This window comes from Trichosurus vulpecula, chromosome 7, assembly GCF_011100635.1.
Source record: "Trichosurus vulpecula isolate mTriVul1 chromosome 7, mTriVul1.pri, whole genome shotgun sequence".
Lineage (NCBI taxonomy): Eukaryota > Metazoa > Chordata > Mammalia > Diprotodontia > Phalangeridae > Trichosurus > Trichosurus vulpecula.
This window is the reverse complement of record NC_050579.1, coordinates 45,198,796-45,251,742: the sequence shown is the minus strand read 5'-3', so window position 1 is coordinate 45,251,742 and position 52,947 is coordinate 45,198,796. Positions and strand designations below refer to the sequence as shown.

Genomic DNA, 52,947 nt, shown 5'->3' with positions numbered 1-52,947 from the left:
AACCTTGTTGTTCTAAGATCCCAGCTCCCCTCTCCTCTGCCCCACCCCTCCAGCAAGCTCCATTCCCAGAGTCAGGAACCCAGGTGCCCCCTCCCTCCCCCTGGAGAGTCCCCTCCCCCCATATGACATCATCTGGGGGAGGTTAACGTCAGATAGGGACCCCAGAGGGCTCAAGGAAGGGAGGGGCAGAGACACCTAATGATGACCCCCTCCCCTGGGGGGACAGCAGCCAACTAACGACCCTCCAGGCTCACAAACCATAAGGCCCCCCTCTTTTCAGGATGCTGACACTCCCCTGAGAACTCTCCTGTTGTCCTTCCCATTACTCTCGCACCTTTCCTCCCCACCACTGTTGCCCTTGACAACAAATAGTATCACCCTGGAATGACTTTGGTCTCAGCCCTTCCCTGCTTCCTGGGCCACACTCCCTTCTTTCCCCTCCCTACCAGAGACCCCCTTTTTCTTACCTGGAGTTGTGACTCTTGTGAAGATCTAATAATAGGTGAGTGATAAGAAGTCATCCCATCCCCAAAGAGCTGATGCCAAGGCTCCAAAGAGATAGGAGAGACCCATGAAGGGCAAAGGGCAGTGGAAAGAAGGTGAAGCGGTCAAGGGTGGGGAGAAGCAGATACAAGGACCATGGACAGGGAAGTGCCCACTGGAGCTTGGCTTGAGAAGCAGAGGTTGCCAGGCATCGGCCTCTTGGGGTACCCTTCCTGCCTAGGAGGTGCTGAGCAAAGAGAACACCTGAGGCTACTGGGCAGGCCTAGGGGAGATAAGGAAGCAGCCAGGACAAGACCCAAAAAGGTGAACAAGGGACTGGGAGACCACTCCTCAACAGAATCCTGAAAATACTTAGCAAAAAGGCCCAAGCTGGGAACCAAGACAATAGAGGCTTATTTGCATCTCATTTGCATGCTTTCATCTTGAAGCAAAATGAGCCGACAGCATCCCTCCACTCTCCACCATCCGGCCAGTGGTGGTGCCTCCTAGTCTTCTGACAAAGGCCTATCAGCTCTTGCTCTCTTCCCCAAAGAGCTCACCAACACCCCTAATGTCAGCTGCTTTCTGCACAAGTGGCCTAATGCCCTTTTCCCTCAGTTCCCAGGGTTGATCTGGGTTGGCCTGGCTTGAAAAAAAAACATCTGGTTGGGCTTTGCACTGGTACCTTCACTCTCACCTGCAGGGCCAGGGGAGCCCTCTGCAGCTTCTTCTAGGCATTAGCAGGATAAGTCTGCCTACTTCCAGGGCCTAAAATCGCTCTCTCCTGCCGGACACCACCCCCACCTTGACCTCAGTGGCCTCTTACTCCCATTGTGGCAGTAATATTTGTGTGTGTGTGTGCATGCGTGTGTGTGTGTGTGTGTGTGTGTGTGTGTGTGTGTGTTATATGAGGTGGAGGGAAATAGTAAGCAAGATGGTATTGGAGAACAGAAGCAATCAGCATCCTGAGTCTCTTAACCAGCCAAATCTCATAGGGCATAGGAGCCAGGCTCGCCTGGGCTCACCTCCTGTGTGGAAGAGGAAGCTGGCCCCTCTTCTCGCCTCAGGCTCAAAGCCACCTCTGGGGAGTGGCTGGGGTCACAGCCAAAGAGTCTGGCAGGAGGGTTGGGGGGGGGGGCCTCCCACCCTGGGACAATAGCAGGAAACCCTCAGCCCTATAGTCCAGCCCCCTGTCCCCCTTCCTTTCAGGGAAGGGGGAGGCTTTACTGAGGAGGGGCTTAAAAGAAACATACCCTCTCTCAGACTCTTCCCCCTCCTCTCTCTTCTCTGGTTCTAAATAAACAGTGGCTCTACCATTCCCGTCATCCCCAGAGCAAGGATAATCCAGGTGTCTAGACCCCTGCATGAGGTGGGCACTGTGCCAGCTGATGGAGAAATCTCCAAATTGTGCCCCCCTTCCCATCTCTGGAGCTCCAAACATAAAGGCCAGGGGACCTGGGGGTGAACGTCTGCTGCTGGGACTCTGTCCCAGAGCCACGTTAGCGAGAGGAGGGGCTTGGGAGGGGGTGCCTGCAGGCCGGGAGCTGACAGGGGTGGGGGGAACCAGGGGATAGGACAACAGATACAGGGCTTTGGAGGAACAGAGGAAGGGGAGCTGGAAGCAACAAATGAGAAGGTTTAGGGGAGACAGAGCTAAACTGGTAGTCACTGGGGCCCACAAATAGAGTCTACCCTTTTTGCCTTCTTCAGTGGCAACCTAAAATAACAAAGTCCTAGGGTGGGTTTGGGATTGGGGCTGGGGTCACAACCCTTCAGAAGGAAAAAAGACTTCTACAAACACCACCCTTATATCAGATTACTCTGAGCTGGGGCCTGGAGTCCCTCCCTCCAGGACTCTTCTCCCTACCTTAGGGAAAGCAGCTCAGCCAAGACATCAAGGTCCAGGAATGACTTCTCCCCTCCCTTGCCCATCCCCTTCAATTTCTGGTGCCCGGGATTCCCACTTCGGTAGATTGAGGTGAAAAAGGGCTTAGCCCATCGATTCATTTCACTTTAGATAGAGTACCCCACTCCCCAGATCTGATCTCGGAAATTATTCCCCCCTTCCCCCCAATCTGTGTCCAGAAGATAATACCCCGAAAAAGCCTCCCAGAAAGTTGGGGTCGAGGGCGTTGCGCCAAGGCTTCTTGGTGTCCCTGGGTCTTCCGTTCCCCAGTCCTGTCGCGCGCCCCACGATCCCCCGGCACAGCCCGGAGCCTGCCCCCCGCAGCTTGCGGGGACCCCGCCTCGGCCGCTCCCCCAGTCCCCCGTGCCTTCTCCGCTGCCCTCCCTTTCTCCAGCCCCGGCCCCTGCCCCCGAGCTTCCCCGCGGTTACTTGCCCTGGAAGCCAGGTCCGTGGGGTGGAGGCGGTGGCCGGGGACTCGAGAGTCCGGGGCTTGGGGATCCCAGGGGTCCCGGTTTTGGGGGTCCGGGAGCGGGGATCTCGGGGGACAGGGAGAGGGTTTTGGCTTGGGAGGAGGAGGCCGGTAGCCGGGAGCTGGGGGCTCCGGGCGGGCTCCCGGGTCTCGTGAGTCCGGGGTCCGAGCCGCAGAACCCACTGTGGCCGCAGCTCCGCGGAGGAAAACAATGCGACCGCCCGGAGCTCTCGGCCCTGGCCTCGGCCGCCCCTCCCGCGGGCGGCCCCAGCGCCTCCTCCCGACACGCCCCTCACTCCACGATGCCCAATCCAGACCCCCGAGAGCTGTGAAGAGACCGCCCCCCCTCCACAGCCCCCTGGCCAATCGCAGGGTCCCGCGCTCTGAACACCTATCTCAGAAGAGCTGCTAAGGGTGGGGGGGCCTGCCCGGGAGGGAGGGAGGGAGTCGGGGAGACGGAGAGAGAAAAAACAGAGACCTTCCGAGGGGAAGACCGAGGGACTGGAGAGACCGGCCCTTCTTGCCAGGGAGAGGCCGTCGGGGAGAAAGCACTTGGGGGGGAAGGAAAGGACTGCGAGAAAAGGAGAGAGGCCGGAAAGCTGGGCCCCCGGGGCTGTCTCGCTCTCCCCCACCGTCTCCTCCCCGACCTGGCCTTTGTGAACCCAGACAGGGTCCGGGGATGGCTGCCCACTGCTTTTTGGCGGAAAGTAAGGGCCGGGTGACCTCCAGGGTCCCTGCCACATGCACATCCCCGAGCCGACGATCCTGGCCCTGCACACAGCCCCCCGTGCTGGGCCCAGCCCTCCTCCACCCCAGGGAAACCTCCCATTTCTCCAGCTTTCCTCTGAAGCCTGGACCAGGGTCTGTGATGCCAGGGGTTGCGGAAGAAGGACAGATGTTTGTGAGCCACGAGCACGAGGACCCGATCCAAACTGAAAGAGTGGGAACCATCTGGGGAGGAAAGTCTATCCAATTCCATTGGGGCTGGGTCAGGGAGGAGCTGGGGTGGGGTGAGGAGAGAAAGAAAGAGCTGGACAGGATGGACCCAGTGGGCAATAGGGTGATGGAGGAGGACAGGTAAAAGAGACCGGGTTTAATGGGAGGACAGAGAGACACAAAAAGCAAGCAGCAACACAGAGACACTGACCCGGGCTCAAGACTCCGTTTCAGCTGCAGAAAGATACAGACACAAACCGTACTCCACCTCCCCCCGTTAGCCTTTCTTGGCATAGCCCGACCTGACCCTTCTCGCATTCTGTTTCCCAAGCTCCTAGCCTTTCTTCACCATACACACTGGATTTGTGAGACACTACCCTGTCCCCTAAGATGGACCCCGTCATTTGTCCAGTGGCAAAGCAGAACACTGCTCTCTCCATCCCCACTCCACCACACCCCCTACAAAGCTCCTTTGATTCCAGGAATGCTAGCATGGAAGAGGGAAGGCTCTTTCAGGCATCTCTGTTGTTGTCCCCACCTTAGTGATGCCTGCTCAAGATTCTTTCCTGTGTGGGTTTGGGATGAAAAACATTCTTGAAATTCTGGGGACAGGGGGCAGCTGGGGGGGGGGCACTGGAATTTTTGACTTTTTTCTCTGACCTTCCCCCTCACTTCCTAGTCTCTGAAGTGGGGGAGGATGGGCATAGCAGGGTCTGTTCTTCCAGGCAAGACATGGCTAAAGTGGCGTCAGAGTGGGTAGTACTAGGCTAATCAACAAAGAGCATACCAGAAGGAGAGAAACATACCCATAAAGAAAGAGATAGGGAAACAGGACAGTGGCAGAAAAATACAGAGATTGAGAACCAGAGTTAGTGAGACAGCCGTGCTTTCCCAAAATTATTCTCTATGAGCTCTGGATTCATGGTATTGAGTAGGCACTAGTGCTGGGATACAGGATGAGAGAGACAATGAAGAAACTCAGAGAGGAAAATTGAAAGAAGGAAGTGCACAGAATACAATGTAGTTTTAGGACTTAGCTCCAGCCTCACTTCCATTTAACAGGGATTTACTGAGTAATAATAACATATTTGCCCAATGCTTTAAGGTTTACAGAACGCTTAACATGCATTGTCTCATTTGATCATCAAAACGACCCTGTCAGGTATTTCAGGTATTATTATCCCCATTTTATAGAAGAAGAACTGAAGCTGAGAGACTTTAAATGACTGGCCCATGGTCACACAGCTAATAAATGTCAGAAACAGGATTTAAAGCCAAATCTTTCCTGCCTCCAAGTCAGGTGCTCTTTCCACTGAGGAGGAGGAAGGGAATAGAGTAACAAGGATATAGCGCCTATTATGTGCCCGGCACAAATATCTCATTTAGCCCTCACTTCAACTAGTGAGGTAGGTGGTGTTATTGTTCTCACTTTACAGTTGAGGAAAGTGAGGCAAGCAGAAGTTATTTGCCCAGGGTCACACAGCTAGTTAAATGTCCGAGGCTGCGTTTGAACTCAGATCTTCCTGCCTCCAGGCCTAGTGCTCTAGCTACTGAACCACCTAGCTGCCTTGGAAGGCAAGGATAACAGTTTTAGTGTTGACATTCTAAAATGATCATTTTGGGATAATTTATTCAACCCATAGATAGAGCCCCCACCCAATGTGTTACTCTTATTGCTAGTCATATTAGAGACCCATAAACCCAAGAGCAAAACATTTAATTAAAACATGAAATTGTAAACAACAATCCAACAACAAAACATTCACGGCATGCATGTGCAAAGAGGTAGAAATCTCACCTCCAGAGTGATTCTATTGTTATTTCAGACGTCACAGGGGGGCAAAGTCACTTCATACCTCATAGCTGATGGAAGCTTAGAGTACGTTGCCTTTTGATTTTTAGAACCTTTCCCAAGCTTCCGTTAAGTCAGGCTGGAAAATGACTGAAAGCTCTGTCCTCAACGTCATAGTCATTATCATGGTCCAGGCAGGATTCAGGACATCACACCCATCTTTTTTTATATATATAAAATAATTTTGTTTTATTGTTACGTCTGAATTATTTCCCTCCCAGCCACTCTCCCCTCTCCAATCTAGCACTGGGAAAGCAGGAAAAACAAAGCCCGGTTAAAAACAGATATAGTCAAATAAAACAAACTCCCACATTGTCCGTGTCCAAAAACCTATAAACCTTAGGCTGTACTCTGAGTCCATCAGCTCTCTATCTGGAGGTGGGTGGCGTATTTAATCCCGGGCCCTCTGGAATTGTGATTAATCATTGTGTTGATCAGAATTCCTAATTGTCTCAAAGTTATTCTTCTTTACCATATTGCTGTTATACAAATTATTCTTCTGGTTCTACTTGCTTCATTTTGGATCAGCTCATACAAGTCTTCTAGGTTTCTCTGAAACCATCTCCATCATTTTTTATAGCACATTTAAATGTTATAACTAGTTCAGCCACTACCCCAATTAACGATAGGTACCCTTCAGTTTCCAGTTCTTTGCCACCACAAAAAGAGCTTCTATAGTTTTGTCCATATGGATCCTTTTCCTCTTTCTTTGATCTCTTTAGGGATCTATTCCTAGTAGTAGTATTGCTGGGTGAAATGGTATGCACAGTTCAATAGCTTTTAGGGCATAGTTCCAAACTGCTTTCTAGAATGACTGGACCAGTGCACAATTCCACCAACAGTGCATTAATATACCTATTTACCCACAGTTCTTCCAGCATTTGTTATTTTCATTTTTGGTCATCTTTGACAGTGTGATGGGCATGAAGTAGTACCTCAAAGCTGTTTTTTTAATTTGCATTTCTCTATTAGTGATTTAGAGCATTTTTTCATATGGCTACTGATAGCTTGAATTTCCTTCTCTGAAAACTGTCCCTTCATATCCCTTCATCATTTATCAATTGGCAAATGGCTCCTATTCTTATAAATTTGAATCCTTTCCCGATATAGCTTAGAAATTCAACTTTTATCAGAGAAACTTGCTGCAAAGATTCCCCATTCCCAGCCAAATTTCCTGCTTCTCTTCTAATTTTAGCTGAATTGGTTTTGCTTGCACTGAAACTTATAAGTTTTATATAATAAAAATTGTCCATTTTACCTCCTATGAACCCCCCCATCTCCTTTGGTCATGAGCTCTTCTCCTATCCTTAGATCTAATAGATAATTTCTTATGTACTCCTCTACTTTATTTATGATGTCATTCTTTATGCCTAAAGTATGTCCCATTTGGAGCTTCTGTTGGGAATTATTACACCATATCCATCTTCTTTCTCTCCCCCCTCCCTGACTCCATGTCTCCCATTATTTTGCCACTATCATCCACTTGCTCCCTTGATTTTGGCAGCCTCTCTTTTCTACTTTCTGGCTTCAAACTTGACTCTCCCTGTTCATCTGTTTTCCTTTACCTTCTCTCTCTCTCTCTCTCTCTCTCTCTCTCTCTCTCTCTCACCTATGACTGCCATGTCATCTTCCAAATCTGCATTGACTGCTACAACTCCCATGTCTAGTCATGGCTCCTCTCCCAGAAAATCCCACATCCAGGAGATTTATCTCCTGTCTGTGGGCACCTGAAACCATACTGGAGGATGTTCATTAAGGCAGAGACAATCTCTGTCTATATGACACAACTATGAGCTCCAATTTACCCATGGGAGAGCTGGATCTGAGAGGTTCAGTGACTTGCCCATAACAGCACAACCAGTTTTACCTAAGGCATGATTAGTGTCTACTAATGTGCTCACCACTGGCTAAGCAGAGTAAAGGATACAAAATAAATATTGATTCCTCCCTTCCAGAAATCGATAGTCTTTGGGGGTAGACAAAGCTCAGACACATGAAACAATTAGCAACAAAACAATTACAGAACAATGTAAAACAGTTTGATGGGGAATGTTGACTAGGACAACACCGATGAGTTGATTCTCCACCCTCCCACCCCCAATTCAGGTGATGAAATTGTAGACGGTGTGAAGATGTTAAATGAAGTGTCTACACAGGGAACCTGTGGCCTCAAGGCCACATATGGCCTTCTAGGTCCTTGGGTGTGGCTTTTTGACTGAGTCCAAGTTTTACAAAACAAATCATTTTATTAAGGGGATTTGTTCTATGAAGTTTGGGTTCAGTCCAAGGGCCAAGCTTGAGGGCCTAGAGGGCCACATGTGGCCTCCAGACCACAGGTTCCCCACCCCTGAATCCTATTATCCCTTTACAAGATGTAGATAAGTTCTTCAGTCCAACTTGGTGGAATTAAAGAATGGCTAGCCAATGGCTACCCAAAGGATTGGTCACATCCCTGGTGATAATTAAATATCAAGATACCCTCTCTAGAGCTTCAGTTGAAGCAGGAGATAGTTCTGAGGAATGTCATTTCTGTCAGAAAAGAAGAGAGCCAGCTTTGGAGAAAAAATCATGTTCTTAAAAGTGAATCTTTCTTTGCCTTTTCTCTTGGGCATTTACTCCAAGGTAGCAGGGGTTTCCTCTCCTCCCTTTCTCCCCAATCACCTACATCATCTTCAGTGGAACTATCTGCCCAGTAGGAGACATTGCAATGAGCAGGGAATATGCTCAATCATTCAAAGCATGAGGTAGGAGGAGTTCTGTGAGTCTTCAAAGAGTTAGCCCTGGCTATCAACCTGCCCCAAGAGCAAGAGATGCTGTGCCATGTCTTCTGGGGAAGCAACATAAGGATACCACAAGAATAAAAAGATCACTGGGGTCCTGCAGTGCTGGAGGTGCCAATTGCCTCAGGCACGTGCTATTCCTCTACTCTATGCTTCTCTACTAGTATACTCTATATGCACTGTACATATTCTTCCTCCTGATACTGTTTGTAGTTGTGGGAGAATGGGCCCTAGGCTTATGGAGGGAAAGTTGTGTTTCTCTTGGTCCTAGTTAGTAAATGTTCCTAATAATTCTAGCTAATAATTAGTTCCTAGTTCCATGTTAGTAAATACCTTTACTTTGAGCTAATTATGCACCTGGCTGATTATTAAAGATAAGTGCACCATTGGGGACCTGTGTGCTAGAATTTTTGTCCAGACCCACATAATAACTTGAACTTAGGGTAGTTGATTACTCTGGGAACTAACCAGAAAGAATGAATTTTGAGAAGTTCTCAGGGAACTACTATCCCACTTCACTCTCCATCAAATGTATTTATCAATATCATTAATCCATTACCATCAAACTTTCACTTCTGTGCCACAAAATCCAGTAGCAATGCTATTTGTTTGTCCAGAGCCAATTGTAATGTATTTATCCAGCATTTACCTCCTAGTAGCAATGAGTGACTAACTATTGGGAGATTTTCATAGGATCACAAATCTGGAGCTAGAAAGGATCTTACAAGCCATCTATTCCATTCTCTTTGTTTTAAAGATCAGAAAAAGAAGGCCCAGACATGTTAAGTGACTTGCCCAAGGTTACATGGGAAGTAAATAGCAGAAGCAGAATTTGAACCCAAGTCCTTTGATCCAAAGCCAGTGTTTTTTCTTTCTCTGACCAAAACAGAGAAGATTGTAAATCATTGACTTGTTTTAAAGACCATTTAATTCTTCAAAAAGTGAAGGAAACAACAAAAAGGAATTCTGGACCTGCTTTTGACTAACATCAAAGTCTTCATCAATGAAGGAAATGATCAGAACTCTGGAAGAAAGTGACCACACATTATTTGTGAGAGAGGAGAAGCTTGTTGCAAACAGACCAATACCCACTCTAGATTATGGGAAGGCAGATTCTAAAAGGTTCAGAGAAAGGACAGGTAAGGCTTCATGGGCTAAAATTCTATAAGATACCACCTCACATCAGAAGGATTCTTTGACTGTTCTGGAGTTGTCATCTGTGCTGTGGCTCTGACTTTCCTAGTGCTTCTCTGGTTCATCATGAACAGCTTGAATTAGAAAACCCACCATGAATTGCAAATATTTGGCATCACATGGACCAGAATATGACACCTGAGACTTGTTCTTTTTGAAGGAGGTAGGAAAGATCTAGAATTTCTGGGTTTTGTGCCCCTTCACATTCTTGGTTTTTTTGTCCCTCCCCTTTATCTCCTGCCCACTCCCCCCCCCCCCCGCCCCCGCACCTTAGTACTGCTTTTGCAAGGAAGTTGTCCAAGAAAAGCCCTATAAGCATTTAAATAGAGGCAAGTCCTTTAGAAGATCATTAGGACCTTGCCACCAATGGGCGGTATGGGATAGGACCAGGGTTTCCCAACCACAATATGAGGAGGCTCTACCCAAAAAAAAGACAGCTTCCCTTGGGACCTGATTGGCCCCAGATTTCCAGATACAGCTTCCTCCCTCCCTCCCTCCCTCCGCTCCAACATACCCAGCCAACATGGGCTAGGTAGACCCAGGACAAAGCGGTTCCTGAGACCTGACTGGCTCCCAACAAGAGGTCACCCTGCTTGAAGCTGTTTCCAGCTTTGAATGCTATACTTCTCTGCAGCATTGTCTCCATAGACAATGTGTATCCGATCCGATCCGATCCCTACTGGATCCATCTCAACTGTGCCTCAAGCGCTCTCAGACTGATGATTACTGCTCTCTGCCTGATGAGGTGTCTCCCACTGACCCAGCAGCTCTGCTGGAAAGCACTGTGACCGATGGGGTAAGGAGGAAGAATGCAAAATCTCTTCTTCCCCTTCTTTCTCTCAGGGGCTGAGTTCTTCCTCAACTGCTAGCACTCCTTCCTGCACTGACTAAAAAGCTATCAACCTACTTTTTTAAGGGCCACTAGGGGTCATGGCCAGTATTTTCCCAACTAGTGGCTAAATTCCTCTTTCAATTCAGTTTTTTCATACTTTGTAAAAGAATCAGAGGGCTTATATACATCACCCAGTAAGAAATGTTGTCAACTTGTTATCTGTATCTGCCCCTTATTTTTGTTATCTATATTCTGGGCTGGGGTTGGGAGAGGTAAGGAGGGGAGAATGGGAAACCAGCTTTTACCCACTACCTATGCAGAAGGACTTTGTGAACTACAAAGAGGCAGCTAGAACGTGCAGTGGATAGAGCACTGGGCCTGGAGTCAGGAAGGCTCATCTTCATGAGTTCAAATCCAGCCTCATACACTTACTAGTTGTATGACCCTGGGCAAATCACAACCCCATTTGCCTCGGTTCCTCATGTGTAAAATGACCTGGAGAAGAAAATGGTAAACCACTCCAGTATCTTTGCAAAGACAACCCCAAATGGGTTGACCATCATATGCCAAGCACTCTGCTAATACTGGGAAGGCAAAGACAGGTAATTGAAAAGGAACACAAAAGAGGCATGGTCCTCTAAGATGATTGTCAAGAATTATAAAACTCAGAAGGTGAAAGCTATGGACCACAACGCTATGGTAAGTTCAAGAGGAAGTTCAAAGGAAGGATGGGTTCACTCTTCAGAGTAGATGGGACAATGATAAGAGGTAACAATAAGACAGAGAGAAAGCATCTGTTTTGTCTAGGTAAAAGATGGGTTAACAGGGAGTTGAAACCCAAAATGAATGAGAAATTTTAAGAGAATGCATTCAAATCACCAGGCCATAGCAAACTACACACTAGGGTGCTAGAAGAACTTGTGGATCTAATAGCTGAGCCACCGTCAGTGATCATTTAAAACATGTGTAATATAGAAATGCTGTAGGGCTGCAGAAGCACAAATATTCTGATTTCTGATGGGGGTGAAATCTGTAAGAGCTGAGACATTTGACTTTAATTCATAATGAAATTCTAAAACGTAACTCCCTTTTTGGAAATTTAGAAATGGAAACACTGACCAGTAGGAGCTTGCCTAGCTTCATCAGTAATTGGTCAAGCCAGTCTAATTTCATTTTTGACAGGATTCCTAGTCTGGCAGATCAGGAAAATCTTGTAGACACAAAATATCCAAGTTTCAGCAAAGTATGGGTCAAAATCTTTCAAGCTATCCTTCAAGGCAAGATGGAGAGATGCATGTTAGATGTTAGTATAGTTACATGAATATGACATTAGATGAATGACAAAACCCAGTCATTAGTGGGTCAGTATCTACTTAGATGGAGGTCTCTAGTTGAATGCCTAGGGATTTCTATCAATGATTCAGACGGAAGCGTAGATGGCATGCATATGAAATCTGCAAATGATACAAACCTGGAAGGATCAGTTAACGTGTTAAATGACAGAGTCAGGATCCAGAAAGATCCTGACAGGTTAGTATAATGGCTGAAATGAAAGATGAAATTTCATTCCTCTTCAATGGATCTGTGATATCACCAACACGGGTACTCCTACCAATGGTATAGATTGCAACCCATTCATGCCTTCTAATCCTGTGGAACACTTGTCTATGTTTTCCCATAAATCATCTACAGGGTATGCAAACAGGGTTTTGAAAGCCTTCCTAGCATTACATGGACACTAATGAATCATATGTATTACTATTATTTTTTTAAAAAGGCTATCAAGAAAATGTCAGCAACTACTATGCCTAGTTCCCCATTTCGACAGAATCTTTATAAAAATAAATGGCTTTCTTGATGAAAATCTGAGAAAGGGAAAGGGAAGTTTTCGTCAGTGTTATTTCTACAGTGGACCACAGTCACATAACTAACCAAAAAGTATAGAAAAGAGAAGATCCCACCATACTTATTGTTTAGTGACTATAAAAAGTTTGATTCAGTAGAGTGAAATGCCACCTTAAAACAGCTCCTCCAAAATGTTTCCCATTCATATGTTATGCCTTGAAAGATAAAGCAACAGAGATAATTTTGTCCTACTCTTCATTACCATCAAACAAAGCATAAAACCAGGGAGACATACGCTCACCAAAGAGATGAGCCATTGTTATAGAGTCCAAACGGAAGGATTCCCCATAGATAATGAAGTTCTCTAAATGTTCCTAAATGAGATCCAAAATCACTCACAAGAGATTAGCCTAACTATCCAAGAAGAAAAGACCAAGTATGTGAAAAATGCCTATTGTCCAGCCTATGATATGCAGTTGATTGGGCAGCTAATATGTTTGTGTGTGTAGGTGTATAATTATATGCAAGAGAGATTCAGTTTTTTCTTTTTGTATGTGAATACATGTATAGATACTCACATTCAGGTATACACACACACATACCCCCATATGTATATATCGTGGATAGACAATGAAGATGATTAAGGAATTGGACCCATTACTGCATTTGGGAAATTGAATTATGCTTTTAATGATGCCAAACTTCCCAGAAACAAATAAAATACTCCTTATCTTTTGAACATAAATATTTTTCCATTTGGACCTTATGCTGGGCATTCTCCATCACAAGGGTGAACATCAATGGTAAGCATACATTGCCCTATTTTATGCCTTGATTGATGATGAAATAATCTTAGGGTCAAAGTTATTTTTGTTTACATATCTTTTAAGGATTCTAGGATTTTAGAGTAAGAGAAAGAAATGCCTGGTTGAAGAAGAGCATTTTGCTCTACTGAATCAAATTTTCTTTCATAGCTGACAAACAATTTATTCAGACAAGCATAATGGGATCTCCTATTTTCTGAACCTTTTAGTCAATTGTGTTACTGTAAAGACATGGTCTGCTGTAGAATATGATTTCTGGAAGCCTTCCGTTCTCTTTTCAAATTTCATCAAAGAGGCCTTTGATATGTATATAGATTGTTCTCAAAAAGACTTTGTAGAGATGAGAAAGTAGGCAAATGAATCAGTTATTGATACTTTTCAATTGCTTTTTGGGGAATAATAGCATCTGTAATTTTTTTCCCCTAAGTTCTGGCATGTTGCTCGTTTTCAGATATCTTGAGAATCCCAATTCCCTTAAAATTGTGCTGCCTACAGCACGGACCTTCCATATCTATTATTCTGGTCTGTCCAATTGCTCTTATCATCTTTTTTGTTAATGTCATTTCTACATCCTCATGCCACACATTGGGGACTATGACGTAAGAGTCTAAATGTGGCCATTCCACTGTCATTAATAGAGTTTGTTATGGAAATGATGACAGATGTTTTCCATTTCCCATCTATTTATTGTGCCTCTTCCAGTTTTATCCTTAAACGCTCTTAGGATGATCTGGCTTAATTGGATCCCTCACAAAATTTTCTGTAAACTTGCTTTTCCTTTTACTTCTCATTGTTTTTGGAGGCAATATAATCCCCTACAATATGCCTCAGTAAGATTTTACAAATGAGTTTACATGCTAAACCAGTGTTGCCCTTGGCTGCCATAATTGTTTGGCAAGGAGAACAAGGGCTGCTGGCTGAAGTGGTTTCTAGGTTCTTTTGGCCTCTGCATTGTAGCAATCAATTTTCATTCATTAAACTTCCGTAGGAAATAACAATGATCAATGTTGATGTCTGCTCCTTTATCCATTTCCCATTTGGGGACCATCAATAGCTTGTCTAAATAACTTACACTAGAAATGTTTTAACTGCATGCATCATCTTCTTTTTGTCTTTATTCTTTCTTTCAACAGGGTATCAATTTTTATACTTGCTTTAACTACTCGATGGTCTGACTGTACATAGCTCATTCAGAAATGACCTCCATAATAACCAGTTATTTCCTATCTATTAAAATACAGTCAATTTCTACATCTTATGTAGAGCTTGCCCTACTCAATACCCCCTAAATCTCTCCTTGAAGAAAGTATCAATGCTGTCTAGGCATGAAGCTTCTATTTAGTCTGCAAGTTTTGGGCTTCTTTTGTTTCTCAATCCCTTGCCATATATCCCAACAAATTTTTCACCATCCTCCCTGTGTCCATTTCTGTACTGAAGTCACTCAATATTATTGATATAATTTAGAGAGTGTTATTGAGTTCTTCAGTAGTTAGGTATTATAGTAGATAGACTACCAGGCCTGGAGTCAGGAAGACTCATCTTCCTGGGTTCAAAACTGGCCACAGACACTTACCAGTTGTGTGACCCTGGGCAAGTCACTTAACCCTCTTTGTCTCAGTTTCCTCATCTGTAAAAATGAGCTGGAGAAGGAAATGATAAATTGCCAAGAAAACCCCAAATGGGGACGTGAAGAATCAGACACTACTGAAACAACTAAACAACATTGAGTTCTACACAGAGTCAAAGAACTTTAGAGTTAGAAGGAATCTTGATGGTCATCTACTCTAGCCAGGAGCCAAAAGGGAATCCCCACTACAACAAAGACAAGTGTTCATTCATCCTCTTTTTTGAAGACCTTCATTGAGAAGGGACCAACTATATTCTGGGGAGCACAAGCCATGGGGATTCAGAAGTCCAGGAATCCAGGTTGGTTTGCAGCCTGTCCAACAGAAAGGCCCTGAAGATCCAGGGATATGGACTCAAGCCTGGCAAAAGCCAATACCCATAGCAGCTTTGGACATGAACTTGGTAGGATTAATGTTATATAGGAAATAAACTAAACTCTGAGCCTGATCCACTCCCAAACTGGGGGACATAGGTGGTATGTAGGGAATTATGCCCCATGGTGTTGGAGGAGATGTTTGTACATTTCTTCTTGCTGTATCTCTGAAGTATATATTCCTTTGTAAAAGATAATCTGTTAAATAGCTAACTGAAATTGGAGTACTAGTCACTGGGCCCCTCAAAAAAGAAAGGGGAGGAAACACAGCTAGTGGAGGCTTGAGCCAGTGGTAAAGGAAAAGGACTCCTCAACTACTTCAGGGTAACAGGGAACCCCATGGGGAGTAGAATGTAATAGGTCTGGCTCTAAGAGATTGGGGCCAGAGACAACCATGTTATACTGGCAATGTCAACACAAAAAGAGAAGGACTGAGGGCCATTTTGTATTTTTGTTCGTCTCATTGATTGTCATGGCCAAAGAATTCATAACCTTGTGTTCTGCCTAAAGGTGATGAAGCTGTTCATACTTAGCTACACTGGTCCTCAGAAAACAGGCAATCTACCCAAAGTGAAAAAGGACCCTTATGTACAAAAATATTCATGGCAGCTCTTTTTGAAGTAGCAAGTAATTAGAAATCAAGGGAATGCACATCAATTGGGGTCTGTGGGCCACAGGTTAAGCCACTTTGAGGAAAATGCCCAAACCAGGCATTTCTTCATCTCTTTCTGGGATACACTTCTGACTATCTGGTCTTTGTCTACCATGCCCTCACATAGACTCCTTCTCTATCCCTGCTTTCCAGATTTTTTTTTAGGGGTCATCTTCCTCCATTAGAATGTAAACTACTTGAAGGTAAAGACTGTCTTTCTGCTTGTATTTGTATTCCCAGAACTTAGTACAGTGCCTTACAAGTAGTAAATGCTTAATAAATGCTTCTTGGTTTGGCTTGGCTGGCATTTAGGAAATGGCTGAACAAATTATGGCATGTGAACATAATGGAATACTATATTGCTCTAATAAATGATGAAAGGGATGGTTAGAGAAACCTAGAAGACTTATATGAACTGATAGAGTGAAATGAGAAGAACCAGACTGATGTACATAGTAACAACTTTGTAAAGACAAACAACTTTGAAAACTTAAGAACTCTGATTAATGCGATGACCAGCCATGATTTCAGAGGTCTGATGATGTACCATGCTACCTACCTCCTGATAAAGACGTGATGGAATCAAGATATAAAATGAGACATATTTTTTGGATATGGCCAATGTGGGAATTTGTTTTGCTTGACTATGCATTTTCTTTTTTTTAAATAAATTTATTTTTTATTTTTAGTTTACAACATTCAGTTCCACAAGTGTTTGGGTCCCAAATTTTCTCTCCCTCCCTCTTCTCCCCTCTCCCTCCCCAAGATGGCATGTAATCCAATGTAGGTTCTACATATACCTTCACATTGAACTTATTTACGTAATGGTCCAGTTGTAAAGAAAAATTATAACTAACGGAATGAATCATGAGAAAAGAGAAACGAAACCAAAAAAGAGCAAATAGTTTGCCACAATCTGCATTCAGACTCCATAATTCTTTCTCTGGATGTGCATCTGACTATGCATTTTCATTATAAGAAATTTTTCTTTTTCTCCCAAGAAATATATGTGGGGAAAAATAAAGGATGTTGAATCAGGGTTTAAAAAAAAAGAAAATGTTTCCAGGACAATATCTGAAGCCTTTTCATTATGCTAGAACCCGTCCATTTATTCTCCACTGTCATAGCCTTCAAAGGTAAAATTTATACATACATATGTAGAGGGTTAAAAAAATTACCATTATTTTTAGGGTTGGAGGGGACCTCAGCAACCATGACATTCATACAAATACTCACCTAACCTGCTAGAAAATATTCAGTGAGGGGGAATCCACCATTCTCAAGGCAGCCCATTCTACTTTCGGACAGTTAGGAAGTTTTTCCTGACATTCAGCCTAAATTTACTCCTTGCAACTTCCACCCACCGCTCCAGGATCTGGGACCAGGACCATTGCTCCTTTGCTCTGGGATCAAACAGAACAAATATCCCTCTCTCACATGACAGTCCTTCAAATATCTGAATTTAGTTCTCCCGTCTCTCGGAGCACCCTCCCCCCCAATCTAGATCTTCTCTAGGCTGAACTTTCCCAGTTCATTCAACTAATCTTCAAATGACATGAACTCAAAGTCCTTCACCATCATGGCTTCCCTGCTCTGAGTATTCTCTAGCTCTTCAATGTCCTTTCTAAACTGTAGTTCCCAATCGTGAACACAATATTCCACATGTAGTCTCATGAGGGAAAAGCACAAAAGGATTCTCATTTCCTTATTCCTGGATACTTCACCTCTTAATGAAGCCCAAGATGCTACTGGCTTTTTTTTTAAGTGGGTGCATCATATTGCTAACCCATGTTGAGCTAGTCAACCACTAAACCTGCCTAAATTCTCCCTGCATGTGTCTCCCCCTATCTGACCCCTCGCCAAACAAAATGCTGTTCAACATTTTCTCCTCTGGTTTGTACATGGGAAGTGAATTTTTTGAACCCAAGTTTAAGACTTTACATACCCTACTGAATCCCTTCTTTTGAGATTTGGCTCAGTACTCTAGCCTAACAATGTCTTTTTTTCCCTTTCAGATCTAGGTTCTGTCCTCCAATGTGTTAGCTAACCCTCTCGGCTCTATGTCATCTGCAGATCTGAGGAGCATACCCTCTAGATTTTAACAAAATCAATGATAAAATGTTAAACATCACAGGCCAAATATAGATCCCTGAGGCACTCTGCAATAGACCTCCTGCCAGGTTGGCATTGAACCATTAATGTCTACCCTTTACGACTAGTTATTTCGACCATTTCCAAATGCATCTCTTAGTATTATAGTCTGGTTCACACTTCTCCATTTATTCCACAAGAATAGTGAGAGATGCTATATCAAATGCTTTGCTAAAATCTAGGTCAACTCTATCTACAGCATTCCCCTGAGCTATCAGTTTAGTAACCAGATTCATCTGGCGTGATCTGCTCTTGCTGGATCTTTGTAATCATCATAACAATTTCAAAAGTACAAGATGGGGGACAGGAGGCTAGCTAACACTCTGAAAAGATCTGGGGGACTTAGCGGATTGTAAGTTCGACAGTATGGTATAGTAAGCAAAAATCTAGTCCAAGCTTAAAACTGTAATAAGGGAAGCTCCCTCTTCTCTTCAGAACATCCATTCCTTCTCAGTCTGCTTGCTCACTTCTGAACTCTTTAAAAGCAGGCTTCTTACGACTCAATGGCAAAGGCTTTCTCCAAAGTGACCAATCACCTTTTAAGTTCTAAATCAAATTGCCCCTTCTCATTCCTCATCCTTCTTGACCTCTCTGAAGTTTCTGGCACATTTTCCTGGCTATTCTTGCTTGATATTCTTTCCTCTCTTGGTTTCCATGACACTGATCTCTCCTGGTTCTCCTCCTACATAATTGACTGCTCTTTTTCAGTCTTCTTGGTTGGTTCATGATCTATCTACCTCCTACTCCCTAACCATGGGTGTCAAGGCCCTATTCTCAGTCTATACTCCATTCCTCGGTGATCTCAGCAGGATTCAGTGTATCATCTCTAAGCAGGTGCCTCTCAAATCTGAGTTTAGCCCTTAAAAATCTCCTGAGCTTTAGTCCCATACTGCCAGCTGCCTGTTGGATACCTCAACCTGGGTACGGCATCAATATCTCAAATTTCCCATTTCTAAAACTCATCTTCCTCCCTAAATCTAGTCCCCCTCTCCATTTCCCTGTTTTTCTTGAGAGCAACACCACCTTCCTAATCACATAGGTTTGCAACCTTAGAGTCATTCTTGACCCCCCCTTTTCTTTACTCCTAACAGTTAACCAGTTATCAAATCTTGTAGATTTTACCTCCATAATCTCTCTCCTATCTATCCCCTTCTTTCCATTCAGAGAGTCGCTGGCTCCAGCTCAGTCCCTCAGTACTTCTCACTTGGACTGCTATGATAGTTTTCTAAATCAGACTGCTTCCAATATCTCCCCTCTCCAACCAACTGCTGATATAGAATAATCTTCCTTAAACATAGGTGTCGTTGTATTGCTACACAACTTAAGTCTCCAGTGAATCTTGACTGCCTCTAGGATAAAATAAAAATTCTTCAGCTTGGCATTTAAGACTCTCTACAATCTGGCTCCTACCATTCCTACCTTATTTTATATCACTCCCCTCCACTCACAACAGTAAATAGAGATTTTTGTATAAGAACTATGAATAGAAAGAATGATCACAAAGGATGGGGCCAACACATGGAGAATGTGTGGAGAAACAACTCAGAACTCCAGTGCCCCAGGGCTCCTGTATCCTCTCCTGATTTCCCCCAAGGGACTTCTTCCTGGGCAAGATCTTTTGACCGAGGGCATTACTCTTTTGGGTTCACTGGGCTTGCTCTCTGTAAGAAACATTGTTCCGCCAGTTGATTGTAATCTACATTCCACCAGGTTCAGGCTCAACTGAAGTACTTGGCTACAGCACTTCTATGCTCTTTCAGAAAGAACCTGAACTAGAACTCTCCCAAGCCCTCCAATTCTGTCTCCCCATGATCTTGGCTCTGAGGCCTTCCAGCTTTCAACCAGCAGGACCCCAGCTCCAGGCACCCTCTCTTCAGCTTTCTACAAAGAAGGTTGGGGTTTTGGAAACAAAATCCTTTAATTGTCGGCTCAGGTAGAGAGAGAGAGAGAGAGAGAGAGAGAGAGAAAGAGAGAGAATGTGTGTTTGATTGTATGTTCCAGGTCAAGCTACTTTCCCAAAGTCACAAAGTAAAAGAGACAGAGTCAGGACTCAAATCCACTGAACAACATTGCTGCCCCCAAAAAAGAGTTTAGATTTGGTTAGCTTGGCCCCAGAGGGTAACTCTAGGAGTAAGAGTTGAAAGTTTTAGAAAGGCAGGTGTGCTCCACCTGAGGAAAGACTTTCTAACAACCAAAGCATTATAAGGAATGCCTTTGGCGGGAGTGATTTCACTCTCACTGGACCTCTTCAAATGGAAATTGGATAGATGCTCCTAGGCAGATGTTGTACCTCTTAATACTTAATTGATTGAGGTACAGTTTGACTAAATAAAGGCCAAAGTCTCTTCCACCTCTTGGATTCTGCGCTGCCCCAGCCCCAGCTCTCTTGGATCATCCCTACACCCTCTGCAAAGGCTTCCTCCAGTGGCACAAACCATTTTCTTAGCACTCTCTCCTCACTGGCACATCCCCAAATCTTCCATTTATAACATTGTTCCTATCAAACCAACAACCTTGTTTTACCTAAAGTTGTGTTTTGGGGGATACAGTTAATGATGTTAGCGGATAGGTTAGTACTTGCTGTCAAGAGCAAAAGAGAACACAACCAAGGTACCCAGTATGGCATAGACAAGTGTTATCCGTGGTGTAGAAAGGGAAGATCAATGCAAGTTTCATGGAAAGATGGGACTGGAATTGTGCTCTATAGAGAATGAGAAGAGAGGGCATTTCGTAGTGGAAACATATAAGGAGGAGTGAATGCATAGTTGGACGCTGCGGTGGGACGCTTTTGGAGCTGAAAAGGACCTCAGAGATCTTCTAGATCACCATTTCCCAACCTAATTTATCTCTGGAACTCTACTGAACCAGGTTGACAGAACCAATACATGCTGGTCTGGAGCTATCTCAGGGTATAGAATGCCTACGTGATAAAAGGTTGGGGAAATTTGGGAGCAAAACAGAGATCAGGAACACGGTATGAAGGAGTATGGTTTGTACGCTAGACCAAAAGTACATGTAGGGGTGGCACAATGTTTATGTGTTGTGGAGAGATGGAGATGAGCGGGTGAGAAGGGGCCGTGAAGAGATAAGAACAGAATATGAAAAAAGATGGTGGCATGCGTGTGATGGGGATAGCTACCCAACTCGGGGGATGGAGTGGGAAGAACTGACACGGTTGAAGGAAGGTGGACCAAGGTTTGAGGTGAATGAAGACTGAGCTGTGGGGTAGAGGGATGGAAGATGGGGTCAGCGTGGAGAGGAAGCAGCCCTGCCAGCCTTCATCAGCACCAATATTTTTTTTTCCGTTGAACCTCTATTCTTATTACAAGGAAAAGTTTTGGGAAATGCTGATGTAATCTAACCCCTTTATTTTAAATAAGAGAAAACTAAGCCCATAGAAGCTAATCACTTTCCTCAAAGTCACACAGTGAGTTGGTTAAAAAGTAGTGTAAGGAATGAATGCTGGATTTAGATTGTACCAGACTTGAGTTCAAATCCTGCCCCTGACATTTACTAGCTGTGTGACCATGGGAAAGACACTTACCTACACCAAAGTCTAGTTAGTCTCATCTGCAAAATGGAGTAATACCCTTCGTAGTTATCTCACAGGGTTGTTACAAGAATCAAATAAGACTGTCTACATAAAGCACTTTGCAAACCTTAAAACACTTTATATAGGTCAGCTGTGATACAGTGGGAAAAGTGCTAGCTTTGGATTCAAAGGCCTTAGGTTCAAATCCTCTTGCTATTTCCTACTTGAGACCTTGGGCAGGTCACAGTCTCTCTGGTCTCCATTTCCTCAGCTATAAAATGACGAGGTTAGACTAGAAGACCAGTGAGTTCTAAATAGACCTTCAAGTTCTAAATATATGATCCCATGATTCCATTACTAGTAGCAGAGCCAAGTGTAAAAGCTATACAAATGAAATGGCAGATATGTGTTGGTTGGGAATACTGAGAGAAGGAACTTACTGTAATATAGCACTTTCAGGTTTGTAAACCCTTTTCTTCACAACAATGAAACAGGTACCAGTGACTATGTCCATTTCACAGATAAGTAAATGGAGGCTTTGAGAGGTTGTGACTAACCTGCAATTACATATCTAGTAAATGTCTCAAGTTAAACTCAAACCCAAATCCCCTGACTGGAGCACTCTATCCACTAAACTGTGGCTGGATAGGTGTAGCAGGTTCTTGCATATAGGAGCAGTAATGAAATTACTAACACCACCGTGTTCCGTGTATACAATGCTTTGTAGTTTGTTGTTTCAGGCATTTGACTCTTCATGACCCCATTTGGGGTTGTCTTTGCAAAGATACTGGAGTGGTTTACCATTTTCTTCTCCAGGTCATTTTACGCATGAGGAACTGAGGCAAATGGGGTTGTGATTTGCCCAGGGTCATACAACTAGTAAGTGTATGAGGCTGGATTTGAACTCATGAAGATGAGCCTTCCTGACTCCATGCCCAGTGCTCTATCCACTGCACGTTCTAGCTGCCTCTTTGTAGTTTACAAAGTCCTTCTGCATAGGTAGTGGGTAAAAGCTGGTTTCCCATTCTCCCCTCCTTACCTCTCCCAACCCCAGCCCAGAATGTAGATAACAAAAATAAGGGGCAGATACAGATAACAAGTTGACAACATTTCTTACTGGGTGATGTATATAAGCCCTCTGATTCTTTTACAAAGTATGAAAAAACTGAATTGAAAGAGGAATTTAGCCACTAGTTGGGAAAATACTGGCCATGACCCCTAGTGGCCCTTAAAAAAGTAGGTTGATAGCTTTTTAGTCAGTGCAGGAAGGAGTGCTAGCAGTTGAGGAAGAACTCAGCCCCTGAGAGAAAGAAGGGGAAGAAGAGATTTTGCATTCTTCCTCCTTACCCCATCGGTCACAGTGCTTTCCAGCAGAGCTGCTGGGTCAGTGGGAGACACCTCATCAGGCAGAGAGCAGTAATCATCAGTCTGAGAGCGGATGAGGCACAGTTGAGATGGATCCAGTAGGGATCGGATACACATTGTCTATGGAGACAATGCTGCAGAGAAGTATAGCATTCAAAGCTGGAAACAGCTTCAAGCAGGGTGACCTCTGGCAGCAAAGGAGAACCTACTATGGAACTGTGAGAACTAGTCCTGGCAATTGAGAGTTGAACTGTGGAGAGGAGGATATACTGGGAGTTCAGTTTCCCATCAAAGACAATGCATCCATGTGGGAGCAGCACAAGGTGGGCCTTGAACTGCCTGAAGTAGGAGCTGCCTTGGTCTACCAATGTGCTACCAAGTTTGTTCCCCCTTCTGTGTCCATTTGTGAAAGAGTGCACTTAGATTTGTGGAGGGAATTGTTTTATAGTTTTTGTTTTTATAATCCCATCTTAGTAAATATTGTTGCTCTATGCCAATTGTTTCCACTGGTCAACTGTTAAGGGCAAGTTCACCGTTGGGAGATTGTGAACTACTGTTTCAGGAGTGCAGACCCACAGGGACCTGACAGGAACAGCCACCCTCTGGGCACCCAACTCCACAATTCAAGTACAAGTTGGAAGATTCTCCAAGAAAGGGTACTACACACAGATTATTTACACGTTATTTTGTTTGATCCTCACAACAGCCCTATGAGGTAGGCAGGGACCACTTGGAATTACTGTTTTAGAAAAAGCCACTGTATGAACAGACTTATTAGGAGACTACAGCAGTAGTCCAGGCATGAGATGATAAGGAGTCAGATTAGGTGGAATGGGAAGGGAATGTTTTGAAGTAAGAATGGCAGGCACGGTGTGTTGAGAGTTTGATCCTTATTAAGGGAAGCATCAAGAGAGAGAATCAGAAAACAGGGAGCTAAAGCCTTTCTTTAGCAATGCTCCCTTTTTTAAACTCCTATAACATTTACATTCCAAACCACACTACCACAAATCCTTGGTTACCTAGAACCATAAAAGAATACATTTTTTCTGAATATCCTTGTCTCTATAGCCCAATTTTTCAAATCACAAAATGTATCCCTTTAAACCTCAAAACTTATGAAATTGACTTAAGGTAATGGGAATGTTTAGAGAAGGATGAGGGTGGGGGGAAAGAGGACGTGAACATGCATGAAAACTGTCTCCAAGTATCTGAATAAAATACTTGCATAAAATACAAACTGTGGAGGGCCTAGAGGGCCTGGTTTTTAGGCCCTGTACACTGTGGCTGCCACCTCATTCTACATTATTCCCCTCCCCAGACTCTTCATTCCAGACAAACTGGACTACCAGCTGTTTCCCAAACCTGATACAGCACCTGCCTTCTCCACATACAGCTATGAACACACTCCTTCCTCACGTCTGCCTTTTGAATTCTTTTCAGACTCAGCTTGGGGGCGGCTGTCATTGGAACCTTCCCTGATGCCTGTGTTCCGAGGACAGTTTGCCTGATCTCTCCTCTGGGCTCATCATTCCTAATTCTGTGCCATACTTACCCGGGTATACATCAATCCCTATCCCCAGCAGAATGCAATCTTGAGGGCAAGAAGAGCGCCTTTTTTTCTCCTATTCTGCCCGATGCAGTCCAGCACACTAGATAATGCGCAGGCACGTTGAACAGATGGGTCTCAAGGGCTCAGAGAGACTGGTTTGCAAACCTCGTTTCTCAGTATCATGCTGACATCTGCTGCCCATCTGTGGTCTTACACCCATGGTTTAGGTAGATGCCCTGCTTCTTCACTCCCATAGAGGAGGTAAAGAACAAGAAGGAAACACGTCCCCCTAATGCTCAGGGGACTAGAAGCCTAAAGGTGTCCCATGTCCCTTCTCAGAAGGTAGCACATTCAGAGGACTAGAGCTGGGCTAGATCCTGCTAGGCTCCAGTCCCTGGACTCCTCTCCAGTGAGCCCTAACTGGCTTCTTCCCTTAAAGGATTCTGAGAATCAGAAGGAAGCTTATCCCCCACCTGTTTTATCAACCTTTCCTACAACATTCATCGTGCTTGGATACCGCTAGCCCTCCGGTTGACAAGGAGCCCACTAACTCATAAGGCAGAACACCAGAAATAGGGACATGGGGGCCTTGGGGAAAGTGGGTGAGAGTCAGACAGAAACAGACCAAGAGAATCAGGATACCTCAAAAATATGGATCAAGGGTTTTGGTTTCTTCCCCCAAAGAGGCCCACCGACTTTCTTCCTTAATCATTGGTAGGAGGCTCTTGCCCTTAGAGTCCTAGACCTCACTGTGTCTGCACGTGTTGGGGGGTGGGGGAAGAGGAGAGAGAAGAGGGAAGAGGGAAGGAGGGTGGGGCCAGGGGGCGGTGCTAGGCAAGAGACTCTTGAAAGTTTCTTCATCTTCTGTCAGTTCTCCGGGTACATCCAAGGCAAGACTGGCCTCAAAGGTGAGGGATGGGCCATGGTGAAGGGACAAGTTGGGGAGAGGGGTAGAAGGCAGGAGTGGGTAGAATGTTGACACTTCCCTCACCTTAGCCCTTCTCTTTTGCAGGGGAAGTGTTAAACCCCAGGGGACATCTCACTAGGGACAGTGGGGGGCAGAAGAGGGGTAACTGAACACAGATGGGGACAAAAGAATGAAGGGAGAGAGCAGACAAAGTTGAGGGGATGAGCTATGGTGGGATGAAATGCAGGAAGAACTTAAGAGATGAGTGAACAATTAACAGCGATGAAAAGGACTAAGGGACCAGAACACAGGGGTCTGAGATTGTGAGACAGTGCAGACACAGATAGGGAGACAGAAAGTGGGGGTGACAAGGACACAGATAAGAGGAAACAGGGCCCACACAGCTTCTTCTGCTCCCAGGTGCCCGGCGCAGAACTGAAGAGCCTCACGCTACGCCACGAGCAAAATTCTTCCCTGGCTCTTGACTGCATGAATCCTGCTGGGGAGCTGGACTCCAGGTACCCACCTGTCCCACCCTTTCAGACTCCCGCTATGAGGAGTGGGAGAGGGTGTGGCTGCTCCTCCCTGTGGTCACAGCCACATCCTGTCGAGGAGGGGAGGGGGAAGTGAGAAGCAAAACCACCAGAGGAACCTGAGGCAGGAGCCTAGTTTGGGGCAAACTCTAGGACTTGGTCAGCCTTCTGCAAGGGCTAGAGGGGCCTCAATTCAACCCCAAATGAAAACCCTGGATTCCCAGGACTAAGTTCTTCTGGGGGGCCCTGAGTCGTAGCTTCTCTGGGTGCTGAGAACACATCGGGCCACCCCTGTGTCCCCTGCTTTCTCCCAGTCTCCCCTCCCTTCCTTCCACAGTTTGCTTTCTTTTGAGGCTTGGCTCATGGTGGGTTGGTTTCCTAGATATCCTTCATTGGTCCCTGGCTCCTTTGTCCTACCCATGGAGGTTCAGAGTCTCTAAAACAGAGCTCTAAGGAAGCAAATATGTGGGGGCTCAAATGAAGAGACAGGGACCCAGCCACGGACAGTAGGGAGACAACCAAAAGAAGGAGAAAGCTGCCCATCTCCCTCAAAGGGACCTGGCAGCCTGTCTTTTCAGTTGATATTTAACATGGACTTGGATCTCTGCCCCCCAGGGATCATGGAGCCCTTCAGCTCAAGAAACCTTGCCCTGCAGGCAGAGAAGAAACTCCTGAGCAAGCTGGCCGGGCGGTCAGTGGCACACCTCTTCATCGATGACACCAGCAGTGAAGTGTTGGATGAACTTTACAGGGTGTCTAAAGAGTACACCCACAGCCGGGGTGAGGCCCAGAAGGTCATCAAGGACTTGGTCAAAGTGGCCATCAAGGTGGCGGTGTTGCATCGAAACGAGCAGTTTGACCCCGGGGAGATGGCCCTGGCTGACCGCTTCCGTCAGAAGTTGCGCCAAGGCGCCATGACTGCCCTCAGCTTCGGTGAAGTGGATTTCACCTTCGAAGCCGCTGTGCTGACTGCCCTGCTGACAGAGTGCCGGGACACCTTACTAGAGCTGGTAAAGCACCACCTCACGCCCAAGTCTCACGGCCGCATCCGCCATGTCTTCGATCACTTCTCAGACCCCAGCCTGCTCACTGCCCTCTACAGCCCTGGCTATGCCCAGCACCTTAGTAAGATCTGTGACGGGCTGAGGAAGCTGCTGGATGAAGGAAAGCTTTGAGGGCTTGTTCCCTGGCTCCATCCATCCCAACAAGGTGGTGGACTCTGAATGGGCAACAGGCCATGGCTCTCTGTCCACCCACCCACTTTAACCCCCTCCAGCCCGTTGGCCTGGGTCTCCTTAGAGTATGGTTGGCTCTGAGGACCCCTTACCCTTGGGTGGGAAACAGTTGGGGTTCACAAGCCCTTCCCTCCACTATGCCTCTGGCCACCAGGACAGGAAATGAAGCTGCCTGAAAAAGATGAAGTGAAAGTCAGATCTTCTACTTCCCCCTGATCTGGACACATGATATGGGGAAACCCCTTCCAGGAAGGAGAACAGTTCTCCCAAGCTGCTGATGGGGGGAAGGGGGGATGTCAAACTCAAGGCCAGTCCTGGGGACAGTTTGGATAGATGTTGGAAGCCTTGCTCCCAGAGAGGGGCAGGGCAGAGGACGATACTCAAAAGGGAAATAAACCTGCTAAAACGTGTACAGGGCTCTCTGTTTAATCTCTGCAGTTTCTAGCAACTTACTATCAACAACGAAGAGGGGTTTGGGAAGACACATTCATTTTCCTCCACATCCAACATTAAATAACAAAATAAGGCAGGCTCTTAGCCCCAAAGAGCCTCCCTAGCCTGCTGTTTTCTCTTCAAAGACACAGAACTACACCTCAAGCTGGTGCTACAAACCACAAATAAATATGCAATGGAGAGAAAGAAAGGAACCAGGAGGTCATGGAGGCAACAAAAGAACCCTCCAGTGCTCAGTATGTGTTGGGGGGGAAAGGTACACATACACATGCATGCAGAACGCAGGTAGTCAGGCCTGCTTTTTAAAATCCCAAAATCACTGACTACCCATTCAGGTGACCAGTGGCCACTGCTCCCAGAAAAGTGGCAGGGAAGGAAAGGATAACCAGAATCTCTAATCTCCTGAGCCATGAGAAAGAAAACAGGACCAATTAGGTCAAGGCCAAGTCCAGCATTTCACTTCCTGATTTGGGGAGAAAGCTGGTACAGCACCCAGGGAAGCTGGTTCGGTACCTCAGTGTTGCACAGCAGCGGTTGGGGCTCAGACGTACCCACGCTCCCAACGGTCCCCGGGGCTCCCTAGATGGAGGGGTCTACAGGAGCAGCCATCAGGCTGATCATTCCTTAACCACCATCCCCTGAGAGTTGGGAGGACTCCTATCTTCTGCTAGGAAAACAAAATATAGCCAATAAATAGGATTCCAACATAGCACCAAATAAATTAGAGAGGAGGGTGGGAGGGAGTGGGGGGACAGGTACTGGAGATCCCTCCACCCTATGGTAAGGCCAAGGAACTGTGACAGGAACCAGAGAAAGGAAGGGACAGACAGAGCTCTCTGAATCTAAAAGATCTCAAGATTCAGTCAGAAGAGTTTGGAAAGGATCTAATCTCAAGCCTTCCATTCCTGTCTACAATTCCTCCTGTAGCCCCATAGTCCCTGATATGACAAGAAGGCCAGATCACGAGGATGGGCTGAGACAGCGGGTCCTCAGCTTTCACGCCATCAGACAGCTGTTCTTTCACCGCTTCTCTCTTCCCAACAGTTTTGGGGGTATCAGAGTTTAAAGATTTCATCTTCCTGGTCCCGTAAGGTGGCTGCCCTTGTGGTTCGAGTCAGGGGTACAGGGCCCAGTACCGCACGTTGCTGTTTTCGGGGGGAAGCCAAGTGGGGATGCAGATCCTCCCCAGGTACCCTGCAGGTAAAGATGAAGGGAAAAGTGTTCAGGAAGGGAGGCAAGGAAGCAATATGTCCTTATGAAGCATATGTGTCAGGAACTGTGCTAAAAACCTTACAGATTTCTCATTTGAAGGAAGAGCTGGGGTGGGGGTAGGGGTGTGTGAGCTACATAGAGAGATGTAGCAAGTTGCCTTGGTAATTCTGTCAAGTCTGCCCAAGGCTCAACTGGCCTTGCCATTGGAAGGACAGAGTAGTAAGAGGAACTTGAAACCAAAAGCCCCTGTCCACCATATATGTATTCTAGCAGGGGTTAGCTCACTTTGCTTCTAGAATTCAAATTTTAAGCTTGAAGGGGCCTTTGAGCTCACCTAACCCAATTCTTTGGTTTTCGAGAGAAAGTGGGGTCCTGCAGTGTTTTGGTGCCAAGGCCTGGCTTCCCATCTCCTGACGCCCAATTCTGTGCTCCTTCTGCTAGACCAAAGGCTTCTGGTGCAGGTCCGAGGAGCTGTTCAGAATCGCCAAAGACTTACCCACTCTCGCCTTTCTTCAGCTTCCTGACAGCAGCCTTCTTCGACAAACTGATCTGTGAGTCAATCTTCTTGAGGAAGTCTGTGGCAGAGAGGTCATGGCTGGGTATGGGGAGGTCCTGGCCACAGCTGGAAGAAAGGCCTTCGCCACTGGCTTTTTCCTCTTGTTTTTTCCTCAAGGGTGAGGGAGCTTCAGCTCCACCTTGATTCAACGGCATCTCTTCCTCCTTGTCTTCTTCCTCCTCAGAATCTAGCCCATTAAATAATCCCCGGGGCTCAGTCAGGATAGGAATATAGAGCGTTTTCTTGAGGAAGATGGAGTCGTTAGTATAAAGGCGGTTAGCACGTTTAATCTGTTCCATCTTGGGGGAAAAAAGGGAGGGGCATCAGATTAATGACAACAATAATAATATAAATCCAAATTTTAGAATACTTCATATTTTTGAATGCATTTTCAAATCCATTGCTTCATTTGGTATTAACATCTATCCCTGGGAATAGGGAGAGTAGATAACCTTGTTTTATTGATGAACACACCGAGGCCTACTTAAGAGATCATGACTTGCCTAAGAACACAGAAAAAGCTAGTGACAAACTCTTAAAAAAACTCAGGGTTCCTTATCAATAAATTGGGTACCCTGAAATATTTACTTTTAAAGCTTATATGAATTTGTCAGCATTTTTTGATCATATATCTTCGTTAAACTGGGGCATAACACATTGGGAAGACAGTACTCAAAATCAGTCTCTAAGAATGTTAGTATTAGGAAGTACCCATTCAGTCCAACTACAGGAAACCTGACATGAAATCAAGATATTCCTATCCTATCACAAAAGTATCATAATGAACTTGAATAATGGATGGCTGGACTTGGAGTCACTAAGTCTGATCCTGGCTCAGTCACTTATCAGACGTGGGACCCTGGGGAAGCCACTGTCACTACTCTCGGCCTGAGTTTCTAACAGCAGCACCTAACTCACAAGGCTGTAGTAAGGATCAAAAGGGATGAGATGTAAACGTTCTGGGAGCTTTAAAGTGCTCTAGAAATGCTATTACTATTAAAATCTGATAACTCTGAATAACCCCAAAGTTAATACTATCTTGAATTTGAATGGCATGTTTGCTCTTCAAAGTGCATTTACCGTCCTCTCATTTTGTTTTTTGACTTTTATAAAAAATGATTTCACAATGATGCGACACAGTTGTCTCCTCCCAACCACCCTTGGGGGAGGGAAAGCAACACCCCTATTTGACTGAGGTCCAGAAAAGTGCAGTATCTTGCACCAAAGTTTGGACAGCCCGACTATCAGCCAAGGCTCTGTATGCTCTCCTGGATACTTCTCCTGCGTGAGTGTGTGTTGTGTTTATTTTGTGATCCCCAGCTGATTAGCCAAAATCTGGTGGTAAACACGCCCACACATTCCAGCGGTGAGTGTTTCTCCATCCCGGTCTGAAGCCTCCCCAGCGGGAGGTCAGACAATGGTCAGAAGCCGCCCATGAGCTGCACCCGGATGGGCTCCTCCATCTATGGGTTGCACCCACCCTTCTCTATGGGGTACACCCTTCCCACACCCCGGCTCTTCGCGGAGAACCTTCGGGGCCTCTCCTCTGTGGCTGGGGGGGGGGCGGGGGTCACCTCCCAACAGACACTGGGGTGAAGAGGCTGCAGAGTGAGTGAAACGCTTGGGGTGGGGGTGGGGGCGGGGAACAAAGACCCGGGTTCAAATCGGACCTCGGACGATTACAAGCTGCGAGACCCTGTGCAAAATCACTTCCTCTGCCTCAGCCTCCTCATCTGTCAAACGAGGATCATGACAGCACCAGCCTCCCAAGATTGTGGTAAGGATCAGAGGACAGAACTTAGGCTTCCACGATCCCTGTCTCACTATGTTCCTAATTATCTTAATGAGGAAAAGAATGTTTTCAGCGAGGGAGGGGTGCGAGTCGGCTCCTCCCAAAGGAGGCCAGCCAGGCATTGGGACCCGTCCTGGTCTAGCACAGTCCAGGCTCTAAACACAACCTGGCCACAGCCCCGGGATCCAGGGGAAGCCACGAGCCTGGGCCCAGGGAAGCCCTCCCGCAAGATGCCCCCGGCATGCCCCCCGCCCACTCACCGTCACCCCGTACTTGAGCGCCAGGCCGGCCAGGGTATCCCCGGGCTCCAGCAGGTGCTCCACGCGCCGCTCGCGCACCGGGGAGCAGGAGGACTGTACAAGGCTGCCGTAAGACCGGGCCCGGCTCCCTCGCAGGAGCCCGGAGCCCCCCGGTGGCGCTTGACGGGAGGGGGACGCCATAGTCTCGCCGGCCCAGGCCGGGCCTTGACCTCCGACCCCAACGCCCTCTGACCCCTGACCTTCGAGACGCCCTTCTCAGCCCAGATCCCGGGGACCGGCCTCCGCCATAGGCAGCCGACTCCCACTCCGGGCTGCGGATCTCCCCCGCTGGTTAAGCTCAAGTGCCGGGCCCCGCCTCTCCCGTCCAAGGCCCTGGCGCCGGTTCGGTCGCTGCCCGCAGCCAAGGCGTCCTTTAGAGCACGGCTAGGCCAGCTCCCCACCCCAGCCCGGGTGGAAGATCACGCCGCCCATGCAGGCTCCGGGACCAGGAGACAGCCTCGAACCCTCCAGTTTAAAGGGCCTTACAGCCGTGGGGTCTCCGGAGACACTGGGAAAGACTTGAATTCCCAGAGAGCCGCGGGACCCCAAAGCATCCTGGGAAATGCAGTCCTTCTGAGAGGCCACTTGGAGGGAGCCGCCGGGAAGGTGCTCTCGCATTCCCGGAAGCATACGCCCCGGAAGTAAGAAACCAACCAACCAAAATACACGGCTCCGCGCCCCGCCCCTGTGGAAGCTACGGTGGCTGTGAAGGCGTCGGAGTCTAGGTGGTGGACCTGCTATAGCAGGTTTGTGGAGGAGGGCTGCGAAAAACACCATGTCCTTCAAGAGAGAGGGGGACGACTGGAGCCAGCTCAATGTTCTCAAGGTGAGGCGAGGCGGGGTAGTTATCGCCCCTGAAACGAGGCTCACGCGTTGCCTCGGCAACTCTCCCAGGGGCGTGGCTATGCGGGGGGTGGGGAAGGAGAAGAAGGAGGAAGGGATTGGAGAAAGGGATGGAGAGGGGAGGAGAGGAGAAGGGGGTAGCAGAGGGAAGCCCCTTCCATCTCTGGCGTTCAGTTTGGACTTCTCTGACTTCGCCGTGCCCCCAGTAAACTCCTGGTTGAGAAATCTCATTAATGTTGCAAGGTCCAGTGGGCCTAGTTGCTCCCACTCCGCTCCCAGTGCCCCCTGCTGGGATGATTGGAGGGTCGAGCTACAGACTCCTGAGGTGAAGGGTTGGGACGGACCTCCCGTTAGACCTCTCTTGGTTTCCCACCGGCCTGCGCTCCTCTGCGGCTTCTTTCATCCCTGCCCCCTTTCAGCTTTCTTTTTTTGTGTGCTGCCCTCCCCCTTTGTTAGATTGCAAACTCCTGGAGGGCAAGCGCCGGCTTTTTCATCTTTGTGTCCCCAGCGCTTAGCACCGTGCCTGGCACGTAGTAGCCGCTAATATGTTTATTGACTATTGATCGACATTTGGGAGCGGGTCACAGACGAGCCGCTGGAATCAAATGTATAAACAGCCAGACTGCTTTTGCTCTGCTTCTGTGACCTCACATCCCAGGGTTGAGGCAGAATACTTCCTCTCCCTCTTCTGCTACCCTTGGCCTCCTTTTGGTAAGGAGTTGGGAAGTCAAAAGACTTGGAGGGTCGGTTGAGGTGTGGCAGGGGAGAGGCATGGACAAGATTCCCTGGGGTAGGAGCCTTCCCTCCCCTGGCATAATTGTGGCTTACAAGAAAGCTAAGCATGGCCCATTGAGAATGATGACTACCTGTACCCCTGAAGTGGGATCTCCAGGCCTTCACTCACAAGATAAAGTTATCCATGGATTGGCCCCCCCAACTTCCTTCCCAGGGCTGGCCTTTGGCCTCTTGGTCTCCCCCCAGTTTCTCCCCTCCCCACCCACTGCCTTGTCCTCGGCACCAGAATTCCTGGTTACAGCATTGGACTACACCTTGCCTACTCATTTTCTAGAAACGGAGAGTTGGGGACTTGCTGGCCAGTTACATCCCAGAAGATGAGGCACTGATGCTCCGAGATGGACGGTGAGGTCTAGGAGACATCAAACTTGAGGAGGCAGACAAGGGGATGATGAGAAGAAAAGTCCATTCTTGATTCAGCCTTGGATTCCAGGAGAGGGAGAGAAGAGTGGTGGGTGATGGGGGGAGATTGGAAGAGATGTGCACTGGCAAAGGAGTAGGAAGACCTGGGAAGGGGGCAGGGAAGAATAGCCTTGAGAAGGGTCCCTGAGGCTATTGCAGCTCTTTCTCCTCCAGATTTGCCTGTGCTGTCTGTCCCCACCGGCCTGTATTAGACACACTGACCATGTTGACTGCTCACCGTGCAGGGAAGAGACACTTGGCCAGTAAGTTAAGGGGTTAAAAGCAGAGCATTAACTTGACAAAGCACTCCTGAGCCATGCTGAATACGTCTTCCCTACCAGGCTTGCAAGATTTCTATGGTAAGAAGCGCCAGTGGAGAGGAGAAGAACAGAATCCAAAACAGCAGGAAGAAGAGAGAACTGAGAAGACCAGGGACCAGGTGAGTGAGAAAAGGAGGCTTGTCCTAGGTAGAGCTCTCATCCTGGGAACTTTGAAGTATCTTATTCTTCCTAGGTCTGACAGCATTTGTTTACCTCTGCTTTCCTTCAGGCTCCTTTGCTGGCCCAGACCCGTTTAATCACCCAAAGTGCCCTACGAAGAGCCCCAAACTATAACAGTTGTTGTCGAAGGCAGAGGAACAGGTAATTTTGATTGAAGAGAGGTGAAACAAGAGGATGGAGGCAGGAAAATGGTGGCAATGTTTATAGAAGAACAAGAAAATTAGAGGAACAGGAAGATGGGTGAGAAAAGGGAAGAATAAAACATGGGGCAATCAATCTAGAAGTGTTTGTTACTAGATTATAAAGCTCCGTGAAGATGGGGATCTTAACTTTCTATCTCCCAACACCCAGGACAGCAGATGCATGATAACTGTTAAATGAATGCTTTCAATAATAAAAAGATGCAAAGACAGGGGAATATCAAAGAGTTGAGAAGATGGGAAGGAAAAATCCCATAGGTTCCCATGTAGGGAACTGAGTTGCATTTTCAAGAATAAGAGCCATTTTTCAAATGATAAATGGTCAAAGGATATTGAATTAGTAGTAACCCATAGTAGACTTTGGGTATGGATGGGCAGAAAGATTACTAGGAGTTGCTTCTGAGATGGGAGGAACAGAAGTAGATAACTCTAGTGTATTAGGGACAAAAGATGACTAGCTTCTTACCCAACACTGTAAACTTTTAAAATTTAATTTAATTTTATTTTTCAGTTCCAAATTCTCTCTGTATTACCCTTCCCTAGCCATTAAGAAGTCAGGACAAACAAAATCCATTACAAATGTGTATAGTCATACAAAACAAATTTCTACAAAAGAGAGAGAAAGAGAAGAAAATAAAATATGCTTCAACCTGCACTCTGAGGTCATCATCGCTCTCCATATTTCATCATGAGATTTTTGGAGTTGTGTTTTGTCATATTGATCAGAGTCTTTCATTGCGGATTATCTTTACGATATTGCAATTATTATATAAATCGTTCTCCTGGTTCTGCTCACTTCACTTTGTATCAGTTAATACAAGGCTTCCTAGGTTTTTCTAAAACCGTCCCCCTCATCATTTCTTTTTTTTTTTAATAAAATTTTTTTTTTTGGAGGAGGGAAGGCAGGGCAATTAGGGTTAAGTGACTTGCCCAAGGTCACACAGCTAGTAAGTGTGTCAAGTGTTTGAGGCGGGATTTGAATTCAGGTCCTCCTGACTCTAGGGCCAGTGCTGTACTCACTGCGCCACCTAGCTGCCCCCTTCCCTCATCATTTCTTACAGAACAATAATATTCTATCACATTCATATGCCATAACTTGGTCAGCCACTTCCCAATGGATGGGCATCCCCTCTGTTTCCAGTTCTTTCCCACTACAAAAAAGCTGCTGTATTTTTGTTCGTGAGTTCTTTTCTTCTTTCTTTGATCCCTTTGGGCTGTACACCTAGTAACAGTATCACTGGGTCAAAAGGTATATACTAGAGGTGAGGAACCTGCGGCCTCAAGGCCACATGTGGCCCTCTAGGTCCTTGGGGGCGGCCTTTTGACTGAATCCAAACTTCACTGAACAAATCCTTTGGATTCAGTCAAAAGGGCCGCACTTGTTTAATAGCTTTTTAGACATAGTTCTAGATGACTTTCCGTAAGGTCAGACTAGTTCACAGCTCTGACAGTGCATTAGTGTGCCTGTTTTCCCACATCCCCTCTAGCATTTGTCATTTTCCTTTTTTGTCACTTTAGCCAATCTGATGGGTATGAGATGGTACTTCAGTGTTAATTTGCACTTCTTTAATAGTGATTGAGAGTATTTTTTTCGTATGGCTATTGATATTTTAGATTTCTTTTCTGAAAACTGCCTATTTATGTCCTTTGACCATTTTATCATCTGGAGAATGGCCCTTTTCTTGCAATTTTACCTCAGTTCCCTATATATTTTAGAAATGAGACCTTTATGAGAGAAATTTGCTGCAAAGATCCCCTCCCCCCAGTTTCCTGCTTTTCTTCCAGTTTTAGCTGCTTTGGTTTTGTTTGTATAAAAACTTTTTAATTTTATGTAATCAAAATTATTTGACCTGCTCTTTATCTCTTGTTTGGTCATGAATCCTTCCTCTATCCATGAATCGGACAGAACATTTCTTCCATTCTCCACTAATTTGCGTATGCTTTCACTCTCTATGTCTAAAGCATGTGCCCATTTGGAGCTTATCTTGGTATATGAACATCATAAACTTTGTTCCTTCTCCCTCAGACCAGAAGCTCCTTCGCCCTCAGCTCCCCACCTCCCATATAGGCCCCCCCAGACTGAGGAACCTTCAGACAAGAAGGCTGGCAGAACACCCAAGTCCGAGGGTGATAGACAGTCCAAGAGGGATTCAGCAGCAGCCCCAGCCCCTGTGCCCTTGAGTCCTGCCAGACGAAGAGCACTGGACCATTATTTGACCCTGCGCAGGTGGGTAGCGTGGTGTATTGCTTCTCTTCTTTCCTTCTATCACTCTCCTCCCTCTCTTCTGTGAACCTATCTCCTCATTCTGACCAGATTTATTTTCTCTGATCTTCTCAGCTCTGGTTGGATCCAGGATGGAAGAGGTCAGTGGCTAAAGGATAAGAATGTGGAGTTCGATTCTGATGAAGAGGAACCCCCAGGCCTCCCCTTGGATTGATAGCCCACCTCCCCACCCATTTTGTTTAAATAAATCAAAGAAGATGCTTGGAACCTAACTTCTTTTTTCCTCTAAGGTCTGGCTCTGTGTGCCATACAACTATCTCAGGTCCTTCTACCCCTGCAGGCTGCACAACTCCCTATACCACCCCCGCCCCTTCTAGAACCATGCCAAGCGTCAGCTGCACCCAGCCTTCTGCCCTATTAATAAAGTATATAGGGCAGGACTCTGCCCTTTGAGTTGTCAGATGCCTTCCCTACCTCATCTCCCCCTGCTTTCCCCTCCCATTTCCACAGGGGCTTTTCCTGCTTTCCAGCAGGGCTTAGCCAAATTCAGGAGGTACTGGAGGAGCCAACACTGAGTGGAAATAAAGAAGAGGATGTGTGTGTTGGGTTGGGTCAGAGGCATAAGGGGACTAGTAAAGGGAGGGATTTCTCCCTCCCCTTAGAGGTAACCTGAGCCTAGAACCTCCTGATCTCCAGGGTATAAATAATCCCCTAGTGAACTGGCAGACACCCTGGGGGGAAGGCATGTTTAATGCCAAGAGCACCTCCCCATTTTCCCAGTCCCAGGCCAAAGAAAGAAGCAGGTGAAGTAGGGAAAAAGACTTTTATTTACAGGAAAAGGGAGATGGGAATTCCAGCATCCAGGGGTCCTAGCTTAAAACAGTAGGGAAGGGCAGCATTATGTCTTCTTCTGCTGCCGACCTGTGGAGGTAGGAGGAGTCAGGAAATGGGTCTATACCCAAGCTCTTGCTTTGAGTCTGTTCAGGAGAATAATTTTCCTTCATTTTTTGTAGTGTCTTAGGACATCTAATTTCTGTGCTCCCCCATCCCCTTAATAAAACTGTCTTCTGTCTCCCACTATCCGTTTCTGGCCACTCATATTGCCCAGGGATCTGTGTGGAAGTAATGTCATCAGAGAGATGAGGGCAGGCAGGAAGCCAGTGCTCCAGGCTGGAAAGAGGTACAGAAGGGGAGAGCTGGCTCGTGTATGAGATTATGGAATAAGAAGGGATAGACAGCCTGTGTGTCCTGTTGGTATAGCTCTGCCATGACAAGACATCTAGAGGAAGCACATTAGCTGGATTCCCTGTGAATGATTTATGGAAAGATGTGGACTGAAGTCACAAAGGCTAAGAAGAGATACTGGGTTTGGATCTGTACAGCTGAAGGGATTGTCCCCATCACAGATCCATCAAAGTCTCAAAGTAGATGGGAAGAACCTTACCCACTTCTACGTCAGCCACTCAAAGCCTCCTGTGGGCAGAGCTTGGCTCCTCTGATTTCTGTTGGAACTTCCCAGTTAGCCACTTAACTGAATTTAATGTTTGAAGGACTAACCCAGAGAATTCTAAGCCTCATAACTTCCTCCAACTCCGTGGTCACTTACGTAATTCATTGTTCCGGGTCACTGCTCGAGCTGCCCGAGCCCGAGGTCCTTGCTGTGTGAAGTGGTAGCCAAATCGAACTATGGCTGGACAATGCTCCAGCATGGCAGCCATCTCCATCTCTACAGCATCCCCTGGCCAGTGACGCTGGAAGGGTTGGGAGGAGGGGTAGGAGTCATTGACAGGGAGGGAGTAGAGAAGACAGGCTGTTTACCAGCCCCTCTGGTCACTGACTATCCCCCCATGATTACTGTGTTTTTGAGGGGTCAGAGAAGGCGCCAGAGTTGGGGTAGGTAAGGGTGCTGTCTTGATTCTCTACTGAACGTTCAGGGTTTGGGGAAGGTGGGGCTATCTTGGAGGAGGAAGCTATTAACCTGGTTATCCATCCTTAGCTCGGTAAGTGTGGCATTCTCTCGAACGGCCTTTAGCACAGCCATGAACCCTGTACTGCTGATGAAGTTCGACTCAATATTGAGGCTTTTAAGGCTCCTGTTCTCCCGCAGCATCTCAGCTATAGCCTGAATGACAGGAACGTGGGGCTGGGTGAGCAGATGGAGCAAGTGGAAAACAAGTCTCCAGGAGGGATTTTGAGGGACAATGAGGGCAGAGGGGAGCTGAGCAAGACACAAAATGAGAGGGAAGGGAGTATCGTGCAGTCTGAGAGAAGATCTTGTGGAACTGCCTGGCTCATAGACTTAGAGCCAGGAGGCACCTTAGAGGGCACTGAGTCTTTGCAATACTGTGACCTGGGTCAACTTCCAGGCTGGGGAGAAGTGGGACACACCAGGAGGAGGAGCACTGGACTTGAGGACCAAGACCTGGGTGACCTCAGGCCACTATTGCAACTGTAAAATGGTGGTGGTGCCTGGTGGGGGGGAGGGGGTTGGACTAGATGTCCTTAGAGGTCCCTTCCCTTCTAACCATTTGAGCCTGCAATTTCATGTACTTCTGGGTAATAAGGATGGGAGTCCAGGGACAGGGGGCAGCAGATATTAATGGGCATCCAGAGGAGCGTGATTGGGAATGAGTCTCCAGGACTCACATTGGCTACGGGGTCACCACTTCGTGTAGCTACTAGGCTGAAGCTCCGAACGTGAGTATTCCCCTTCATGGCCTGGCACAGCTCGATAATAGTGGAGGCTGTGATGTCCTGTCCGCAGGAAAGGAGGTAATCAGGTTTCTTTCTGCAATGAGGCCTTCCCATTAGAATGAATCATTTTCTCCTCTGGGGTGGGACCAAATACAATACCTGCATATTGTTGAGGTTCACCTCCTCTAGCTCCTGGTCATTGTTCTGAACTCTCTTCAATGTCTCCTCGATGTCCGTAGGGTTTGGTGGTTCATCTGGTACTGGCTTATATTTGTCAGGCTGCACCACACCTAGAGGGGGTGGGGAGCAGGGGGGAAATCCCCCATGTTCCCCCATCCCTCATATCCCATCCCCCATTCCCTTTAACCCTTATGCTCCCAGTCCTGTCCCCATCAGTGAGCCCACCCTTTTGTGCCCACTGCCTCCTACTCACTGGTAATGCCTTCAGTGTTGCAGATTTCTCCACTGCAGATGGCATCGTAGTATTGTTTGTTACTCATCAATGTGTACATGCCCAGAATGGCTAAGGGATAGCAAAGGGAATATGTGAGTAAAAGGAAGAGTGAGACACTCAACCTCCCCCAAATCTTTCCACCAATGAGCCTGGGGGCAGCGGAGGGGAAGGCAATGTAGCCTTAGCCTAACAGGCCTGATGACTCTTTCCCGACGTTTCTTAGCCCTTTGCTTACTTGCCCCTGTCCCATACTTCATTAATACAGCGTATTCCTCTTTCCCCACGGGCCTCATGACCAACCCCCACCTCCTTTATCACCAGGGTTGCCCACCTGCAATGTCACACATTTCAGCATCTGTGGCCTTGGCCAAAGCCTCCTCCAACTCGGGTTCCAAAGTGATCTGTTCTTCCACAGGGATCTCCCTCTTGGGTTGGATAAATGGTTTCCCTGGTGGAGGGAAGATAGTCAACAAAGGGAACCATTTTCCAATCCATATCCTTGGCTTCCTGCCTGCCCTGATCCTTTTTACCTAAGCTGCTAGATCACAGTTAGGTCAGATGACACACATAGGCCCTACATAGGTCTGGGCATCATAACATCTGGGTCTCCTGTCAGGTCAAGTATGACAGTGCCTAAACCCTGGTGAGTCCAGAGGAGCGAGTGGTTTGATCTAGAATGTCAACATACTTGGGACTCTGGACTGGGACGTGGAGCTGAGAAGAAAGATGGCTTTGCTGGGGAAAATGGGAGAATTGGAGAATAGAATGTCTGGGTCTTTACAGGATGGAGAGGGGGGAACTTAAGGTCCAGATGTTGGGATGCCTCTTCCTCTGACCCCAATGGGCTGCTACTTCATAGAGCCCAAGAAATATGGAATAGCCGGACAATGGGGCTCACAAGTGGGAATGACTGGCATGAGGGAGAGGAGGGGAAATGGGGACGTGCCAATGATACAGAATAAAGTAATAGCAGGGTGAGAGGCCAAGTGCCCCGCTAAGGTTCCTGTACCCTTCTTCTCTCCTGTGAAGGGCACCAGGTCATCTCGCTCCTTAGTCTCCAGGGCCTGCCGTTCCAGGTGCTGCATCAAGGCTTCCCGGTCCAGGGGCCCCGTGGGGCTCTTCTTTGTCTGGTCACGCTGCCTTAGCCCGGCTGGCAGGAGCATGTTCTTGGGAGGGGGTAGGAGTGGGGGGAAGTACCAACTCAGACTCCCCACTCCCAAATCTGGGACACCCTTAGGGTTCCCTGAAGCGTCTTCAGATCCCCCATCTGACCCCCTTGCACCCTTAGGGATTCCCTGACCCCTCCTCCCTGTAGTCTAGAACCCTGAGGACATTCTTCAGGTTCCCATCCGATATCCTTACCTCGGGGTCCATTTCCTGTAGCTCATAGTCCAGCTGTTCTAGCTCCTCAGGGCTCAGGCTTCTCAGGATCTCATCTTCATCAATGTCCCTATACTTCTCCAGTTCCTTCTGATAGGATGACATGTTGTCCATCAGAGCCTAGGGAATATTAGGGAGTTGTCAGGCCAGAGAGTTGCAAGAAGAGATAGTGGGTGAAGGAAGGTAGAGATCCTTTAGGAACCTGGGGCAATGGGCAGCCCAGGATGCTAGGGTGGGGTGGGAGGCAGGAAGGAGGATGGGGGACTTGGGCTTAGCATCAGAGATCTTTCATCTGCTTCCCGGCCTCCCCAGCTTCCACTCACCCCCGATGAGGATCTCTGTGGGAAGAAGTCCTGGCAGCAACCCACACACACAGCCCACACCCTCACCCGTCAACGCCTCTCCTACCCCCTCACCCCCAACACAGCTGCCTGGGGCCCTTGCCAACATCTCTTGGGCCCCTGCCTAGTTCCTATGGAAGGAGGGGGTGGAGAGCTTTAGGGAAATTTCTCCCCCCTCTCAATCAGTCCAGCTCCTTCCTTAGACTAGGGAGAGCCTAGAGGGCTGAGGGAATGGGACACTGGAGCCAGCTGCTCCTCTTTCCCTGAGCAATAGGGGGAGGCTTGGGGGTGGGTAGGGGGAGGGTAGGCTGGGGCACTGTCAGAATTTCACTTCCTGTGCCTTCCAAACTTCTCAGTCCTAAGAGAGACCCGGGGCTCAGGGCTGGAGGAAACCTGAGGGACCCCTCCAGGTGCAAAGGCTGAGGAATTACAGAGGCCGGAAGGAAGGTACCAGGTCCCCAGCATTCAACTCTGCCCTTAAGTGGAAGGTGACACTGGCCCTGTTTGGGGGGTGAGGGAGGAATGACTTCATGCCTTGTAATATGGGATCAAGTTCTTCTAGAAACATTTGGTGGGGGCATAGGGTGGGGGGTTGGGGAGACACACGCAGACATACCCCCCACATCCAGACACACACAAACAGGGACACACACACACCCCAAACTTGAAATACCAAGAGTGTAAACCACACAGACCCTCAGTGTTGAGGGGACACACAACCTGAGTGACAGTGTTACATACATACAGTCGGCCTCCAACTCCCCAGGATTCCCAAGAAGTGCACTCTCCCACCCCTCCCCGGCTCCCCCACCTCTCCCCAGCTCCCCCACCCCTCTCACCTCCCCTTCTGTCGGTCTGTCTGCTCTGCCTGGGCACTGACCGGGCGGCAGGAGGAGCCCTGTGCTGGGGGAGGGGGCAGGGGGAGCAGTGAGCTCAGCATTTTATTATTTTAGTTCTGGCCAGGTGGGGGGTGGGGGTGGGAGATCGCATGTACACCCCCTCACACACCCAGCCCGGCCCCCAGCCCCCCTAGTGGCCAGTAGCAGCCATGGCAGCAGCTCTTCTCTACTCAGCAGAGAAGTGTTCTGGACACTGAATTCTAGTCCTGGCTGGGTCATCAGCAAATATTCAGAGACCACTTATGAGGTGCTGGGCAGTGAGGACACAAGAGGCATAGAACAATACAGCCCCTGCCCTCAACAGGTGTGCAGTCTGGTTGAAAAGACATGTGCGTGCCACCTCCTACATTAACTTATGTATTATGCTCAATCAAAATAATGGTAAGACATCTTTCACTGGCCATGGCACAAAGGTCCCTCCTCCTCCACTCCACAGAAGGCTTATCAGACAGGAGTTTTCCTATTTTTATTAGATTAAAAAATACACACGGGACATGGGCAGGTCACTTTGGGGATAGAGGGAAGAACAAGGTGTTCGAGATAGGTATGAGGGCAAGAGACAGATAGAGGGGAGGCAGGGAGGTGAGGTCAGTAAGGTCCGGGTGACAAAGGGCAAAGGAGGAATCTCTGAGGACCAGCCATGCTTTCATTTGATTATGATTTTCTGGCGGAGAGCCCGGGGCCCTGGCCCAGGAAGGGGCTCTGGAGGTGGTGGGCCGGGGCCCAGGGCAGAAGCAGCAGGTGGAAGTCCATGGGCCGTGATGTACTTCTTGTACGCTTCCCGGATGATCTTGAAGGCTCTCGCTGTGGCGTAAGGAATGTCTGTGACAGGATCTCGGTACAGGGCTGGACGGTGGGTCACAGGACAGACCTCACGCACAGGGATCTTGGGGGGTTTTCCCCTGGGAAAACACTCCTCAAATGTTGCATCATCGCTGAAGGTGATGAAAGTACGTGAGCACCGGGGAGGGGGGATTACCGGCCCCGTTCCAGAGTGAGGAGCCACTGTGGACACCAGAGGTGGTGGCTCAAGCCTGAGAGAGCGAAGAGACAAGAAGTCTATGAGTAAGAGGCAGAAACAGAAAAGCCTGTTGGTTGAACTGGGGGATGGACAAACATAAAAGGAAGAAACACAAAACGACAGGGAAAAAGTAAGCCAGGACAAAGGAAACTCCCTTGGGGGCAGCTAGATGGCTCAGTGAATAGAGCACCGGCCCTGGAGTCAGGAGGACCTGAGTTCAAATCTGGCCTCAGATACGATGCTTACTAGCTATGTGGCCCTGGGTAAGTCACTTAACCTCAATTGCCTTGCACCGCCCCCCCCCCAAAAGAAACAAACTCTGTTGGCCTGAGGAGAATAGATGGGAGAAAAGAGTGGGGTGGGAGGGGAGGGGAGGGGAGGGGAGGGGAGGGGAGGGGAGGGGAGGGGAGGGGAGGGGAGGGGAGGCGGGGCATGGTGATGCTGCAGGGGCAGGCAGACTTCAGGAGAACCTCTCCCACTCACCCCTCCACATCCACATTCTCCTCCTTGGGTCCCGGCTCAGCCAGCAGGGGCACTGTCATGGAGTGGTAGGTGATCACGGGCCCTGGGCATTTGCGCTTCTTGTGAACCTGCTTCTTCTTATCTGCCTCTAGACGCTCATAGTTCTCTGGGAGACGGAGGGGAAGTCAGGGCTTCCTGCTCCATGGGCACCTGCACCATCAGTGTTTCCCCCAGGCCATGCCTTCTGCCTCCTAAGGCTTCACTCAAGGCTTCCCTCCCTCCCGGCCATGCCACCCCACAGCACTGCAGCCTTGTCTGTCCAGAGCCTTCTCTCACTTTCCTGCCCCATGGCCCCCGCTTCACACCTCCCACAATGCCGGGCTCCCCATCCACCCTTGCCTCTCCCTGCTGTGTCTCTTACATCAAATCTCCGCCCCCCCCCCCCGGTCCTTCCTGTTTCCCTCTGCTCTCCTAGCTCCTGTCTCCCATTCTCCGCTTCTCATCTCCCCAGCTGACCAAGGGAACGAAGGTTGAGCTCCTCTGTGATCTTTGCTTCCCTGAGCAGTTCCTCTTGTGTCAGCGGTCGCTCACAGTGAGGACCCTTCCGGCGCCGTGACTGGCCCTGCCGCTCCTGAACCCGAAGGAATGTCTGGCGAGTGTGCTCAGCAGTTGACTGGCGCATGGACTTCCGGCCTAGAGACATTGAGTGAGAAAGTGGGAAATCTTGTACCTCAGGACCATTTCCTCCAAGAAGCCCACCCAGACCAACATTCTCTTAGCTCCTTCCCCCAAAACAACAAATCCCCAACAACACCTTTTCCCTTTCATTCACTTGTTAAACAAACCCTGGCTCTGCTACTTCCTACCTAAGAGGCCTTGGGCAAATCACTAGACTTGGCAAGCCTCAGTTTCCTCCTCTGCAAAATGAAGGAGTCAGGCTAGATGATCTCTGGGGCTCCTTTCTGCTCTAAGTCCTACGATGCTTTTACTCTGGATCAGCCATGCTGTTAGAGAAGACCTCAGGACAGATCACCTCAATGTCATCATTTACCATTAGCTTGTTTTCCTAACTCTGCTGTGATGCAGCTATATCAAATAAGGGGACCTTCTTGGAGCACAAGGAGATGTATCCCAGAAGCATGCTGACAGCCTGGAGTTAAACACTGGCTGTGTGTTTTCTACCAGGTGGCTCCTCCAAACGTCGGCTGTAAGGCGTTTATCTATGGACTAATCTCTTCTCACAACTTAGGCAACAGGTTCCCTAAGGGAAGGAACCGAGTCTCTATTTCACTCTGTGTCTAAGAGAGAGCTGCTTTATTCTGTACTCATGAGGAGGCCTCATACCTGTGAGCATCTAATAAACCCTGGGCTTATTCTTTTCTTTGCAGTCAACAACATGGTTCCACCACAATCCTCTAGGTCTCGTTCTGGACTGGAGGGGTAGATGGTGGGCCCTTCCAGAGCTAAGATGCAGTAAGACATTCTGATGATGAGACACAGTCTCCCCATCCTTTCCAAACAGGTCCCAACTCACTGTCAATGCCATCATCCTGCAGTTCCAGGGGTAACAGCGTCTTCTCCTCCCGTGCCTTCTGGGAGCTGCCAGCTGGGGTGCTTACTTTTCGAGGCCTCAAGCTCTTGATAGGCTCCTGGGGGCAGGTTGAGATCAGAGAGCAGGGGCTGAGGGGATAAGGAGAAGGAGCAAGAACCTGGGGCCTGGAGAAGGGAACCCAGACACTGAGGGAGTGGGGTTGGAATGGGAAAAACCTAGCAGATTGGCGAAAGACAGCAGGAGCTTATGGAGTCTGATAAAGATGGTGCTGGGACAGGCCCTCCCCAACCCCAGGGTCCCCACTCCACCTTATAGGCCTTGGTGACTACACGACGCTTTCTTCTTGGTTCATCTCCATCCCCGTCACTTGCTGGCTCATCTCCCTCGTCAATGTCAAAATCAGAGTCAACTTCATCCTCTGTGTCTGACTGGTCCCCCTGATATTCATCATCACCAGATTCCTGGAGGAGGAAGGAGAAAATGGGAATTTGGTCAGCACAGAACATTGTCACTCATGGATCAGGGACGTGACTCTCTTCTTCTTCAGTGGCTGAAGCACTGGACCTGGAGTCAGGAAGATGTGAGTTCAGATCCAGCCTCAAACACTTATTAGCTGTGTGACCCTGGGCAAGTCACTTAACCTGTCTACCTCAATTTTCTCATGTGTAGAATGGTGATGATAACAGTACCTACCTCTCAGGGTTGTTGTGAGGATCAAATAAGATAATATCTGTAAAGCACTTAACACAGAACCTGGCACATAGTAGGTGCTATAATTGAGTTAAATGCTAACATTATTATCATTATATTAAACTCAGCTAGGTGGCACAGTAGATAGAGTGCTGGGCCTGGAGTCACAAAGACTCCTCTTCCTGAGTTCAAATTCAGCAGCAAACATTTACTAGCTGTATGACCCTGGGTAAGTCACTTAACCCTGTTTGCCTCAGTTTCCTCATGTATAAAATGAGCTGGAGAAGGAAATGGCTAACCGCTCCAGTATCCTTGCCAACAAAACCCCAAATGGTGTCACAAGGAGTAGGACATGACTAAAGAACAACAAAACCCCTCCACCAAGAGGGCTACCCAAACACTCTACTTGGGGCCCCCATCCCTGCTTCCAACAATAACTTCTAATTCTACCTCTGATACTTATGATTTGTGACTTTGGATAAGTTAAATCTCTTAGTCTCGGTTATCTACTCTGTGAATACTGATACCTACCCTGGCTGCCCCATCTGCTTGTTGTAAGAATTAAATAAAATGATGGCTAGGAATATGTTTTGGAAATATGAAAGCTCTCTTGGGCTTGATTTTGAATCCAAAGGCTAGGGCTTTGAGGCCTCTTGGTGCCACCCTAGGCAAGCTGTTTAGTCTTTGAAAGTCTAGCTTCCCCATCTAGAAAACGAGTTTGCAGCTCCAAAAGACTCATGATGGAAAAAGCCATGCACATCCAGAAAGAGAATTATGGAATCTGAATGCAGATGGAGGCAAACTTTTTGCTCTCCTTTTTTTTTCCTTCTTTTTTGGTTTCATTTCTCCTTTCTCATGGTTATAATTCTTTTTTACAATTGGACTATTATGTAAATAAGTTCAATGTGAAGATATATGTAGAACCTACATTGGATTACATGCCATTTTGGGGGGAGGGGGAAGGAGAGGGATGGAGAGAAAGTTTGGAACCCCAAAACTTGTGGAACTGAGTGTTATAAACTAAAAATAAAAAATAAATTTATTTTTTAAAAATGATTTTGCACAAGATGTCATAGGAGAGCTCCTTCAGCTCTAAAATTCTATAAATTTTACGATTTTTCCCTCTTCTAATCTTCCATAGCCATTTGTTCCTCTCTTGTACACTCACTGTATTGTGCCTTGCATTAATGTTAATTATATATGTAATTCACGTCTATAATCTTCATCGATGGGCTTTAAATTCCTTGGGAGAGCACATTTTACTTTTCACTCTATACTCTACGGTGCCTTGCAGAGGGTTGGTACAGAATAGCCTTGAAATGTCTGTTGAGTGCTCGCCGTCAACAAACATTTATCAGGCACCAAATGTGTGCAGGAGAGTAAGCTGAAGAAGCCACAGTGTCACTGTCAAGGATTTTACAGTCTGGCTGAGACAGCATGTTATAATAAGAGCTCACAACCACGGAGGCCTTTTCCAAAAAGGTTTACAGAGTATTTTACACTCACTGCTTTATCTGATTCTAAAAACAAGGCTGTGAGGTAGGGAATACAACTATCCCCACGTTACAAATCAGGAGACTGAGACTTAGTGAATGTAAGTGATGGTAAGTGGAAGAGCTGACATTTGAACCCGGGTCCTCCGACCCGCAATCCAGGGCTCCTTCCAGTACGTCACACTGCCTATGGAAAGAGAATTAGTAATGAAGGGTACGTAAGGAAGAGATGTGGGCCAAAAGTGCTGTCAGATTTGGAGGGAAGGTACCCTCGGTAAGGGCTGGAGTAATAAGGCCCGGCTTCCTCCAAGAGGCACAGCCTGAGTAAGCCCTGAAGGAGAGGTAGAGAGAGGAGGAAAGGGCAGGAAGTGTTTAAGGGTGGGCAAAGGTAAAAGCAGGAATAGCTATGGCATCATTTTGGGACAAGGACAATGATTAGACTAGCCTGCCCGAAGGAAAGGATTCATGTAGGTGAAAATAAGAATAAAAAGGTTAAGTTGGAAATATGTTGTAGAAGGCCTTGAATGCCAGACTAAGACATTGATCTGGAAGATAACAGGGAGCATATGAAAGTTTTTGACCAGACAGGGGGTGAGGATTGGTTAAAAAAGTGTGTTTTAAGATTAATCTGGTCGTGCTTGTAGGGCAATCTGGAAAGACTAGAGGCCCCTACAATGACAGGACAGAGGCCTGATGTAATTAATGAAGTAACGAAGGCCTGGGCAAAGGTGGAGGCAGCATGAATTGAAACAAGAACCAGCAGGAATTAATAATGACCAGATATGGGGAGAAAGGAAGAGGTCAAGGATGAGCACAAGGGTTTTGGCCTAAAAATCTGGGAGGATGATGGTAGGACTGACTGAAGAGGAAGTGGGTTCAGAGTAAAGGTTATGAGTTCAATTTCAAACTATAGTCTCTATGGGCTGGTGCATAACATCAGGGCATAGGTTTGGATGACCTTGGGAAAGTCAGAGAATTTTCAAAAAGGAGTTGGAAGAGAACTTAGAGGTGGTTGGTGCCAAACTCCAACAGAAACAGGGGCCATCATGATCCCTGCTGGTGCATGTTGACTTAGAAAACCACGTATTAACATCATCTATGTTTTACTGTATTTTTATTTATTTTATTCAATATTCTCTATTACATTTGAATCTGGTCTGGATAGTATTCACGCATGTTTGACACCTCTGATTTAGACTAATCCTTACCTAATGTTGAAACCCCCTGTAAAACATCTTCAACATGTGGCTATCCATCTTTTGCTTAGACTTTTCTAATGATGGGAAACTTACTTCTTCATGAGGCAGTCAAACCGTTTTTTTTTTTTTTTGGATAACTCTAACTGGTTAAAAAAAAATCTTTCTCATGTGGCATTAAAATTTGCCTCCTGCAACTTCCTAGTTTTTTCCTCTGGAGCTAAACCCAACAGGTTCAATCTCTCTTCCATATAACAGATGTTTAAATATCTAAAGATATCTCCTGACTGAAGGAAAATTCTCAAGGTTTAACAACCCTCAGTTCTCCCACTATCGCTCATGAGATACGGTTTCCAGACTCTTTTCTATCCATGTTGCGCTTTAATGGATCTTCTCCATTTGTCAGCGCCTCTCTTAACTGTGATCCTCAGAGCTAAACCCACTACTCCCAAAGAAGACTGACTGCTACAGAATGTGGTGGGATTATCACCTCCCTCTCCCTGAATACTCTGCTTAATGCCGCCTAAAATCAAATTAGTTTTTTTTTGGCAGCCATGTCTCAGTGATGATTTGCATTGAGTTTTAGTGAATGAACTAGGGATAACGCCCAAGAGTTAGGTTCGAAAAATTAAACTGCACAAGAACAAGACGGGGGAAGGAGTGGTTACCTAAGAGCTCCATGAAAAAGATGTGGGGGCATCTGCAAGCTTGAGGCTAAACATGGGTCAGTAGTGTCATGTGGCACCCAGCTAAGCTGCCACCATTATAGGGCCACCTGAGAGGCCTAGGGTCTAGTCCCATATTCAGTCATGCCTGTTTCAGAAGGATAACTGACAACCTGGCGATCATACCTAAACAAGTGACCAGAATGGGGACGAGACTGAAAAACGTCAATCGGCTGAAGGAAATAGGATGTTTAGCCTAGAGAAGACTAAGGGAGGGTACGGTAACTGCCTTCAAGTACCCGAGAGGCTCTCAAGCGGAAGAGGAATATTTGTTTGGCTTGGCCCCAGAGGACGGGAATGGGAGCGATGAATGCAACAAACAGAAAAGCAGATTAACGTTAAATGTAAAGAAATATCTCCTAGCAATCGGAGCTGTCCTAGAACTGGGATGTGCTGTACGTAGGGGGAAGTGCTGAGTTTCCCATCACTGAAAGCATTCAGTCAGAAAGTTGAGTAAAGCACTTGTCAGGAACACTGGGGCAGGGGGATTCCCATTTGGGCACAGGTTGGACTAGATGAACTCTGAGATCCCCTTCCAACTCTGTGATTCTTTGAAATTGTCTGGATCTGTTTTAAATGAACTGCTGTTTCATATGAACTCTCCTATTCTGTACCCATACAGTTGAAGTTTTAACGCTGGAGCTGTGTTTTATTTTACATTTGTGTCTGCTAAATTTCATGATACATCAACAGGCTGGAAGCTCTGAAGCCTAAGTATGCCATCCAGAACTTCTTCTCAGCTTGGGGCTATTTACAAATTTGATAAATAAGCTATCTGTGCCTTCATCCCCATCTTTGATGAAAACTATAGAACAGCAAGAAATAGAGGACAGAGTCCCAAGTGAGAAGAGCTATTAACCCAACATTTTTTGGATAAAAGGCTCCAACCACCTACAATTCCACTTAACAGCACTACCATCGAGCTCCCATCTCTTCATCTTGTACATAAGGATCTCATTAAGAATTCTTGTCAAATGGTTTCCAGAAATCTGGGTTTACTATGGCTACAGAATTCCCTTGAGAACCTCTTTTAAAAAGGAACCAAACACGAAATGCAAAGAACACCGAACTTGGAGTCTGATGACCTAGATTGAAATCCAGACTTTTTTGCTTACTACTTATGTAACCCTGACTAAGACCTGCTTTTCCTTATACATGCTTGAAAAGGTTAGACTACGTGACCTTTATAGCTCTAAATTTATTTAGCCCCATCCGGCTCTAAATTTATGATCCTGTGAAACGAAGTCAGTCTGGCATAATAATAATAATTGCTAGCCTAGCGTTTATATCATGCTACCAAGTACCAGGTGCTGTGTTAAGTAAGCACTTTACAAATATTCTCTCACTTGATCCTCACAACGACCCCGAGGAGGGAGGTGCTTTTATTACCCCCATTTTACAGTTGGGGAATCTGAGACAGAGGTTAAGTGACTTGCCCAAGATCACACAGCTAGTCTGTGATGCTGGATTTGAACTCGAGTCTTCCTGACTCCGGGCCCAGTACACTACCCACCGAGCCACCTTGTTCTTAGTAATTACCATCGTTTGTTCTCATGCAATTCAAAGTTCACTCTGATCATCCCTTCCCTAATGTTCAAAATCTAATTGTTTAAATAATCTCCAAACTGCTGAGGGTCCCTCTTCTATCTCCCGGCGGACAGGAACACTACCCCTGAAGTTAGTGGTGTGACTCTGGGAAACAATTTGTAAATAAGCAGTGCAGCACAATGGACAGAGCTCTGGACCTGGAGTCAGGGAGATCTAAGGTCAAATCTAACCTCAGATACTTACCAACTCTGTGACTCTGGGCAAGTCACTTAACCTCTCTGGCCTCAGGTTCCCATCCTCAAATAGCATTGTGGTGGGGATAAAATGAGAGAATATTTGTAAAGTGCTTATTATTATTTGACTCCTTGGAGCCTCAGTTTCCAGTTTCCTCATCTCTACAATGGGGATGATTAAAGCATCTATCTCATAGGACCAGTGTGGGACACAGATGAGTAATATTTGTGAAGGACTTAGCACAGTGCCTGGTGCATAGTAAGCACCATATGAATGTCAGCTATTATTTAACCTCTTGGAGCCTCAGTATCCAGTTTCCTCATCTGTAAAACTGGGATGATAAAAGTACCTATCTCATAGGACTGGTGTGGGACTTCAATGAAGTGTCTGAAAATGGCTTAATTAGTACAGTGCCTGGCACATGGTTGTTCTTTGTCCTTCCTTCTCCAAGATGACCATGACATCAGGGAGGTGATGCCATGACATGCAAGCGAACTGGATTTAAGTGAGGGAGGGCTGTGCAAAGTCACCAGCCTCACTTTCTCTTCCAGAGCCAATCTGGGTACGGGTCAGCTAGGTGGTGCAGCGGATAGAGCACTGACCCTGGAGTCCAGAGGATACTTACTATCTGTGTGACCCTGGGCAAGTCACTTAACCCTGACTGCCTCCTCCACCAAAAAAAAAGAAAAAAATGAATCACTGGAATCTCCCGAAACATAGTAAGCACTATATAAATGTTAGCTATAATAATAACAATTATGCATACTGCATTTTGCAGTCTTTAAAATTCACTGTAATTCCTCTGGGAGTAGATGATGATACTGACAGCCGGCATTAAGCACCTTATTAATGAAGAGTCTCTCGTTTTATTCCCACAACAACCCTGGGAGGTGGGTGCTATTAGGAAATAATATTTGTAAAGCGCTCCATAAACGCTGGCCATTGTCTTCGTCGTCGTCGTCATCCCCACTGCGTTCAGGTGAGGAAACTGAGGCAGACGGGAGTGAAGCGACTTGCCCAGGGCCACCCAGCTGGTGAATGTCAGAGGCTGGACTGGAACCCAGGCCTAGCGGATGCCTGATGCCCGGGACGGTGAAGGATCCAGAAATACAAACCTGGCCCTCCCCTCGCGACCACTGTCCCATGGAGGAGCTGGGAAGGGCGAAGGCTGAGGAGGGGCGCCCCTCCCCCCCAGCTCTCCTCTCTCAGATCCCACCCCCGGCCCCTTTTTCAGACCCTTTCGCGCGGCCCCGCCCCCTCCCCGGGCCCAGCTCTTGCCTCTGTGAACCCCCCATAAGTGGTCTGGTAGAACTCATCTTCCTCCTCCGCCTCCAAGAGCCCAGACAATCGATTCCCTGCGGTCTTCCGGGGTGCTCGGCCCCCGGCCAAGCTCATCCCTCCTCCGGCCCCAGCCGTCACCGGCGGCGGCCCCGAGCTCGCTCGGCGCTCGGCGCTCTCCGCCTGCCCAGCCTCGCCGCCGGAAAGGGGAAATCGTCACAGGCAGAAGCAGCCGAGCGCCGAGGTGAGAAAGGAGCCGAGCTCCGGAGCGGCCCCGCCTCACTCACTCCTCGCCCCGCCCCGCTCCTCAGCCCCGCCCCTCCCTCTGTACAGTCCGGCCTCCTGGCAGGGAGCCTGGACAGCTCCGCCCCCTTCCCTCTAGGGCCGCCTACTTCTCCTCCCCCCACCCCCTCAAGCATTCAACAATTTCCAGTAAACTTCTACGTGAGAGGCAGCTGGGTCTGGGCTCAAACTGTCCTTGCGTGGTGGCATTTGAGTTGGAAGACTGTGTCACTGAAAAGAACAGAAACAGTCTCCTAGCGAATTAGTGGCAGGAAGGGACTAGAGTCCAGGGCATCTAATTCCCTGCTGGGTCTCTTTCTAACACACAGTGGTCTGCTTTGCCTGTCCTGGTCTCCCAAATCTTCCAAGCTTTCTTCA

General features: G+C 47.2%; 5 protein-coding genes across 8 annotated transcripts; 2 read left to right on the top strand and 3 right to left on the bottom strand.

Annotated features, from left to right (window-relative positions):
- The first annotated feature begins 25,217 nt into the window (after positions 1 to 25,217).
- On the top strand, positions 25,218 to 27,454 carry TNFAIP8L2 (TNF alpha induced protein 8 like 2). Of its 2 annotated transcripts, XM_036767411.1 has the most exons (3): positions 25,218 to 25,277; positions 25,697 to 25,794; positions 26,425 to 27,454. In XM_036767411.1, exon 3 carries the CDS (start codon positions 26,430 to 26,432, stop codon positions 26,982 to 26,984), a length of 555 nt encoding a protein of 184 aa, XP_036623306.1. In that variant the 5' UTR covers positions 25,218 to 25,277; positions 25,697 to 25,794; positions 26,425 to 26,429; the 3' UTR covers positions 26,985 to 27,454. The 2 variants fall into 2 exon arrangements, with proteins under 2 accessions (XP_036623306.1, XP_036623308.1); XM_036767413.1 differs by lacking the exon at positions 25,218 to 25,277 and having other exon boundaries at positions 25,451 to 25,794.
- On the bottom strand, positions 27,455 to 31,922 carry LYSMD1 (LysM domain containing 1). The gene is made up of 3 exons (XM_036767410.1): positions 31,318 to 31,922; positions 29,206 to 29,564; positions 27,455 to 28,691 (listed from the first exon to the last, which is right to left on the bottom strand). Exons 1-3 carry the CDS (start codon positions 31,495 to 31,497, stop codon positions 28,553 to 28,555), a joined length of 678 nt encoding a protein of 225 aa, XP_036623305.1. The 5' UTR covers positions 31,498 to 31,922; the 3' UTR covers positions 27,455 to 28,552.
- SCNM1 (sodium channel modifier 1) lies at positions 31,888 to 37,397 on the top strand. 3 transcript variants are annotated; one of them, XM_036767407.1, is made up of 7 exons: positions 31,888 to 32,182; positions 33,269 to 33,339; positions 33,571 to 33,659; positions 33,738 to 33,835; positions 33,946 to 34,037; positions 36,123 to 36,323; positions 36,435 to 37,397. In XM_036767407.1, the coding sequence occupies exons 1-7, from the start codon at positions 32,132 to 32,134 to the stop codon at positions 36,532 to 36,534; spliced, it is 702 nt and encodes a 233-aa protein (XP_036623302.1). In that variant the 5' UTR covers positions 31,888 to 32,131; the 3' UTR covers positions 36,535 to 37,397. The 3 variants fall into 3 exon arrangements, with proteins under 3 accessions (XP_036623302.1, XP_036623304.1, XP_036623303.1); XM_036767409.1 differs by lacking the exon at positions 31,888 to 32,182 and adding an exon at positions 32,280 to 32,524; XM_036767408.1 differs by lacking the exon at positions 31,888 to 32,182 and adding an exon at positions 32,761 to 32,910.
- TMOD4 (tropomodulin 4) lies at positions 37,174 to 40,953 on the bottom strand. The gene is made up of 9 exons (XM_036767406.1): positions 40,831 to 40,953; positions 40,478 to 40,634; positions 39,800 to 39,916; positions 39,448 to 39,537; positions 39,174 to 39,304; positions 38,967 to 39,074; positions 38,299 to 38,442; positions 37,927 to 38,071; positions 37,174 to 37,241 (listed from the first exon to the last, which is right to left on the bottom strand). Exons 1-9 carry the CDS (start codon positions 40,951 to 40,953, stop codon positions 37,219 to 37,221), a joined length of 1,038 nt encoding a protein of 345 aa, XP_036623301.1. The 3' UTR covers positions 37,174 to 37,218.
- Positions 40,954 to 42,539: 1,586 nt separating this feature from the next.
- VPS72 (vacuolar protein sorting 72 homolog) lies at positions 42,540 to 52,511 on the bottom strand. The gene is made up of 6 exons (XM_036765895.1): positions 52,288 to 52,511; positions 45,432 to 45,584; positions 45,106 to 45,220; positions 44,088 to 44,264; positions 43,593 to 43,737; positions 42,540 to 43,122 (listed from the first exon to the last, which is right to left on the bottom strand). Exons 1-6 carry the CDS (start codon positions 52,402 to 52,404, stop codon positions 42,735 to 42,737), a joined length of 1,095 nt encoding a protein of 364 aa, XP_036621790.1. The 5' UTR covers positions 52,405 to 52,511; the 3' UTR covers positions 42,540 to 42,734.
- Between the last annotated feature and the right edge of the window lie 436 nt (positions 52,512 to 52,947).

What these genes read in the sequence shown, in the direction of transcription:
- TMOD4 (XM_036767406.1), bottom strand. Translation starts at nt 40,953, where the DNA reads ATGTCATCCTATCAGAAGGAACTGGAGAAGTATAGGGACATTGATGAA. An exon ending in CTTCACAGGAGAGAAGAAGG is followed by an intron (nt 39,917 to 40,477) that starts GTACAGGAACCT and finishes TCCCTCCACCAG; the next exon opens with GGAAACCATTTATCCAACCC. An exon ending in GACCCGGAACAATGAATTAC is followed by an intron (nt 37,242 to 37,926) that starts GTAAGTGACCAC and finishes CTACCTCCACAG; the next exon opens with GTCGGCAGCAGAAGAAGACA.
- VPS72 (XM_036765895.1), bottom strand. Translation starts at nt 52,404, where the DNA reads ATGAGCTTGGCCGGGGGCCGAGCACCCCGGAAGACCGCAGGGAATCGA. An exon ending in CTTATGGGGGGTTCACAGAG is followed by an intron (nt 45,585 to 52,287) that starts GCAAGAGCTGGG and finishes TTCCTCCTCCAG; the next exon opens with GAATCTGGTGATGATGAATA. An exon ending in TAGTCACCAAGGCCTATAAG is followed by an intron (nt 45,221 to 45,431) that starts GTGGAGTGGGGA and finishes ACCTGCCCCCAG; the next exon opens with GAGCCTATCAAGAGCTTGAG.
- TNFAIP8L2 (XM_036767411.1), top strand. Translation starts at nt 26,430, where the DNA reads ATGGAGCCCTTCAGCTCAAGAAACCTTGCCCTGCAGGCAGAGAAGAAA.
- LYSMD1 (XM_036767410.1), bottom strand. Translation starts at nt 31,497, where the DNA reads ATGGCGTCCCCCTCCCGTCAAGCGCCACCGGGGGGCTCCGGGCTCCTG. An exon ending in CGCTCAAGTACGGGGTGACG is followed by an intron (nt 29,565 to 31,317) that starts GTGAGTGGGCGG and finishes TTTTCCCCCAAG; the next exon opens with ATGGAACAGATTAAACGTGC. An exon ending in CTGAAGAAAGGCGAGAGTGG is followed by an intron (nt 28,692 to 29,205) that starts GTAAGTCTTTGG and finishes CTTTACCTGCAG; the next exon opens with GGTACCTGGGGAGGATCTGC.
- SCNM1 (XM_036767407.1), top strand. Translation starts at nt 32,132, where the DNA reads ATGTCCTTCAAGAGAGAGGGGGACGACTGGAGCCAGCTCAATGTTCTC. An exon ending in GCCAGCTCAATGTTCTCAAG is followed by an intron (nt 32,183 to 33,268) that starts GTGAGGCGAGGC and finishes CTCATTTTCTAG; the next exon opens with AAACGGAGAGTTGGGGACTT. An exon ending in CTGAGAAGACCAGGGACCAG is followed by an intron (nt 33,836 to 33,945) that starts GTGAGTGAGAAA and finishes GCTTTCCTTCAG; the next exon opens with GCTCCTTTGCTGGCCCAGAC.